A 72,089-nucleotide genomic window follows, 5' to 3' on the forward strand; every position below is an offset into this window, starting at 1 on the left:
TTTATTGGTCAAAATGTTCAGTGACCCCTTAATTTTTTAAAAAAATTATGGGATATTGTCAAATATAGTTGGACAATGTCCTGTGTCCTGTGCTTATTTCCGGCCCTGTTTAGTGTGTTTACTGTGTTTGGATTAAATCTCGTAAAATAAGCTGCTGTTAATTACTGAGCTCCACGATATTTTGCGCCGAATCCCAATCAACCGAACCCAATCCCATTCGACCGAAAAACCCGCACTTTGGCGGATTTATGATTCGGTCCAATGGGACAACCCCATTGCACCGAAAAACCCGCACTTCGGGTTTTTACCGATAGACTTTAAATAAATAAAATCCCGGGAACGCAAAGATTTTATCTTTGCTGACAAAAATTAAATTAAGGCCTGCGTAAAATGAACACTAGATCGAAACATTTCCTAAATAATTATTTTAAAACTAAGGATTGTAAGAACCAAATAGTAAAAAATCAGCAAAATATGACATAATAAAACCAATTGCTAATATTTATTTATTTTTTATGTTATATACATCATGAAAATACTTTAAGCCAGCCGTTTAAATATACTTGAAAAGTATAACCGCTCCAAAGAGGAAGAGACGTCCTCCTGACCAAACCTAACTTAACAGTAATTTTTTGGAAAACGCATATTATTTGAGAAGTCAATGAAGATAAACATCAATATTTTGGAAAAGGCGTAACATTGTTAAGTGATTTATAAAATATTACTAACCTAACTTAACCAAATAGTTTCGTTTTATGTTATATTCATCATGAAAATCTCAGACCACTAATATAGGGACAGTAAACTCAATGGCAATCGCCAGTTTACATTTGGCAACGCGTAGCAACCGCCACCTCGCGTCGAAAGCGTGAAATTATCGTACCCTGTGTCATGTGACCTTCCTATGTAATTTTAGCCAAGGCTTAACTATATATCTCTATATCACACCATGAAGCTTTCATAATATGTTTATTACTCGTTCAAAATCTACGTAAATTTGAAAATAATAATAACTTTTAACTCACCTTAATATAATTATTTAATTATAATCCTCCTTCACTTAATTTCATCGTAATGTTCATCCTTGAGGCTCGTATTAGTTTGAGCTCATTGAGGCAAGACCTGACCTAAATCACAGCCTACATAACCGTGTTTAATATGTTTAGAGGTACGTGCATCTGTTAGAGTTCGAAATATTCCAAAGTCGCCACCGCGGCGCTGCAATCAGGCGTTGCTCTATTCTAACCTAGCCTCCTATTAAGATGACTGTCCCTATATTAGTGGTCTGAGCTATAAGAGAGGAGTACCCCCCCCCACATTGTCCAAGCAAAATCCTTCGGTCATCTTCCACCATCCTAGAAAAGAGTAACCCCCCCCCCCAAATTGTCTAAGCAAAATCCCCGGTCATTTTCCAGCTATCCTAGAAACCATTGGAAATCTTACGGTTTCAATGTTACTTTTGCCAATTCATAGTAAAAGCAAATTCCTTTTTTATATAAAAATATTCTATTATCAAAGTAGTTACATGTGTTGAACTTTATTATTAGTTTTTTAATATGTAAAGCGCCAATAAAATTGATAAAAGAGGCAAACTAGATAGACTGCACAGAAAAATTGTGTTAAAGATTTGGACACATTTTAGTGTTCAAAAATGAAATTTTGGTTTCTTGATATGTTAAAGTGAGGAAAAAGTTTAATTTATTGAACACTGCCCTTAATATTGGTGTTCAATTTCTAATTATTGTTTCTATTGGGAAAAATTGTACCAGTTGAACAAAAAAATCTTAACACTTTAACAATGAACGCGTTCAAACTTTAGGAACAACGAACGCGATCATTTGATTTCTTGTTCTGTAACCATACAGTTGAAGGTGTACTTCGAGAAATGTTTTAAAATTTTAGGCATAGCTTAGACGAACACAGACACGGTTTTTCCATAGATAAAGAATGCGCGCGGGGAAATTTGTTTTCTTGCTATAGGATAGTCAGTTCCGTATCCCCAACGGCAGCTTTGGTTCTCAGCACACTCTATGTAACGTAGCTTTGAGCGTGCTGAAAACCGAAGCTATCTGGGCAACGAGAGGGCTGACATGTATGCTAAAAGGGGGGGCTGAGGCGAAGTTCTTTGGACCTGAGCCTGCAGTTTTTATCCCCCATGTCATAACACCCCCTCCACAAATTTCAAACTTAGACCCCTCTAAAAAAATCCGTAAACCCTACCAAAAATTGCTCGTATCCCCCTAAAGTTCTGTGGCATTCTAAAATTCGTCCGCAATCTTTACTGCTGCTAAATGGCTTATAAGAAACCCGTCCCCGAAAGTAACAGCCCGTAAGTTAGGGTAGAATTGTTAAGCCTTGGCCCATCAGAAGATTAAAGGTGTAATCCTTTTGTGGGTAAGTTTTAAATAACTATTATGTGATAAATATATGTTTCAATACCTAATAGTCCTTTGTCTAGCAATATAACCAGGAATACATAGATTTACTACTTGGAATCTTTAAGAAGCCATTTTTATGGGCCTGGGTGTCTGACTGAAAGGGGAGGAGGTGTAGAAACCATCACCGTTGACGTCATGCATAATTTATTTGACGTATTTTGCGCCCTGCGCTGCGACTCCCGCGACCTATGCGCGGTGAACCCGAATGTAAACATGATAGTCGTCTGAACAAGTAGACCTAGGATTACATTTCTAAAAAAAGGGCGAAAATACTTGCTTTCAGTAGACCTCGATATTACTATTCTGACTGGGTGGAGTAACAATTTAATTCCTTCCACTCTTCACCAAAGTTATACAAAAACAAAACATCAGTATCCCTATGCAAAGACTTAGGGTTTAAGGGTAGGTAAACGTCATCTTTTCTCGAAATTATTATAGCATTCGTTTTCAATACTGAATTTCGAGCTGCACTAACTTCTAAATCGTCGACTTTAGTTACAGGTAGAGAAATTTCCGCCTCAAAAACGTCGTTAACGTCAAACTGTTTCAAGTTCTCGCACTTGCCGACCATTTCCGAGCCGAAACTGAAGCAGACGACTGCTTAAAAAGTCATGATCTCGATCTGTCCCACACATTCGCATAACCAATGAGACGCGAGGAAGGAGGAGCAGGTGGTTTACAAGTTTTTAGCGCTTCTTCTCACAGTCAATTAGTTATTTGTGTGGGGTCTATGGCCTCTTAAAGATTCCAAGTATTAAATCTGGGAGCACGCCAGCCAAGTCGAGCACTGACATCCTTTTCTCGAAGCAACTCGTGGCACTTTTAAGCCCACTGTAACTTCGTGATGGGTACAGGTAAAAGCCTGAAATTTTGCTTGCCGCGAGGACTGTCAATCGTAGCTATAGTTTCCAAATTTCAAGTTCCTACCCTATATACTTTTCGAAATATCGCAGGTGAAATTTACCTTATTTTGTCACTCAGTCACTCACTCACCGATCATCAAAATTCTAAGGTACTTCTAGAGGAGATAGAAACTTAAAATTCAGGATTTAGTTTTCATTTATTTTATAAAGCACAGAAAAATTAAAACATCCCGAAATTTTTATAAAATTGTTCTTTAGTTCTTTATTTTAAAACTAGATGGCGCTGCCGTCTTTTCCACAGAAATAGTGTGTGTTCTTGATGAAAGGACGTAATGGTCCAAAGTTAACCGAAAGTTAAATATATATTAAAGCTAATAAGAGTAGTAGTTTAAAAGAAATGTGTCGTAACTGATGCTACATTCTTATATTAGGATATCGCGTACAATCTTTATTACATATTCTCTGCGGGTCGAAAGGGGTAATTCAGCGTAAATAAGGACAAACGTTAGCGATTATATTGGCAAACGAAGTACCACGAGAGGGTCTACAAAAAGAAGTGAGATCCTATGAAAAACATTAACATGTACAAAAATGGGCCAAGCCTCGCCTCGAGACCTCTCCGCCGTAAAACGTTCTGAGATCCCATGTAGAGCCAAGTCTGCCTTTTGTTCTCATTCAATCGCCAATTGAACAATTATGTTATAAATTAAGTCCTTTTCCAAATTAATAACCAATATTCTTTGACTCTATCGTTATTATACATCTTTGTTCGTATCAAAAATATCGTGACTTTCAAGCGCAGGTCATCCCCTTCGATTATTTTAAAATAGGCAACGATTTAGTGAATATCCCTTCGATTATTTTAAAAACAGCAACGATTTAGTGAATATCCCCTCGACTTCCTTTTAATATTACTTACCTGCGATTGCCAAGTCACGATATTTTTGATACGAACAAAGATATATAATAATGATAGAGTCAAAGAATATTGGTTATTAATTTGGAAAAGGACTTAATTTATAACATAATTGTTCAATTGGCGATTGAATGAGAACAAAAGGCAGACTTGGTTCTACATGGGATCTCAGAACGTTTTACGGCGGAGAGGTCACGAGGCGAGGCTTGGCCCATTTTTGTACATGTTAATGTTTTTCATAAGATCTATGTATTCCTGATATAACTTATAGCTCAGTACAGTAATACCATGAATTTATTCATTAACATGAATCTATATGTGTATCATTAGCCTTTCTATCTGTTATTCAGGGATGGAAGGGACCTTTCTATTACAAACGCGTTTAACGTCATTGCGGTAACCAATCAAAATCGAGACACCTGGAAGTTCGAAAAGCTGACGACCAGTTTAACAAAATTGTATGAGGTATCCAATTTTCGGTTAGGTTTACAAAACTGCATCAACTGAATATTAAAAATGATCGCCGATACGTGAATAAATATCTCAACTCGATGTCCGAAGGTGATATTGATCTTTTAAAGCAACAGCACAGGATCCCGTGACAACTTCTTCACGAGGCCGTGCATTCGCTGACTTGCCAAACCAAGGTTATGGCCCAGTTCTTCTCGACTCGATCTCCAGGGAAGTCTAACCTCGTAACGACCATCTTGAAACCGGACAGAGGCATTATGCTCGGCAACGATGTCTTCGTCAGCCTTTGATAGTAGGCCCTCTTCTTTAATACCCAAGGATTCGCTTTCCCAGAATGCTTTCAGGTTCTCGTTAACTTCGTCTTCTATTTCAATGGCTGTATTCATAACGACAACAGCCTGAGCGAATACGTTAGCTGTCATTGGAGTCGGACCCTGGACGGCCCATCCTAATTTACTTTCCAAGGCTACGAAGGAGTTGCTCAAACGATGGATTTTTCCCGTGACTATTGTCCAGTAGTAGTCTGCTGCAATCAGCATGGATATATCTCTCGGTACGGATTTTCCCTCTATCTCCGTGATATCTGCCAGTTTTATTCCGTTTTGTGCCATCTTCTGTCGTATTTCTTCTCCAGGCATCTTGATGGTTGCTCCGAGTATCTTCGGACTCTCGAAAACTGTCAACATGAATCGGCTCTCTGGATCGATGAGATTGATCAGCGTGATTTTGACCTTTCTTCTGACTGAGGTGCTTGACTTGTTGCTCTCAAAACCTCCGTCGTGAATAGTTCCTTGACCTTCAACTGGTAACTTTAGCTTGTCAACCAGATCTTGTGAAATGAACGATCTCTGAGCACCATTGTCCAGAAGACATCTTATTGGGACTTTTTCGCCATCTCCTTCTGCGTATACTACGATCGGTTGGAGTAATACGTCTTGACCATAGGACTGCCCTCCAGGAACAACCGCCGCCATGGACACCGCTGCCGTGTCGTCATCTGCTTTCTCACCATTAGTAGCCGACGTCTCTGATTTCTCGCCATATATCTCCCTGCAGATGGACTTGTGATGCCGACGTTGACATTTCTCGCATCTTCTTCTCGACTTGCAATGATCTCCATTGAATTTTGGAATTACAACTTGAGGTAATTTTACTGCCGTCCGATGGGTAGACTCTTCCCTCAGAGCTTGTCTTGGCCATTCTTCTTCAAATTTTTGTAGCCTTCTCTTTAGCTTGACCTTGTTCGCAGCTACGATCTCTCGAAACTCCTCTACCTCGTTTGTTTCTTCTTCAAGTAAGTCCTCAGGTATCAGTTCTTCCAGTTCTTCGTCTTTGGCTCTCAGTCTTACTTCCTTTCCTTATAGTTGCTCCAGTAGCGTCTCTAGGCTTTCTTTGCTCGCTTCTTCTTCCTTTTGTATCTCACTTTCGTGTCCAGAGACCCAATTGTTCCGGGACCAATTTGTCTCTAGACCAAAGTGTCCCGAGACCCATTTGCCCTAAGACACAATTGTCCTGAGACCAATTTGTCCCAAGACCAAATCGGCGAGAAAATAACGGCGAGACCAAAGTGTCTCGTACCGCATCATCATCAAATTTCACAGACTCAATTCCACAAATTTCACTGACCAAATATATCAAATTTCCCGGACCAAATTTATCAAATTTCACAGACTCAATTCCACAAATTTCACTGACCAAATATATCAAATTTCCCGGACCAAATTTATCAAATTTCACTGACTCAATTCCATAAGTTTCACTGACCAAATATATCAAATTTCCCTGACCAAATTCATGAAATTTCCCTGACAAAATTCATCAAATTTCCTTGTCTAAATTCATCAAATTTTCTTGTCTAAATTCATCAAATTTCCTTGTCTAAATTCATCAAATTCCCTTGTCTAAATTCATCAAATTTCCTTGTCTAAATTCATCAAATTTCCTTGTCTAAATTCATCAAATTTCCTTGTCTAAATTCATCAAATTTCCTTGTCTAAATTCATCAAATTTCCTTGTCTAAATTCATCAAATTTCCTTGTCTAAATTCATCAAATTTCCTTGTCTAAATTCATCAAATTTCCTTGTCTAAATTCATCAAATTTCCTTGTCTTAATTCACCAAATTTCCTTGACCATTTGCAATAACTTACATGGCGAACATAGACTTTGAAACTAGTTATGATGTAAAATTGTCGAAATAATAGCATAATACGCATGCCTGATAATACTAGTTTGTGAAAAAGTGACTAATTATTTTAAAAAATAGCGAACCAAAAGTATTTAAAGACGTTATAAAATGTGTCTCGTAATAAAACACAGTGTATGGGTCGAGATTATTAGGTCAAATGCTCCCTCGTACAACGAATATTGATAAAATCACTCGAATCATTTTGACAAGAGTGATTATTATTACAGAAATAAGAAAGCTATTTTGTTGGAATTAAACTACATCAAAGTTATATTCGGAGTGAGCTCCGCTATTTTGGGCTCCAGGGCCGTCGAGAGACTTTGCGGGCCTCGGGAATGGTTATGAGGCGGGCCCCTAGAAAAATTCACCAACTCATTGGGAGGGAAAATATCTGGGTGCACAGCTGCGGGTCCGCCAAATTAAGCACTCCTTGCACTCGCTAAAAGCTTTCCGAACACTTTTCCCGTAGCAACTTGGGCACTTTTAAGCCCCGGTATCTTCTTTCTGGTTAAAGATAAAATTCTGAAAGTTCACTAACTAATGAAACTTATTTGGGTGTACCTCTATCATCAAATTACAAATTAAAACCAGGGAAAGGTGCAATTTTTGAAGCAGGAATGGAGAACAGAGTAATCTGGGCGCGCGTCAAAGTTCCGGACCTCCTTCCCCGGGAAGGGGGTTATGAAAGAAGAGGCGGGTCACAGCGGCAGGGGTAAAAAGGAATACCGCATTGTTCGCCGTCCCCGTCAGCAACGTCATCAAAACGTAGTTTAAGTGAGCCAATAAGATAAATTCGAGGGATAAATAAAAATTTTCGTTACGCGTTGGAGGGAGGGGCTCTATACTGGGCTATGAGTCGGACTGAAGTAAGTACTAACCGTTTTCCATTCCTTCTTCTAAAATTTTATCGATCCCTGTATGTACCTAATATAGTTTGCAAAATAACTTAGGTCAAATGTTCATTGTTTCACTCACTGACCGATCATGACAATTCCAAGGTACTTCTAGAAGAGGTATAAACCTAAAATTTCGGATTTATTTAGTATTAAATATATAAATATTTAGAAAAAATTTAAAAATACTGAAATTTCTATAAAAAATTTTCAAGTTCTCACTTCAAAAACTAAACCTATGAAAAGAAGTCAGATCATAACAAAAACACTAACGTGCAAAAATATGCAAAGCTTTGCTTTGGAACTGCTACACCGTAAAATTTCCGGGATCCCATGTACGACTGTTGAATATATTGAGAAAATAAATGGAGAAAACGCGCTTAAATCTTTTCATTTTAAGTATACCTTTAAAATCTTCACCTATGGGAACTGTCAATGTTGAAAAATGGGCAATGAAACTATTTTAAGAAAAGGGTCGCCAATTACTTGGACGCTTCCTTCGGCTATTTCTTATCAGTTATATCAGCATGGGAAATTTTGGGTAAAGTCTTGTAAAGGCAATGGTTGCCGTCTACATGGCGCCAGAAACTATTGCCTATTGTAAAGCCCTCACCTGAAAGGCGAGCGAGCTTCTTGTAAAATCAGAACTGTTTGAAACTTTCTCCTGGACGGACCCAAAAGGTCATTTTGGAAAATAAAACCTTTTTGTTGTCGTTATACACTTGCAATTTCTTGAAAGATAGAAATTTGGACTCTGTTTTAAAGTAAAGGACTTGGAATAGTCAATACAAACGCAAACTAGCTCTTGTTTCAGTCCGAGAGTTAGAGCAAAAATTCAACGGCTCTCCCAGAGTTATAACAACGACCAAGTTTCATATAAATATTTTTGAATTTTATACTCTTTATATAAAAATTATTATCACTTGGCTATAGCACAGCAAAAATGAGATAATAATAATAATAATATTATAACCAAGTGAAGATATGCATTATACAAAGGAACTGTAGAAAATTTTATTTAAAACTTCGCTGTGGACGGGATCTCAGAACATTTTACGTGTAGCAGGTCGAAAGCGAATCTTGGCATATTTTTACAAGTTATTGTTTTTGTACGGATAATTAGTTCAGAAGTTCATATATGATACTCTTTTGGCTAACTCACAAAATATCAAGTTACAATTAAATTGTTAGTGACATAATTTTAGTCATCCACAAACTTAAAATGCGAAAAAAATACTTGAAATATCTAGTTTATTAAGATATGTTTACTTCTTTATTTGGTTTCATAGCAATATATAAAATTGCAATCAAAGTACTCTGTTTGCAAAAAGCCTAGTTAAAATTTGTTTCGTTTGATGACTTAGTAAAGAGAAATTTTCTCTCTAGATGTCGCTCACGTTTTACACGTTACGCCTGTTAATGTTACCACGTTAAGCCTATTTTATTCAGATTCACGCGGCATTAGTAGACTCGGGAGTCTCGGGCTTTCGTGCTTGGCTTTTCCGCGAGATACCGTGAGTTGCGTATAAAGGAGAAAAACTCGCCAAAAATCTTCTCCGCAAATTTGGTTTTGCCCCCCCCCCTATTTGAAGTTTTCGAAGTGTTTTTTCTGTATTTTCCCTCATATTTAAATATTGATCAAGCATATTTTTGGAATCAGAAGCGTTTAAACTCTCAAAAATAAGGTTTTCTTTAGATTAGAGATAATTTTTAAACAACGTCGCTATTCCTTTAAGCAACCCATTTATGAGCGACTGCGAGACGCTGTCCGTACTACTTTTTGTGTTGTTAAATTATTAGACTACTTTGCCTAAACCTAAACCCATAACCATCAGCTTTGAACGTAGGAAGCTGTTGGTATATGGCTTATGGGCTTATGATATATTTAATAATATTTATGCCTGCCCGATTGTCCACAAAAAAGAAGCAACTGTAAAAAGTTTTTCCATGGCCTAGGGTTATTCCCGTGAGAAACAAAACTTAAGCCCCCGTTTATATTTTACTTTGAGTGATTCAATCTTAGTGTCAAAAGGGGTGAAAAAGGGACTGAGAGGAATTTAAGAGAATTCTCAAGTTATAAAACTACCACTCTTCATTCTCTTTTTGGCCTTTTACTGTTTAAAGGGTCTGTAAAATGGCCAGCGGACCGTTGAATTTTTATTTGGGAAATATCGTTATTGATGTCACAACCCCCCGGGAGAAAACAGTGTTAAGGCATTTTCCTATTTTTGTGTTATTGAGCCTTATCCGGCAGGTGATACAATTGGGCCAATCCATGCTCCTTTGCTATTGGGACGATCGCTGGTACAAACGCAGCGGGGGTTTCGGACTCTTGGAAGTGGGGACTGGGGAAACGCCGGTGCGGAGTGGCTCACAGCCAATCACAAGAGAAGTTAACATGATGTGAGGAATTGCTAAAGAATCGCGAAATCTTTCCTCTTTGAAGCGTTTTACATCAGCTGCTGACGTCAAAGATTGTGAAGGGAGGGGGTCGGGCATTTCTTTCACAACTAGTTCAACTGTCCACCCTTTAACCTCAGTTGAAGAAAAAAAAATTTATTTCTATATTTATATTTTCACAACCATTATCCACTAGAGTTAACAAAGGTCGAGACCCGGCCGGGCCCCCGAGAGGTACGGGCCCCAGGAAAATGGATAGAATTGACCCCCTCTCTCGACGCCCCTGTTGGGCTCTGCTCCAATCTCAGATAACACATTTTCCGGTCACTCTGATACTGTTATCCAGACTTAGTTTCACTCCAAAATATTTTTCCCTGACCTTTTAGGTCCATTCTTAATTTCCCTGATCTTGATTTTGCGAAGTGAGCGTCAATTTGCCAACTCAACAAAATTTTGAGGGGGAGCCTCCCCCTTGACCCCTAAGGGATCGCCCCTGAAGGAGGCTTGAGCGCATGCGAGAGAACGGACACTCTTACCACGAAGGGGTAGCGGAAACCATGATAACCGGAAAAAGGCACAGTACCATTTCATTAACGGGTGACTAGGTGCATTTTTTCTGACTTATATATATATTCCTCTCTTTTACATCCTTGTAATAATTTTGATGGCAGGGCTAGTGACACCGTTAACTCAAATTTTAACTTCAGTTGGCAACTTGGCATTTTATTCGAAATACCAGTTGTGTATATTTTTATTAGACACCTAAGAAAAAGAGTTAATATAAAGATTAGGCTTCACACATGAAGGACGTGAGTCTATCTTTTCCATAGCTTTGGTCATGGATTTTATGACTTTATCGAAGTAAAAACTAGCAGACGAACTAAAAAGCTTTAAACATTTCATAAGCCTCTGACCGTAGATAACTTCTTTAATACCAGACCAGTCGGCGACGGCTCCAATGCTATTTTCTTGCATTGGACATCAAATCGAGACCTAACCGCGAAGCTCGGAAGGCAAATTTGCGGTATCGTTCGGTAGTCGTTATAAAATATTCAACGTTTTAAAGCTCAAGTTTCGAAAATTTTCGAGCCATTTAATAAGTCTTCAACTAAATATTTTAAGATTTCTTTAGTGTAATATCAACAGAAAAGTAGCTCTAAGAATAAAATTAGACTCGAAAACTATTCTAAGCCTTGGCTAGGTATCAGCGACTGAGCCTGAGCGGTCCATCATGAGTCGCCTGCTGCCGGGCCCGCTGTAGCCGCGAGAACAATAAAAACTCCTTTTAAAAAAGATTCACGGCGTCTTAAATAGTCTAAGCAAAAATTACCCAGATGGATAAGATCTTCGTGCCTTACTCCCAAATAATTTTGATATTGTGAATAGTTTTAACTAAAGAATATTAGAAACCCTACGTGGTCTTTATAGTAGTTCTCGAATTCATGTACCTGGTAACTCGGTTCTTAAGGTAGAGAAGGCGTAAGGAGTCGCGTTATCGAATTATTTTCCTCCGTGTGTGGAGAGAGGTTCTTTCCTAGGAGCTTAGAATAAATCGTGTAACTCGTCCAGAGACATGTTACTCACTTTATGTGTGAAGCCTAATCGGCTCCTGATATAATAGAGACCCTAAGATATTAAAAAAAGTCGTTTAATTTGTGATGGAACGAATGAATCGAAAGAGTGAAATTCATCTTGATCTTTGAGCGCGTAAAAGCGGGAAAAACCTTGCGTGGTAGTTTAGCTCTGATGCATTAGGGCATTTTTTCAACAACTCTGCGTGTACGCTACAAAGACTAAGAAAATGGTAAAGGTGGAAGGTCGCACTTTAAATCGGGCGTTTTTGAAAACTAGATGGCGCTGGAGGGCCACCGGAATGCTCATTATAAATGCAAATTATTATGAAAAGTACCGTCCTTTTTCAAACCATAAAAATCACAATCCGACCAATGATCTGTAAAAGTGTCTCGAGTCTATTTATAAATTTAACATCGTCACCTTTAATAGGGAGAAGTCTAAAAAAAGGCGTGGTCACTCCCTGCTAAGTTGCTATAGCTTTTGCTAACTACCAAGAAAATCTCGCTTTAACGAAAGGAATATAAGGGTAAATACCAAGTTATCTTGGAAAAATATAACAATACTATACTGTCTATCCTACTATTCAGGCCTCGTAATAGAAAGGTGGGGATGTGAATGATTTTCTCGCCTGAAGCGATTGACTAATTTTAAGCATAGAAAAACATTATGCTCCAGGGGTATTGCAAATTCAAAAATAACAGTCCTTTGCATGGGCAGGGTGTGTAGAAAGTGTCCAACTTGAACTTTTTCTGTGGCTCATATGCTATACTAGCTCGCGATTTTTGGCCCCTATGAAGGGCTAGTCACTCTTAGATTCTTTGTACGGTTTACGAGTAATCATTTTAGCACTGCAAAGGGCAGCGGTATTATACACCGAATACGCTGAATGACTGCCCCCTCGGAAAAACCTCTCACTGACATATGCAAGTTCAGGAACGAAGAGTAGGTAAAGAAGCTAGCTTCTCTTTATTGGGGACTCTGAGGAGCCCTCGCAGTTCACTTTTTGGTAGAAGTGAGTTGGGAGAGAAGGCTAATAAAAAGAGAGCTTTCTAAATGCCGCGACCTATTGTCCCGGTAGAATCAGTATCTATACTCCCTCAAAGTTTCAAGAAAAGTACCTCTTTAGAAATAAATTCAAACGAAAAAAACAGCAACTAATTGATATTCTGATCGGAAAAGCAAGAAATATTAGTTATATGTTGCAGACCGTAAATTGAATCTGAGTAATTTTAAGTAATGTAATTAATATAATTCGATATGTATTATTCGAGCCGCATGTTGGCTACTCAGTGTCGTTATTTCACGCCAGTTAGTGCGATTTTTAGAGGCGTCTAGTTTCAGTTTTTTTAAACTTTGATGATGTACGAGGGATCTTTACACAATTTACCTTTCGAAATGTGTGGGTCTAGAATTTTTCTCGAAACAGTGTTTTTCTGAATAATTGTATTTTGCGATATCTTGAACATTTGTCGCTCTTTGACAAAGAAAAGAGTCATCGCGGGTTATGATACGAAGGAGTATGGAACTCGTAACTCAACTTGTACTATTCATTTAATAGATTTCAGACTAGGAGGATTGATACCATTAACACCAGGAGGCCAGTCTACTTGGTACTTCACTTTGTCCGCCAAGTACCCGGGCCTACTGGTGTAAATGGTATCAATCCTCCTATTCTGAAAACCATGTATAGCAAAAGCATGTATGCAGGCTAAACATACAGAGACTGCAATAGCTTTTACGACCTGAGAATGAATATTTCTTTTGCCTCGGGGCGCGGACCCATTAGGTTGGGGTGGTAAGGGGTTTCGTTATTGGAAATGGGGACCGAACGATGCCACTGATCTTGAAACGACTCCTATTTTGTATGCCTACAAATTTTGTTGCCTGAACTTCTTCTATTTAAGGGGGGGGGGGGAGATCGTACAACTTCAAACTGTATTTCTTTTTAGTGGGAAGGAATAAGGCAAACTGGGAAAGGTATCGGCTTGTCCTATTCTTTATTCCTTTCAAAGAAAAGATCTTTGGTACCCTTAATGTGGTGGCAGGCAACACCAACGTTATTGTAGGGTGAGGCTGGACCATTTTGCTAACCGTTGGGTAAACTTCTTTATTGACCTGTAATGGTACAGCTTGTTATGATATTATTCCACGACAATACTAACCTTAACCAGGTCTATACCTTCCACCATTCGAGTTTGTCGGTGTGAGGAGGAAGCTGTTCATGCTTGTAGTACTTGAGAAGCACTGAGCCTTTGAATATCCTTCGAGATCTTTCGGATGGACGCTGTACAAGTCATCAATGCCAGCGAAAGCTCCGTGAGTATCCATTGTCGACTCTTCACTGCAATCATAATATTCGTTAAAATCGTTCAGAGTATGAAATGTTGAATTTCTTAACTTAAGAGACAGGTGGCCAGCCTAATATGCCTTTTGCTGAGCGCAATAAGGTTTCTAGCCCGAGACCCACAGGGACCATAGCGAACTGTTTCGTCTGTCTCTGGCCCTCCTTGTTATGCCAGAGCTGACTCTTAATGACGGTCAACCTGTCATGCAGACTACGTCTAGCGTACCCGTACGGGATGTGGACGAACTGCGCCTGTCCCAAGAACTTGGCCTCCGAACCCCCCTTCAGCTGTACTGGCACCCAGAACAGCTGAACCCTGTTGCGGGCTGCCAGTCGCAAAAGCAGATCAAGGCAACTGCGCACCAATTGAGAAGTGATCTGACACTGTTTCAGCGCTTCCAAGGCGGCCTGACTGTCAGAATAAATTCTTACATTCCGTCCGGTATAACCTTTCTTGACGCAATAGTCCGCGCAATAACAGATCGTGGCAATCTCCGCCTGGAACACACTTGCATAGGTGCCCGGAATCAGTCTTAGAACCCCGGTACCAAGAGGCAGCAAGTTAGTCCACTCGGCCCGACTGGGAAAGTGGGTGCTGAATGGCTTTGTAATATCAAAACCGTTACCAGTTTTGATTTAACAAACTTGCTGCCTCTTGGTACCGGGGTTCTAAGACTGATTCCGGCGCTGGTGCCGGTTACTACTGCCAAACCACAAAGGTCGGTTTTTCTGAGAGTCTGGGCACCTATGCAAGTGTGTTCCAGGCGGAGATTGCCACGATCTGTTATTGCGCGGACTATTGCGTCAAGAAAGGTTATACCGGACGGAATGTAAGAATTTATTCTGACAGTCAGGCCGCCTTGGAAGCGCTGAAACAGTGTCAGATCACTTCTCAACTGGTGCGCAGTTGCCTTGATCTGCTTTTGCGACTGGCAGCCCGCAACAGGGTTCAGCTGTACTGGGTGCCAGTCCAGCTGAAGGGGGGTTCGGAGGCCAAGTTCTTGGGACAGGCGCAGTTCGTCCACATCCCGTACGGGTACGCTAGACGTAGTCTGCATGACAGGTTGACCGTCATTAAGAGTCAGCTATGGCATAACATGGAGGGCCAGAGACAGACGAAACAGTTCGCTATGGTCCCTGTGGGCCTCGGGCTAGAAACCTTATTGCGCTCAAGTGCGGCATGCTCCCAATGGCTGTGATCCCAAAGTCTGGGTACCCAACAGCCATTATTGTAGAGCCTGTAGGCCCCCATGACGGCCTCCTCCTCAACGAAGAGAAGAAGAGGAAGCTTATCAAGGAGTATCTCCAGGGTCGATCTCATGGCCCCCGTGCCCCAATGCAGGCCAGCCGGCACCGTTTAAGACGTGTATAACAAATATATTAAAAAGAGACTGAGTAGATTATGCCTCTATATGTAATCTTTAAGTATTTTAATCCCAGCACTAGCTCAACTTTTTAAACTAAAGACGACAACCTAGAATAACCGAATTTTAAGAGGTTATGTTCTTCTGCAATGGATTCGCGGAGATAAAAGTTAGTCTCTTAATATGCTAGGTAGATGGGGGTAGCACTTAAGCAACCGACAGAGAATATGATATGCTAAAAGCCCACTACATTAGTAAATCAAAGATACAAAGGAACCTTAAGCTCAACTCATGTGCACGTCACTATGGTCAAATGCCGAAAAACCAATTCTATTGGTACATAGTGGACACCCAGAAGATTATAGTTGCATTTTACTTTACCTACAGTATTGCCAATGGTTGACTCTAAGTTTGAATATACAATGTCTTCAGGACCACACTCTTCTTCACTATTGCAAGAACGCTGGGATTTAGGGTGGTCTTGTGAGCAAGGCAACGAATTCGATTTCCAGTTCGGAATCTAAGTCCTAATTGTGGCCTTCTCTGGTCAAGCTTCTTCTTAAACCTTTTGTTATCAGAGGCATTGTCCACTGTAATTGCTAACATTTGTAAAATATACTATTACTGTAGTGTGAACTAAGAGGGTTGAATAGTCTAGTTTCTAATGAATGGGACCTATACATGTTGTTTCTGATATATGGGCTCCCAAACAATGAACATTAAAAAAGGAAATAGTCCCACACGTGAAGCAAGACATCATCCTGGCCTTCTGATTTAGAAGAAATACAGCACTTCGTTATTACTTTTTGTGCTACAACGGGCCACTGCAAACTAGTCTTTGTTATAACCGCGCCTTTGCTAGTAGTTATAAAGAGCAGCCTCACGTTTTCCCCCTCTCGCTACAATGTTATTGAACCTTTATCTTCTAGAAATAAATCGATTGCAGTGTGCTTGAGTAGGTAAAATGAAGCCAAATGAAAGTTTTGCAGTGTTTTAACATCTTCCAAAGACTTTCATCTCTTCTAAAAAAGATGGGTAGGCTAGTACGTATTACCAGGAATGTATGGAGGGGCTGGAATGGCTAAGGGGGCTCTCGTTGTACCCTTGATGGTGGAAACATAAGGCGAGTCCTTTTTTTTAGAAGTGTAGCTCCTCCCCCTACGTCTGTTTAGCTGTCTCCCGAAGGCGATAAATGTCATGACTCGTTAAAAAAGGCATGGCAGAAGTGACCCTTAGATTTTTTAAAGTTAAATGCGCTGATTCGCCGCTGTTCTCGTTCATATTCGATTCTCTCAGCCTTGGCAGAGGACCTAGGATAATTATAGCAAACAAGTTTTTTTGGCAGCCAAGGAATGAAAATAACTTAAGTGGTAAATACGATTTTTACGTCAGGCTATGACATCACTAGCTTAAATTAAGCCAAGCCAGTTGTTTCCAAGATCATTTCACGCCGATTAGGATTTGACCTTAGCCATTCCAACCCCTCCATACATTCCTGGTATTACTGCAAGTTTGAAACTGTTTCCTTGTTTTAGGGGCCTATGTTTGGGTGCCCGTATATTTGTAATTAAATATTGTAGGCGCCAGGTTCTAGGAAATTTTGCTCTCAGTTTGACCGAACCCAGTAGAAAACTAGTCGGGCCGACACCAAACCTGATCAATCGGCCCGAAAGAATTATCGCACTGTCAGTCTACAGTACTTGGTGTCCGACCCATTTAGTAGGCAAGGTGCATTCTACGTCGTGTTTTGAGTCGTGTATCCGACTTAAGGTAGTTTGAAGACGTTTACCGACAATTAACTGATTCGGACAACTAACCGCCTGTACCGACAATAAACAGACTACAAAAATGGATAGAAAATGCTACTAGGGAAAGAACACACCTTAAAATTAGCTCAAGAAGCATGATCAAGAGATATGAGATCCTGATAAACAGCGACATTGAAAGCGCTTTTGCAGAAATGCGGTTCGGTACAAACAAAACAACCCTCAAAACGGATACCACAGAAATGGGAAAAGCAGGTGAAGATAATATGCGGGCTGTTGAAAAAATTGCCATATTTGAAGTCAGACGTCTTTTTTTTAAACCTGTTTATGCACATGGACATGGACTTCTCCTGTATATAAAAGTATGATTTCTATTCATCTATAGGTATTAGCTATTGCAACTCGCCATTGATAATCGCGATCAGTATTATATTTGGGATGTTTCTTCTCAAAGTGGTATTTTAAGTTCCCTGTGTATACGACGCACTTTCGTAAGAAATAGTTACTATTTTTGCACATAATATACAACAAATAAGTTGTTGGTACTTACTTATCACAGTACAGTCATTTTGCAAATTGTTTTGACATGGTAAGACTCTCGAAATGAGATGTTGCAATGCCGTCAACAGTCACTTCACGTTTTTGCAACGTCAGGTTGCGACGATTCGGGTAAACCGAGTTCTGAAGAACAACCTGTTGCCATTAACCAAGGTCTACATGCACTAATATTCTGAAACACTAGTTCCACTGTTCACAACCACCCGAGTGACCCGCCATATCATTATAAACTGACAGTTGAAAATCCGTGTTAATGCTTCAGCTTGCAGATAACGGATTAAGAAAAGGTTAAAAATGGATAACTACAAAGCATTAACTCAACTCTGAATAAAAATAGTATTGCAAAATCGGATTAGATAAGGTTGCTGGTTTTTTATCAAATTATATACACCTACTTTAATTGCAGATTAAACTATCCGGGCTGCGTTCAGTAACCGGCATCAAAAACATCGATGACTAAAAGATGACATCGATGTATTACTGAACGGGTTTTCGCGTCTTTGGGCCTGACGTCATGATGCTCATTGGATGCCCATCAGAAAAATCAGCTGTGAGAGGAGGTTTTTTTGATGAGCATCGGATTCATGACGTAAATTTCGTCATTTTTCCCCGCGATAAAAAATGGGGTGAACTACATCCCATTCTCCACCAATTTTAAATAATGAAGAATTGACAAATATTATCCTTATGAATAATAATTCTAAAAGAAATATATTATTTCGGTAAGAAATAATGGATTCTGACAGAATTTTGATTTAATTGATAAATTGAAGTACAATATCTTTGTAAATAGTTCGGATTTATTATTTAAGCCTCTGCCATAACGTTATCATAACATCGTCGCCATTAAGAAAAGCATCGATTACACAAAATTGTGCCGTTCAACAACTGCAACGTCATCATGACGTCAAAAGAACACCGATTTCATTTTCCCAAACATCGATGTTTTTCCAGATCAGTGTTACTGAACGCAGCCCCGGTAACAATATTATTTGTAAATAAAGAAACGTATTTCATTGACTTAAAAATTATTATTTAATTATTTTATCTGTTAATTAATGTTCTTAAAACGTACGCAATAGATTATGTCAACTCCTTTACGAATCCAAAATTACGCTACGTAATCATGAACGGATAAAATTACACATTTATGGTTTTGGTTTCGAATAAGGTTTTATTATTTGAATGGATAGATCTGATTGATATTCAAGAGATCGTACCTAAGCAACAAAAGTTATACAAATTCCGAGCTCTAGGAAATATTAAGCGATTCTCATTAATAAAATTTTGTATGAAAAGTGGATGCTGAAGAAAAACTTGGAACGAATTTTTAATATGAGAAAACAAAATATAGGGTTATGTTTTAACTCACGATATATTGTATCAGATCCTCTCGGTCGAATGTTCCATCTCCATTGTTCTTCTGGCTAAATGTATTCTCCTTATTTGAACACTTTCAGTGGGGTTCTATACGCAACCTTAACGTCGTAAATTTCAGAATTAGAGTCAAAGGCGAAATGAAGGAAATGTTTCCTTATCACAAGCAATTTCACTTTTGAGTTATTATTTTATCTTAAAATGTTATACCCGATTTTCCTTGTTTCGGAAATTAACAGCGTTTTTTTTTGGAGTGCGCTAACTGCTCCTTGAAGACACGAAAATAAATCCGCCAAAGAGTTCCGGAAACATTAGAGAGCAACCCCCCCCCCCCAAAAAAACGGTTTAGATTCTTCTTAATTTTGTCCCGTAAATCATTTGTGTATGGATTTTGAAGTGTTTAATTTATCATCCACACGTTTAATTCACTATGATAAGGTGGAAGTAAAGAGAGAATGAACTTTTTCATTAAGTGCATAAAACGCGGAGAAAACTCTAGTTTTAATTATTTTTTACACGAATCTTTTAATTTACAATGATAAGGTGCTAGTTAGTGATATTCATCATTTTGATTAAGTGAATAAAAACGAGAGGAAAACTTTAATTTTGAGTATTTTTTACACGCAACGTTTATTTCTCAATGAAAAGATCAAGGTAAGTGATATTGAAATTTTTCAGTAAGAGCATAAAATCACGAAGAAAATTTTAATTATAATTATCTTTTACACGCATCTTTTAATTCATAATGAAGGTGCTGGTAAGTGAACTTCATCTTTTTATTAAGAGGGAAAAACCGGATAAAGTTTACATTTAATTATCTTTTCACACATCGTTCAATTCGCAATGATAAGGCAAGGGAGGTAAGTGATATTTATCGTTTTCATTAGGTGCATGAAAACAAGGACTAAACTTCAATTTTATCATTTTTACACGCACCTTTAAAATCACGATGATAAGGTGGATGTAAGTGATATTTTTCTTTTTCATTAAGTGCATAAAAATGCGGAGAAAATCTTATCTTTTACATGCACTTTTTAATTCACATTGATAAGTTGGTTTTGGTAAGTGCAATTCATTCGTTTCTCTAATTGCATAAAAACGCTGAGAAAACTCAAGTTTTAATTATCTTTCACTCGCATCCTTTAATTCACAATGATAAGGTGTTGGTAAGTGAACTTCATCTTTTTCATTAAGTGCATAAAAACGCGGAGAAAATTTTAATTTTAAATATTTTTACACGATTCTTTTGATTTTTAATAATAAGGTGCTGGTAAGTTGCAGAATATTGGCATTGGTAATTCTGTTTGTTGGTTCGTTTTGTTTGTGGGAGAGACCGTTTGGTTCTTTTTAAAGTTCCTCTAAACGGACTGAAACATTTAGAGGGACTAATTAAGCAACGAGTTTTATGCCTTTAAACCGAGTGAGGGTTTGTAAAGTTTAAGTTTTTAACCGAGTGAAGGTTTTTAAAGTTTATGTTAATCCGCGTGAAGGTTTTAGAAGTTTAAGTTTTTGCCGCGTGAAGGCAAAAAAGTTTCTAAGTTATACCGAGTGAAGGCAAAAACGACTATGTTCTTTTTGAACAATTCTACGAGTTTTTTTTATTGTGGCACTGAGTTTGGCCTCAGCATTGATAAAAATATACAATTCTGATTTTTTGACCTCCAGCTCTCTCCTTTTATGCACTTTCGTTTGGGTCTCTTTTTAGGGACAGGAACCAATCATGTTCGAGCTTTTTAGGGTATTGGTTCTGACGTCGTGGTTTTTAGTGACGCACGGGGTTTTTAGTTTGAAAGTTTGCGAGTGGAGAGAGGTAGGGTTTACAATGGATGATACGCTTTTATTCTGAGAGAGCGGTAGCTCTCTTAGATATGACTTCATACTTTACAAAAGATTTTACAGATTGAAAGGATTTATTTTTGTATAAAGGTGAATGACTGTTTTCTAAAGAGGTTAAAGTTGAAGCGAAAGGGTTTTAAAGAGTTAATTTTGCATGCTTTATATTTTGTTTACTGACATGATTTTAATTTTAATTTTATAGGGTGTTTAGTTTATTTAATTTATTTTGGAAATTTTTATGTTTAATTTTAAGGGGGTTTTATTTTAAAAAAAATGGATTTAGGGGCTGGTTTCTTAACACTCCCCCCGGTAATACTTGAGGAGAGTTCCGAAGTATTACCTTACAGGTTTATATACTTGAAGTTTACAATTTTTTTTTATACATGATTTTTTTTTTTGAACATTTTAATTACATATTTCTAAGTTGCATACATGTTGCAAAGTTCGTTTAATGGTTGTGCCATTTGTAGTTTTTAGCATACAAGCTCTAGCTTGTCCATCCCGACCTGTGACTACTTCTTGAACAATACCTAGTTTCCACATATGTCTAGGACGTTTGTCATCTAATATTAATACTACATCATTTTTCTTAACATTATTTGAATTTTTTGGCGTTTTCCCATAATGGGCAGTGCGCAGCTGAAGTATGTATTCGTTATGAAAACGTTTCCATAGTTTGTTAAGTACGTTTTCTCTGTGTTTAAGTCTTTTGTTTATTTCAACCCTTGTAGCTGGCACTGTGTGTTTAAGTCTTTTGTTTTGAAATGGGGGTAATGAAGTTACCCTTCGACCTATCAGAAAGTCAGCAGGTGTTATTGGGGTTGGTTCGTTTAAATCATTGTAGCAGTAACTTTTTTGGCGAGAGTTAATCATGGCCTCTGCCTCAGTTAACGCCGTCTCCATTTCAACATAGGTTAGAAATGCGTTGCCTAAATTCTTTTTTAACGCTGTTTTAGTAGATTTGACTAAAACTTCCCACCATCCTCCTTGCCAAGGACTTCTTTCTACGATATATTTCCATTTAATCCCCTTATTTGTGAAAAATTCCTGAAATTTTGATTCGTCTAATTTTCCCCAAATTGTTTTTAAATTTCTGTCAGCGGCTTTGAATGTTTTAGCGTTGTCGCTGTAAATTGTATCTGGTACACCCCTTCTAGAGATAAGTCGTCTGAATGATAGAAGAAAATCCTCGGTGCTTAGGGATGGAACCAGTTCTAAGTGTACTGCACGGGTTACCGCGCAAGTAACAAGACAGAAGTAGGCTTTGTCAGTTTGAGCTCCATTTTTAATTAGAATTGGTCCCCCAAAATCTATCCCTATTATTGAAAATGCAGGCATTTCGTCTACTCTATCTTTTGGCAGCGCTGCTGTTGGGGTATCTAAGGGCTTAATACTTAATCGTTTGCACGTTAAACAGCTTTTAATTACTGATCTCGCCAACTGTCTTCCTGCTGGAAACCAGTATCTTTCTCTTGTTTGTGTGATGGTGTCATTTATTCCGCCATGACCTGTTTTTAGGTGGCTTCTAATCATAATTAGTTTTGCTAGATGTTCGTTTTTACTTAATAGAATAGGGTGCTTTTCGGAGTATGCGAGTGAAGACTCGTGAAGCCTCCCCCCTACGCAAAATAGTCCTAGTTTGTTTACCATTGGGTGCAGGGTATATAGGTGTCAGTTTTTGCTAATTTCACCAGAATTTAGTTCGTTTAATTCTTGTTGGTATATTTGTCCTTGAATTGATTTTACCCAAATTATTTCTGATTGTTCCATCTCTTCCGTTGTGATTGGACCTGACAATTTTTCCTCCCCTTTGTTTTTCATTATGTTTATGAATATAAGTACATGTGCCGTGATTCTTAGTGTTTTATCTAAAGAATTGTGTTTAGCTAGGTTAATTATTTCGTGTACCCTTGTTTGAGGTTTTTCATTAACTTTTAAAGCTAGTGTTATTTTGCGACGTTCTAGATCCGCTAAGTCTGGGCTTGATTCTGTTGGGTGGTGTTTTGGCCAACTTTCCCTGGGTTGTGATAGCCATTGTGGTCCGTGCCCCCAAACTCTGCTATTTACTAATTTTTCTGCGCCCATCCCTCTACTAGGCAAATCGGCGGGGTTTTCTGACCCAGGGCAATGATACCATGAATTTACGTCAGACAGTGTTTGTATTTCTTGTGCTCTGTTTGATACGAATGTTTTCCATGTTTTAGGATCTCCCTTTAGCCAACTCAGCGCTATAGTAGAGTCAGTCCAAAAGTAGATTTTGTGTAAATTAGGCTCGAATGTTGGTTTAATGTAGTTAGCTAAACGTGCTCCTAATAAACATCCCATTAACTCTAGTTTTGGCAGAGTTAATTTTTGTGTTTCTTTGTTTTGGTTTGTGTTTATTATTGGGTTTTTGTTTTTAGATTTTGATTGTTCAAAGGTTAAGGGGGTAACTCTTGTTTTGGCGGTTACCAATGCTGTCCCTATATGTCCTGTTTTAGTTTCGTATCTGACATAAAGTGTGGTTGCGTACGCTTTTAGTGAGGCGTCACAAAAACAATGTAGCTCAATGTTATCTATTTCGTCTGTTGTTTGTGTGAAATAGCATCTGTTTATTTTAATTTTGTGCAGGTAGGGCAGTTCTAATAGCCAGTTTTGAAATTCCCTTTCTATCTCCTCTGGTAATTTCCTCCAATGATAAGATGGAGGTAAATGATATTTTTCTTTTAAATTATGTGCATAAAAACGCGAAGAAAGTTTTAATTTTCATCATTTTTACACGCACCTTTAAAATCTCAATTATAAGGACCATGTAAGTAAACTTCATAGTTTTTATCAAGTGCAAAAAAAATTGGATAAAGCTCCAGTTTCAATTATCTTTTACACATTTTTTAATTCTTAATGATAAGATGGCGGGAAGTGAATCCATCGTTTTGATTAAGTGACTTAAAACAAGGGGAAAATTTAATTTTGAGTATCATTTTACACATATCGTTAATTTCACAATGATAAGATGGCAGTAAGTGATATCCATCTTTTTGATGAAGTGCATAAAAAAGCAGAGAAAATTTTAATTTAAACTATTTTTACGCGCTTCTTATTTTTGATAAGGTGCAAGTAAGAGAAAATTAACTTTTTCATTAAGTGCATAAAAACGAGAGAAAAACTTTAATCTTGAGTATTTTTTACACGCAACGTTTATTTCTCAATGCAAAGATCAAGTGATATTCATATTTTTCAGTAAGAGCATATAAACGCGAAGAAAATTTTGATTATAATTATCTTTTACACGCATCTTTTAATTCATAATGAAGGTGCTGGTAAGTGAACTTCAACTTTTTATTAAGAGGGAAAAAAACCGGATTAAGCTTTAGTTATTATCATCTTTTCACACATCGTTTAATTTGCAATGATAAGGCGGGGGTAAGTGATATTTATCGTTTTCACTATAGTCTGTCAAACGAAAGAAGAGCCCTGAGAAATTTGTCCAAGTTGGTGTCGCCACCATCGAACCCATAGTAATTTACCAGCTTGTTTTATTTTGTCAATAGTCGTCTGTAATATAGAATAGAATAGATGTTTAATGTGTATAAAAAGAATCACGGGGGATTCACGGGTTTATACACAGGGAAGGGGTATATACATATATTAGAAACTATTTACAGCAAGTTAAGGAAACAATTAAAAAAATGCCAGGTTACAATAATAAATGGAATATTTACAAAATTAACAGAATGAGGAACTATTACCAGTAAATTGAGAAAACATAAATATTAACAATTCAGAGCGAAATACACAAAATCTAAGAGAAAAACCGTGAAAATTTTAAGAAAGGGAATCAAAATACAGCAAGTTGAAATAATATTTAAAGATTAAACAAATCAAATTTAAGTTCACAAAATTTAATAGAAAAAATATCAAAATGTTCAGTAAATTTGTTACACGTGGCTTGCATTCTAATTAAGGGGTTTAAGGTAATTTTCGATAAATAGAAGGTGGAGCGGTTTCGCGAAGTCTGATGGACTTGAAAGTTCAATTTTTCTAGAAGGGCGGGGAAAGTTACAAAGTGGTGGGTAAATTTATATACAAATTTTATTTCATTAAGATTTAAAAGACAGCGCAATGTAGGAAGAGCGAGAATTTCAAGTAGGGTTATGTAATCATAATGAGCTTTGGGTATAAAATACGTATGACAATATTCTACGAATTTTCTCTGAATGCGTTCTATTCTGTCAAAGAGGTGAGCGCTAACGCCACCCCAAGCAACCCATCCATATACGGCACGCGAACGTACAAGGCTTAGGTATAAAAGTCGGAAATGTACCAGAGAGCCAAGTTTCCGGGTAAGTTTTAGGGCTACACCAAGGGTGCGCCTACATCTATTTACAACTCCATGGACATGGTCAGTAAAAAGGAGATGAGAATCAAAGATAACACCAAGATCTTTGGTCTTATCTTTGATAGGTATGACAGAATTATCAATAACGTAACAAGTGGGTATTGCTCTACTTATGCGTCGAGTGTAGGTAACATGAACTGATTTTAATGGATTGATCGGTATATTATTATGATCACACCATTGGGCCACAGCGTCGATATCCCTTTGCAAAAGCAATCTATCATGGTCTGAATCGACTTTTTTAAAAATTTTGTTATCATCTGCAAATTGAAGCAGGTTGGAGTGGATAACTTTGAACTGAAGATCATACAAATATATATTAAAAAGTAGAGGCCCCAGGGACGAACCCTGTGGGACTCCACAATTTACGGGATATGATACCGAAGTCATAGAACCATTGCACTTGATAACATTCGTACGACTGTGTAAATAATTACAGATCCAATCCAAAAGTACACCGCTTATGCCATAAGTAAATAACTTATCCCGTAAAAATCTATGAGGAACTCTGTCAAACGCTTTGGCAAGGTCTAGGTAAATCACGTCGACTTGACCGCGAGTCTCAACCACAGGGGCGACGAGGTTCATGAAAGCAGCGTGATTTGTGTCCACGCATTTGCTAGGGACAAAACCATGCTGGCAATCATTTGGGAACATGGTAAACCAACGCTGGACGTGTGTATGCATCACCTTATCAAAAACCTTAGCTAGAGCACACAATAATGAGATCGGGCGGTAATTCTTGGAGTCACAAGCGGCACCAGATTTAAATACGGGTACCACAACAGCCTGCTTCCAAAGGGAAGGGAAAATGCCAGTTGAAAGTGATAAATTAAAAACATGTTCCAACAGAGGTAGGAGGATATCCCCGCAACCCTTGATGACAAAGGGGGAACACCATCGACCCCTGTTGAGAACTTAGCTGGAAGTTTAATGATTGCCTGGTGTATGTCAGCGAGTGATATGATCTGATTAGAGTAAGGGCGTGTAACTAAGTGAGAGGCATCAAATGTGTAAGTGTCGGCAGGGTTCGTATTATCAACAGCAATTGCTGAAAAATGGGTCCTGAAAAGTTCCGCAAGCGTGTGAGGATCAGAGACCAATTCCTTACCCCGTTTTAAAGCAAGGGAATTGGTCCTATCCCGAAGGTTTCCCTTGACAAATCTCCAAAATTTCTTTGGATGCGAATGAGCATCCTGGCACGTCGACTTGAGCATAACGGCACGATCACGAGCGAGAAGTCGTCGAGCAGTAGCACGAAGTCTACGAAATTCAATACCATCAGTGATTGCACCAGTACGCTTCATTTTTCTAAAGAAGTACCGTTTTCTCCTGAGATTCAGTCGAAGATCAGAAGAGTACCAAGGGGGATATTGCGATTTGCCGTGCTTAAGTTTTTTAGGGATTGCCAGCTTCATGGTGTCAACGAGACGATTGGTAATAGTATCGACACAATAATCAACATTTGTGGAAGTAAGAACGTCTGTCCAATCATAATCGCGAAGGGTGGTATAAAGGAGATGGTAGTCCCCTTTAGCGTAAGCGAAGGCAGAGCCCCGAGGTGGAGACTCAGGGCCAAGGTCAACGGTAAGTGTAACAGAGAAAGGCGGGTGAAACTTATCAATCTTAACAAATGGGTCATCGAGGGGTTCAACTAGTAATCCATTAATATTAGTTAGGCACAGATCTAAGAGATTAACTGTGCTAGAAGGAATGTTAACTTGGGTCAAATTAAGAGTAAAGCATAAATCAATAATTGGTGCAGCTTTAGATCTAATGAGGGAAGAGCAGCCCTGACTGCTACATAGCGTCCAATCGACGCCCGGTAAATTAAAGTCGCCAAAAAAGATAACATTGGTCTCGGAAGAGTCAATGTCCGTTAATAATCGGTTAGTGTACTGTTTATACTCTAGGTCGGATAGGCTGGGGGGAAAATATGTTGTACCAAGAAGTAACGAACGACGGGAAGCTAGTTGAATTTCGACAAAGACGCTTTCGGAAGTGGACTCAAGATCATGCCTCCGATGGCAAACAATAGAACTCTTTACAGCAATCAGGGAACCCCCACCCCTAACATTATGATAGTGAGGGTCAAGACGATCAGCGCGGTAAACAGTGTAATGGGACGGAAAATAATCACAAGAAAAATGTAAATTGTTCAACCACGTTTCCGTTATACAGATAATGTCCAAGTCCAGGGTAGCAATGTTATGTAAAAATGTCGCAGATTTAGTACGAAGTCCGCGAACATTTTGGTAAGCGATAGTTATTTCAGACATAGAGATTAATCAGAAGGGTGTGCAGAAGTAGTACCAAGTTCAGAGCTATGTTTGTGAGTATCCCGGGGAACACCATTGAAATCAGTTAGTATACAATGTAATGGCCAGATAGAGGGATCCGAGAGTTTTTCAAACTCAGTGGCATCAGTACAAGTCACGTAAAACGAAGAATGGTCAGCGTCAGGGTTCTTGGGCTTAAGGCGAATACAATGCGCTGTCAATATTCCAACTTCATCAGCCAGCGTCTCTACTAACTCCTGAGAGAGTAAATCTTTGTCAAGTCGACTGACAAATAATGCTTTAGGGGCACGGCCACGGCCCCCCAACGGTCGAGCAACAGCTTTCAGCTTGGTTGTTGTAGCAGATCCAGTCTGCACGGGCTTGGCGGGTTTTCTAGCTGGTACAGAAGGCGCCAATCGGTCATTGCGGGGCAGATGAGCGGCAGAGGTAACTGAGGTGTTGCCTGGAAAACGTCCCGGGGGGACAGCAAACGGGAGGAATGAAGATTGAGGATGGGAGGCAGCGTTGGCAAATGACAGTGGAGCACTCCTCTCCGATTTCTCACGCTCCAAGGTAGCGACTTTGGTTTCAAGAGCATCAATACGAGCCAAAAGAGTTGCATTGAAACTTTCAGCGGCATCCAGTTTGGCAAGGATACGATCAGAGACAGAGTTGGGGTCCCGAGTAAGGCTATCGGCCATCAAGAAATGGTTCAATGCATCATGAATCGCATTTAACGGAACAGGCGTGGAGGGATCACACTCCGCGCCAACTAAGTGACTTTCGGCACTAACACTGTTGTTGCCGACGGAACCACGAGAGGCACGATTGTTTGCTTTACAAGCGGCGCAAGTCAAACTTTTCTCCTTGAGACATTTCTGATGTGCACGTTTGCCACAACCAGCAGAGCAGACAACAACCGATTGTTTTCCGAAAAAAACAGCCGAGCAAACAATGCAAGTATCCTTAGAACCAGCCATAATGGCTAAGCAACAAAGAGGTCAAAAATCTAGATTTTGTTAGTCAGGTCTCAAATACAGTTATAGGAATAAACCCAGTCATGAGTCCGGCGGAACAAACGACACGAGCTAAGAAATAAGGCAAACCGCGGCCAGTAGAACCAAACTAAAAACTTTGAAAACGCGAAAAATAGTGTAAATAACAGGAAATTAAGTTTAAATACCGTGAATGGAAGACTTTAGAACGCGATCGGTGCAAAAAACCGGATGCGGAACGGTGAAAGAACCGAAAAGCGAAAGCGAAAATCGGAGCGCGAGCTAAGCGGCTAACTGAGACTCAACCAGGGCCGGAAATGAGCACAGGACACGGGACATTGTCCAATAAAATTTAAAAATGTCCCATAAATTTTTTTAAAAACGAAGGGGGTCACTGGACATTTTGACCAATATATTTTCCGAAGTTTTGATAGCTTGACTATGAAGATGCGACACCTTTTTTGCACATGCCAGAGGACAATGTCCAATAAATTTTCTAGTCAAATAGGGGGTCACTGGACACATGTCCTATAAGAATTTTTTCTTATTTCCGGCCCTGGACTCAACGCGTCAAGCAAACATATAGTCTGCTATAAACAGATAGGCTTAATCGCAATAGAACCAATACATTTTGCAATATATATTTAATATGTTTATGGTTCATGGTTTTTTACGATCATCGAGTATTAAAGAATATAAAACAAAATTAACGAAAAAACACCAGTTTTATCTTTGTTGAACAAGCATTGCAATATAATTTAATGACATAAGTTAAAGTACTTGCCATATATTGCAAAATGTATTGGTTCTATTGCGATTAAGCCTATCTGTTTATAGCAGACTATAATACAGACGACTATTGACAAAACAAAACAAGTTGATAAAGTACTATGGGGTCGATGGTAGCGACACCAATTTGGACAAATTTTTCAGGGCTCTTCTTTCGTTTGACAGACTATAGGTGCATGAAAACAAGGACTAAATTTTAATTTTTATCATTTTTATACGCACCTTTAAAATCACAATGATAAGGTGGATGTAAGTGATATTTTTCTTTTTCATTAAGTGCTTGCAAACGCGGAGAAAATCTTATCTTTTACATGCACCTTTTAATTCACTATGATAAGTTGGTTTTGGTAAGTGAAATTCATCCTTTTCTCTAAGTGCATAAAAACGCTGAGAAAACGTTTCTTTAACTACTTTTTACCCGCATCTTTTAATTTTTGATAAGATGCAAGTAAGAGGAAATAAACTTTTCATAAGTGCATAAAACGAGGAGAAAACTCTTTTTAATTTTCTTTTACACACATTTTCTAATTTACAATGATAAGGGGCTAGTAAGTGATATTCATCATTTTCAGGAAGAGCATAAAAACGCGGAGAATATTTTAATTTTAAATATTTTTACACGCTTCTTTTGATTCATAGTGATAAGAATATAGTAAGTTGTATTCATCTTTTCATTAAGAGCAAAAAACCGGATTAAGCATTAGTTTTAAATATCTTTTCACACATCCTTTAATTCGCAATGATAAGGCGCGGGTAAGTGATATTTATATATACGCGGACAAACTCTAATTTTCATAATTTTTACACGCACCTTTAAAATCTCTGTGATAAGGAGCGTGTAAGTGAAACTCAATGTTTTCATCAAGTGCAAAAAAAAACCGGATAAAGCTTTAGTTTTAATTATCTTTTACACACATTTTTTAAAAAACCTACACTCACTGGCCTTCAGGGCTGCCGAGAGACTTTGCGGACTCCGGGAAAAGTTGTGCGTCAGGCCCCTTGAAAAATTCACCAACTCATTGGTAGGTATAATATCTGGGTGCACAGAGGTGGGTCCGTTAAATTCAGCATTCCGTGCACTCGCCAAAACCACTCCAAACAAAAAAAAACTAAACTCTTTTCTCGTAGCTGCTTAGGCACTTTTAAGACCCGGTATCTTCGTTTCAGTTAAAGGCTAAAGTCTGAAATTTCATTAACTAATATTTGCTTACAGAGCATACCTCTATCGCAAATTGCAAGTTTGTACCTAATATAGTTTACGAAATACCTAAAGTCAAACTTTCATTATTTCGCTCCCTGACCGATCATGAAAATCCTAAGGTACTTCTAGAAGAGGTAGAAACCTAAAATATAAGATTTATTTATGTTGTAACAACGTAATTACACCTACAGATTACACCTACATTTGATAAGACTTGGTTCACGAGTTGACCGATAGGGGCATGTCAGGGATCTCGAGATAGAGCCGATAGAGATCACTCTGGAAAAATGACGCGGAACTAGTTAGTTTTATTGTAATGCTTTAATGGATTTTAGAACTTTTTCAACACCACGCTCGTGAGTTACAACTATACTTAAGGACGCCTGACGAAGGAAATTAAATTAGTGGAGTCAAGTCTTACGTCTTACGAAAGCTTGGAAAAAACTTTAATACAAGATTAAAGAAGTAAATGCTTGGTTCGACAAAATGAGGTACAAGAACAAGGTTCAGCCTTTTAATCGAGCACCACTGCAAGCCTACACCGGACATAGCCTAAAAATTACAGGCGAAACGAAAGGTTACAGTAAAATTCAACGGAAAAACGGCTAATCTTCCAGTCTTAATAGTTCATGGACCCGGACCAAACCTATGTGGAAGGAAGTGGTTATACTCGTCATTGAACATTCTCCCATCGATATTCCATTCCGCAAGAGTGAACCAGACCTCGAGACAGGAGAAAATCTATAGATGAGACCAAGAATGGCATTACAGACCAATTTTGACAAGAACACAGACCTTTTCACGCCGGAGCTCGGCTAGTTAAAGGACGTGCAAGCTCATCTACATTTGAAGCCTGATGTCATACCGAAATATTGAAAAGCGTGGTCGAATACCGTATGCAATGAAAGAGGATGTAGAAGAGGAAATTCAAAGAATGGTCAAAGTTGGAATTCTGGAGCCAGTAGCCTTTTCAGAGTATGCGTCACCAATCGTACCAGTCCAGAAGGTTCAGACACAGAAAAACCACGATGAAGGCCAACGTATAACAGCAAAAAGGAACTCCATAAGAATCTGTGGGGATTTTAAAACGACAGTAAACCCAAACTTGGACACAGAAGTCTATCCACTGCCTCGAGCCGAAGAAATCTTCTCCAAGCTAGCGGGATGTCAATACTTCTCCAGATTAGATTTAAATGAAGCATATAACCAACTTGAGCTCGACGAACCATCTAGAGAATTCACGGTGATAAACACGACAAAGAGTCTCTTCAGATATACCCGATTACCTCAAGGAATATCATCCTCATCAGCAATTTTCCAGCGACACATGGAAAGAATCTTACAGCATCACCGTAATGTCTCGCCATTTTAGGACGACATATTGCTTGGCGGCAAAACGGCGAAGAACATCTAAAATGCCTCGATGCCGTTCTGACAACATTACGGGAAAATGGACTGAAGTTAAAGAAAGAGAAATACAAATTCTTAGAAACAGAAGTCAAATTCTTAGGACACCTCCTAGACAACCATCAAAGGAGCACCCCTACCAGAAAACGTTGAACAACTTCGCGCTTTCTTGGGACTATTCAGTTATTACTCCAAATTTTTACCAAACAACGCTAGAAAATTAGCACCATTCTACGAGTTGTTACAAAAGGAAGAAAAATGGAATTAGACGGAAAGCCTTCGAAGATGCCAAAACATCTATCTTAACCTCGAATCTGCTGGTACACTACGACGTTTCACGAGAAGTTCACCTCGCCGGTAGGTTTAGGAGCCGTGATCTCTCACCTGAACGACAAGGGGGAAGATCAACCAATCGCATTCGCTTCTAGAAGTCTATCGACGGCAGAACCCAACTACTCACAAATAGAGAAGGAAGCTTTGGGAATAATTTTTGGAGTAATGAAATTTCGTAACTATTTGTATGGGAAGAAGTTCACGCTTCATACAGACCACCAACCGCTAGTGACGCTATTCGGAGCGAAGACGCAAATTCCACAAATGGCAGCAGTTCGAATACAGCGTTGGGCTCTTTTGCTATCGTCATATAGCTATGAGATAAAAATTAGGAAGGGTTCGCTAAACGGAAATGCCGACGCTCGATTACTTCTACCGATGGAACAAAATATTACGCCAGTACAAATGGAGTATGTCCTATTACTAAGAGAGATGGATAAGGGTCCCATATCGGTTAAGGAACAAGATCCCGACCTAAAGCTGGTAGCAAAATACATGAGGGAAGGATGGCCGAGCAGGAAGATTCCGACAAACCTAGAGACCTACCATCGAGCAAGACTGGAATTGTCAAACTACGAAAACATAATACTACGAGGAAACCGAATAATAATTCCGAAAGCTTGTCAAGTAGAGATGGTAACAGAATTACACAGCTCGCATCAAGGCATAATGGCAATGAAGAATTTGGCAAGGGCCAAGATGTGCACTGAGAGAAAAAAAATCGTAGGTTTAACAGATATTATTCATGTTAAATTTACGTAAACACTTGTCATGTCGATTGCACTGCAAATCACCGTGTTTTATGCAGACCCACCTTTAGTTATTTCCACGTGACTAACAGTATCTAATAAATAACGGGCTTCTATGTGAGTTGTGAGGGGAAAGGGGGTTGAACTGGAACTAGTAACACGAACCTCAGCGCCATCTACCCTGAAAGAGATATAATCCGTGAACTTTGACTTGGTCTTCCGCTACAGTTTATAGTGTGGTCCACTGGTCCTGCGCGCTTAGTTATTTAAATTTTTACCCAGGAGTATAGTGTTACGTGTTCAGGGTTTTAGTTTAACCGTTTTATTACATTGGGTATGAAGCATTGCATATTCCCTAAGTGCAATAGTGATGAACGGTATGCTAATAAGCCTTAAATGCTTGGAATTTGGTTTGTGCCCCCAAATACAAACTAAATAACTGCACTGAATACACTAAAGGCTCTTTCAGACGATCCAACTTTTTGACTCAGCTTGATGGGTCAAAACGTTGTATCAACTAACCCAACTTTGAAGGTTAGTAAAGTAAAGTAAATCCTTCTTTTCACACGACTAAACTTTTACCGTCAAATGGATTTTTTTCAGCGCCACCTACCTTGGAACTTACGAAATAACCCGCGAAAGAGGCTTTTTTGTAATTAGTTTTAATTGGCTGAAGAAATGAAATTAAAATGTTGAGTCAGCAAAAATTGGATCACTGATCCAATTATTCCTAGCCAACTCTTTTGGTGACTCAACTCATCCAGCGTCTCTTCACACGATCCAACTAGTTGATTCATCTCGAGTTGATCCTTCAAGATGAGTCAATATGTTGGATCGCCTGAAAGGGCCTTAAGCGAGCCGCCTTAAGTCTCTTTTTGGAACTTTTAAAAAACTACATACTTCTCAGAGAAAGGAAAAATGACTAATTTATCGTAACTCTTTGCGTAGACAATAAAATAACAATAAGAACAACAATTTCCACGTGTCTGAATGGGAGGGTGAAAAAGGAAAATTAGGTGATGTTTTTTTGGTCAATTCTTATACTAATTATAAGACAAACCTAATTTAACTGAGAAATTTCTCTTTTACACGCTTATTTAAATCAACAAATATGTTCCCTTAGTAAGGATTCGCAAGTATAGCCATTTCTTGCTTATTAAATCCCTTAATTCTACCATTGAATTTCAATAATATGATGAGCAATTAAATGTGAAATACAAGCTCCAATTTAATTAATAATTACGCTTCCTCTGAAAAAGAATATGACCAAGATTTAAATTTTAAACCTTTAAGATCACGTAATAAATAGTCTAAATGCGGTGTGCATTTACTACATTTAAAAATCAAAAAAATTAGGGGCTAATGTAAGCCGGTAGGCTAGTTTAAAGCAAAACAGGTGAGCGTTTTCTAAGAAAGTTAAAACATTCTTGATATTTCAATATCAGAGTTCAAACTTTTTATGGGCGGCGGAGTCACGTAAGGTGAATTATAGGATGTTATTTTTAACAAGATGGCCCCGGCCATATTAAAATTTTGCGTCTGATTACTCAAATAACCGTTAATAATAAATTGGACAAGGCAGTTAGCAAGGTTCTTTTCACATACAATTTTTGACAAACCAAAATTATTATTTGAAGTTTAAATTTGCCTGTAAACGTTCTTAATTTATTTAATTATCTGTTGATTTTAACTTATAATAAGAGTAATCAATTACTTACCATGACTAATCTTAATAGTTTCTTAAATAAATAAAATACGTTGACGTTGCAAAGCCACTTAAGTATGGTTCTAAATGCTATTCATAAATTTAAATCTAATTTTGCACGCGAAAAAGGGGGGAAAGGCACCCAGCCAGCCTGCCAGCAAGGGTCAGATCAATACTTTTGCAACTGGAAGCGCAAAAGCAAAACAAAAATAATATCATATGAAGTTCAAGTATCATTTTTGTTCCACTTGTTAATAAATAATATCCAATGTCAAAATTGAAAATTCAGTATAATCTATTACTCTCTAAAAGACCTGTTTTGGCAAGGATGGGGATGTGGTTTTTTTCTTGGAAAACGTTTGTAAGTACTGAATTTACAATTTTGACATTGGAAATAAATTTTTATTTAAAAAATCTATCGACTCCTTTTTAGTAGAATAGAATATATTGTAACATACCTCTCATTTACATTTCAGGGTATTTAGACCATTAAATCCAACGATATTGTGGATTAAATACTGAATTTAATGTTTTTACATTAGACGTTAATTTTTATTAAAATATTTATCCACGCTAAAACCTTGAATCCTATTTAATATAATAGAATAGATTGTAACACACCTCAGGGTAAAATTTAGAGCTCGGCATTATCTATCCATTATCCACAAATTGGTGGATAACCGATTATTTATAAACAAAGTTGTGGATTATAATACGATTTAACATGTTAGTTTTGAGGATAATTTTCGAGTATGGATAAAGATAAAATAACGTGGATAATGGATAGATAATGCCGAGCTCTAGTAAAATTTCAGGACATTTGTATCAGTAGATCCGAAGATATCATCATTTTGGCCTTGGAAAATAATTTATACATAAAAAAGCTTTAATCTTTCTAAGTATAATAAAACACATTGGAAGACAGGGACCCTTCTACATAAAAAAGCTTTAATCTTTCTAAGTATAATAAAACACATTGGAAGACAGGGACCCTTCTACATAAAAAAGCTTTAATCTTTCTAAGTATAATAAAACACATTGGAAGACAGGGACCCTATTCTCTAACTTCATTTGGATCGCTCCTAATCCAAATGATTTGGATTTGGGGTCGGCTCACCCCAAATGACACTAATCCGTATTCTGTAACTCCAAATCCCTTTTTATTTGGTTCAAACCCTATCCAAACATTTGGCAAGCCAAATGGCCGGCCAAATCGTCATTTGGATAGCTCTTTTCGCCTTTTTCACCCCGTTTGTGGCCGCCATTTTTTTTAAGGGGAAAAATTTGAGAGTGGGTTCTTTTTCGTGGTCATTTTCATATTTTTTGAGGATTTGTTTATGGATGGATTTTAAATATAATATGAAGTAGATTTCAAGCTTTAATATAAGCCTAATATCATAATTTTCCACGTTTTTATTGTCCCACAATCTATTTCTAAACTTGGCACTTTTTTTAAGGCGGTGAAATTGCGCTAAGCCTTGGCTCACCGTTAATTTTTGCCATTTAAATGTTTGCCTCTCGTTGCCCGTTACTTCGCCTTCTCTTATCGTCGTATTTTTAAAGTTTAGACTTTGAAAGTAGTGCTTTGTTTTCTTAAAATTAACTTAATTGTATAAGATTTCAATATTATAATTGCGTTAAAACGTCGGTATTTACGAACTACCCCCTTTAATGGGCCCGAAGGCTTTTTCTTTATCGCCGAGAGTCCGTGACGCCGTCTGTCAGCCCCGAAAACAGCTGTAGTGATTAATGTTATTTACTAAAAATGTATGCGGTCAGTGTGTTGTTTTTGCATTTTAATGCTTCTAATCGTGGTGTGCGTCGAGGTTTATGAATCCAACGTGTGTTGCGAAATGAAAATCAAGGGTGGATACTATATAAGCCACTTCGACGTAAAATTGGGGGTGAAATGGGGGGCTCCATCGCGCATGCGTAGAAGGGAGGACGGATCCAACAGCCGCCATTGCATATTTTTCATAAAGATATTCCTATGGTAGTTTTAACTGTTGCAATTTAATCACAAATACTAAAATTAAGAGATGGTTTGCTGTAGTGTCGTCGGTTGTAAAAGCAGAAGTGGAATGCCAAATATTATTTTACATAGATTTCCGGTCGCCAGAGTGAAACTATGGGGAAGAATATTAAATAGAAAAAACTATACCTCAACGGTAAACTCGCGAATATGCAGCGAACATTTTATATCGGGATTTCCAGGCTGGGAGCCCAGTGATCCGGATTGGGTTCCAACTTTGAAATTGTCTAAATTTATTAAGATTTCAGAAGCCAAACTTCAACTAGCACATCAAAGGGCGGCAAGGAACCAAAATTAAGGTAAAAAATAATTTTGTGACTAGCATTTAATGCTATTAGATGTTAAATGCTAATAATTTTGTTAAGCCTTGGTTTTTCTAACATAAATATTTGAAAAATAATTGTAATATAGGATAAAAAGCATAAACAATTTATGAGTAAACGTGTACACGAAAGAAGGCTTGCTACTTCTCTCAGATTTCATGATTACATGGGGAGAAATGTAAGCGGGAAAGAAACTTCTGAAACTATGAATCTTGAAGCTAACGAAACGCCTGTCCAAATCCCCGCTCAAACTTTGATGTCAGAAGGAAAAGAAATGGCTACTCAAATTGCCAATGAAACTTTGATGTCATTAGGGGAAGATATGCCTACCCAAATCCCCAGCAGTGGAACTTTATCTGGTGGAAAAGAAATATCTGAGCAAATAGAGAGTGATTGTTTTATATCGGAACGCAAATCCGCGCCTATATTAACAAGTCGAGTTAGTGAAGGAACACAGACAGACCACCTTGATTTAGAAATGGAAAATAGAAATTTGCGTGAAACGATATCGGAGTTGGAAGAACGCTTGAAACAGCAAATTTGGAATGCAGATAAGTTGAAAGATAATGATGAAATGACCAAATTCTATACTGGTTTACCGACTTACGCAGTATTCCTGTGGCTTTTCAGGTGTGAAAATTTTTGGTAAATTTTTAGGGTTGTTATAACCAATTTTTTATAGTTTTTTCCAAGAGAAAGCTGAGAAAATGATGTTTAAAAGAGGTAAAAAGACATAATATCCTGGGAAAAAAAGAGGTCCTTTAAACTTCCGTTAATTGACCAGTTCTTGGCAGTGATGATGAGGCTTAAAGTGGGCTTATTCGCGCAAGACATCGCTGATCGTTTCAACATATCACCCTCAACATTTTCCAACATGTTTCAAACATGGATTAAATTAATGGAACTAGAACTAAAAGAAATGTTTCCATTTCCTTCTAAAGCTTTAGTTGATAAGTACATGCCCCAATGCTATTTAAAATATCCTAATACGCGAATAATAATAGACTGTACTGAACTTTTCATTGAACGTTCGACTTCGTTAATAGCGCAAAATCTTACATTTTCAAATTACAAACAACATAATACAATAAAATTTCTAGTAGGCATTACTCCTGGTGGGGTAATCTCTTTTGTATCTGAAGGATGGGGAGGAAGGGTATCTGATAAAGCTATAACAAATGATTCAAAACTAATAATGATGCTAGATGAATTTGATAATGTGGTTGCTGATAAAGGCTTTTTGATTGAAGACTTACTTAAAGAAAAAAACTGCACCTTGAATTTGCCCCCTTTTCTAAAATATAAGCCTCAATTTTCAGAAAAGGAAATTATTGATACTCGAAGAATTGCAGAGTTAAGAATTTATGTAGAGAGAGCGATAGGTAGGGATAAGAAATTTCATATTTTTGATGGAATTATGCCCTTAGCAATAGCAAAAATGTCAAGCAGTATTTTTGCTGTTTGTTGTTTCATAACAAACATATATGAACCACTTTTGTAAAAATACTAAAAATAGTGCGCTTAATTAACTCAAATACAGAAGGATTTAGTAACCATGGCGGATTAAGTTCTTGAAAAAATTTTAAGAGAAGTATGCATGCTTAAAACTTTTATTACAAAAATAAAAAATTTCAGAAACAATTTTAAGGAACGTAGTTTTGATTGCATAAATGTTAAATATCACTAACAAGTTTAAGGAACTTAGTTTTGACTTTCCATGAAAAATGGAGCAATATATTTAGTGAAAAAGCTTTTAAGCTTAGGAAAAAGTTTAGTGTTCCACAGTTCACTGTCAAACAAAATTCTTTCCCTAAATAGCCCGTCTTCCGTGGATTCTGTGTATAGCACGAAATCTGCCCAGCGTAGTTTTTTAACCGCCATCTCTCCTTGTACCTGATAATAATAATGAGACTTTCTGTTTAGCTCAATTACTCCGTTATTATTTCTTTTCAAGCAAAATACTGGAAAGTTGCAATTTCAAGTTTTCTGATGTCTGTTCCTTTAATTGAAGAGGGACATTTTATTTCTAAAACTCCCGGAGTACTTTCCATTTCATCCGTAATTAAACCATCTCCACTAGCACCAATAAATGAGTACTCTGCCATCAAAGATAATCCACTGGGTTCTACGTTCACATTGAATAACTTTTCATATTTTTCTCTAGCTAAAGGCTCTAAATTTCTTCCGCGAAGAATAGCAGGTGGGAGTCTTGCTTAGCCACCTAGTTTCGAGGGATGCAAGATAGAATCCACGATTGATGTAGGGAACTTTTTTCCTCTACAAGCTAAAATTTGTCCAAACATGGAACTTGTTAATCGTCCAATCCTCAAATTTTTCCATAATCTACTAGAAGACTGATTCCTTGTTTCCATTTCTATAAAGTCCACTAATTCTTCAGAAATTTTCTGATTTTTGACAAACTCCTCCAATGCAGAGTCGCTGACTATTTGGAACGTCAACGCTAAGTTATGGGAAAAAAACGTCTTAACTTTAAAATCATTTAATAAGTAAATTAATTATGTACCTGGATGATGGATAAGATTTGTAGATTGTGAAACCAAATCTGAGATTTCATTAATCACACTAGGTGACTCGTACCCAGAGGTTGATATTTAAATCTCGTTACTACTATTAGGTAGAATGTTATCATCTAGGTCCCAGAAATGTTTGGCACCAGTTTGAGGATAAATTTCCACAAGGGTTCTAACATAACGTTTAATTCTTTCAGGGTCTTTTTTCCTGTCATCAGGGTGTCTTGGATCGAATGTTTCCCATTTATCCTCTTCAAGTGATTCATTATTCTTCTTGGAATAAAGTTTTGGCCGATTTAATGAAATTTCTTTCAGTGGTTTTGGATTAACATTTCTTAATTTTGGAGCCTTCCAGCCACAGATAGTGGAAGTGCATGCTATTTCGATTTCTCCAGGTGTCATTTCGCTGTATCTTTCCAAAAATAATAATAACGCACCAACATGACTGCATGTTCCATATTTTCTGAAAGAAGTATTATAAATTGGCAAAATCAGTACGAGGGTTATTAAAATAAATTTTGTATAAAAGTTCACAACGTACCCAACTGCACATTCGCATCCACCACCACATATAATACAGTCTAATTGGTCTAGAACAACGAATACGCGATAGCTCTCTGATCTCATTGAGGGGTAACAACGAGACTTCACATAGAGAAATTGATCATAGACCTATAATAATTATAATTATTTTAACTAACTCACATAAAATACTGTTTCCCTACCAGACTAGTTTCAATTCCGTTAATAATATCATTGGCGGCTCGATTAAAACCTTTAAAATGCCTATTACTGGCATTATCGATGTTTGACTTCTGTTGAACCAAATAATTATAAACATCAACTGATGTTATTTTTGGAATAACAGTTGGGTTTGGATTTAACGACCAATTTGGAATTTCATCTGGTTCTGGCCCATCTTTATCGCATAGATCTGAAATACAATATTTACGTTGTAATACCACTTATCTAGTAACACACTGATGTTACCTCTGAAATATTTATGGCATCCACTATTTAGCAATAGCTCGCCCTTTCTTTTCTTATTCGGGCGAATAATTGGCGTTGAAGTGCATAATGCTTCTGGGACATTGTTTATAATCGAAACATTTCCAATCGTACAATTAAAATCCTCATTGCCTACCTCCTCCACAACACATGCTGGGCCATAATTCTCGCCAAGGCTTAAGTTAGATGACCGCTCTAAAACTTGATTCTGACATTTTTCGTCAAGAACTTTTTCTATTGCCTCAATATATTCCCTCTTTCGCCATTTACTCTTACAATTAATTGACAAATTGCTGCATAATACTTTTAATTTCTTAATGTTGAGCTTCACTAGGGACTCTCTATGGATTTCTTGCTCCATTTTGATTATTTTGGATCCTATGTTCGATCTGCGCATGCGCGAAAATTACTATCGAAGTGGCTTATGATCTATGCTTTAAAAGGATTTTGACGGCCAAAGTCAAGCTAAACGGTATTAGGCCTTGCCAAATTGTCAATGATATAAGAAATTGACCCTCGGATATCCTGTGATGAGATGGTTATAAAGTTACTAACTCTCGATTTTGGAGGTAGATACTGTCTAGTGACACTTAAAGTAACGATTTAATCTTATAAACAGACTACCATCATAAGCCCATATCGTAACTTAACCGATTTTTTTTAACTCCTTGAATTTTAAATATTAACATCAAAAATTATCTACTGAAAGAGATATCAACTTATATTCCATTCAAATTTCTCGCAACATTTCAAATTAACGAATAGAAATGTGCAAATGAAGTTCAAACCGATTAATTGGGCAAATTGCTATATTGGTCACTGTTACCGATCACAGATAGATTTGCGTCCTTCAGTAGTGTTTATTATGCTTGTAAAATGGTAAGCGAAACTTGTGATTTAAGTTTAAAATAGACATGAGTAAAAAGGGCTTTATTCATATCAACTCGATTACCGAATGTCTAAATTTGACTAAAATTAACAAAATATTCCCTTCATGATTAAAAATCTTGTTTGAAGCAGCAAGCCATCTAGTCCTTATTTACCTTCTTTTTTTAAAAAAAATAATAGGTTGATACCTCTTTCAGTAGATGATTCATTGATATTTCAGTTTCATTGAGTTTAAAAAAAAATTGGTTCCACCATTGGTTAATATACAATATTGACCAATCGACAATCACAAATTTTACTAAATTAAAAAAAACCGGTTCAAAACTTTATTAGTTTTCAAACGAGTTAAATTCTAATATTAAACATATGTACTAGTTAATTCTTTGTAGGTAATTAATTTATTGCCTTAGTGAAATTAATTATGAATTTTATTTACACAAAATAAATAATAAATTAACTTCTAAAATTCAAATATAAAAATGTGTGCATTATTTCCCAATTAATAAAATATATCCACCTATTTTTCATTCAAATTAATTTCCCACTTAATATTAATTAGGCCTAATAAGCTTAAACTATCAAATTAAGAGGTTTCTTAATTGTACAAATTTATTACAATCTAACATGCAAAAATCCAAGGCTTAAAAACATTTACTTTTATATTAAATGCTGCAAAAGAATTGACCAATAAACACTAAGTAAAATTACGTAATGAAAGAGGAAGTGACGTACATTTGGTTTGGATAAAGGTTTGGCGGGAGATCCAAATGTCGATTTGGATTTGGGTTAGAGAATACGGTTTTAAGCGCCCTATTCAAATGGAGCCGATCCAAACGTTTAGATTTGGATCATCGTCCAAATGATTTAGATTTTTAGAGAATAGGCTCCCTGGTCTCACTACAATTTAAGGTCATTTGGATCAATAGGACAAAAGTTCTGGCAAAAAACCTACCTCCTCCCATAAAACTTAATGTTAATTTTCGGTTCCTTCGAATTTTCTTCAAAAGTCGCGCTGAACTGGGGGAGTAATGTAAGCAAAAATGGGGGTGGAATACTCGGAGAGTCGGAATGAAGGCGGGTTATCTAAGTCAGATCTAGGCTATATTTAGCACCATCATGTAGGCCTAATTTTAAATACATATGAAGTAATTTTAAACTGTTTTGATCATACATAAAATTTAAAATTAAAAAACTAAATTTAATAGAGAGTTAACAAAAATAACTATTTATTCCAAATTGTTGCTAAACTAGTAGTTTACGTAGATGACGCTACCAAAGAGGAGAGAAAGAGTGGTGAAAACGGGGGTAAATCTACGGTACACCGCGGTGCCTGAGCGCTGCATTCTCACGCACAGTTGACGTAGAGAGATAAGGCGAGGAGGTCAATCCCCCTTGCGCAAAGGATGTGCGTCCTAAAACTAAACGTACCGAAAATTGTTTTTACCACCCCCTTTTTTCCCCATCCTTCGGCGGATTTTATAAAACGCGTTTCTATCTCCTTCTTGCAGGCGGCGTCGAAAAAGGCGAAGTTCTATAGAGACGCCGCCAGCTCAGAAAAGATGGTTATTATTAACAAGATGGCCCAAGGGCTGGGCCTTAATAGTAATTTTACTCGGCTCACGTGACCCCCCGTATAGTTGATCTCCAATAAATCGTACAACTAAGAACATTTCTGAAACACAATCGTGTATCCCTTTAATTTCTAATAACGTCACATTTCAAATAATATTAATGAAACTAAATTGTGCACCCCACTAAAGTATAATTTTTAAAAACCATACGAATCAAATACTGTATCTAAAACAAAATCCTGGATCCCCTAAACCAGAAATCACTATGACCGTAAACCGTCCCCTCTATTTTACGAAACCTAACCTAACCATCCAGCATAATCTCTGATGTATCACGCGCACAAAGTGCAGTAGTGCACGAAAATTATCATCTTGTTTCCCTTCACTCAAAAAAGCCGCGAGATTTGAACTACCTTTCTTTCCTCTCTCTCTCTCTCTCCTCTCCGAGCGGAATGCCCCTCTCCCTCTTCCCCCTCTCACTAATATACCAGGCAGGCAGTTCTCTCTCAACGCATGAACGCTGGATCTCTAAAGGGACCGGAAAACGCCCGCCTTCCACTGTACAAACCGAGTCCTCTCTAGCATAGCGTCGGGGAAAGGGATGGGGGTTGTGAATTTGGTCTTTTGTGATTCTGAATAAACCTATTGAAAAGAAATTTAAACGACCTTGGCCGTACCCGTTTTTTTATTTATTTTTTTACAAAGCAAACGTGCTATAGAGAAAAATCTATTCCGTTTACCAGTCCCTTTAGAGATCCAGCGTTCATGCTCAACGCGGAGCTTCGTATCGTCATCGCGTACGCTAGCGATCTCTCTCCCCCCGCACACTTTCGTTTTCCCTCTCTCTCTCATCGTAAGCGTTCGTTTCGTGGACGCGGCTCCCTCTCTCTCTCCCCTATCGTAAGCGTTCGTTTCAAAACCGGTTTCGCGGACGCGTCCGGCACAGGGACAGGGGTTTGGTGCCCTTTCTTAAATTTTAACGGAATAAAATTCCGTGTAAAATTAAACAAGATGGCCCAAGGGCTGGGCCTTAATAGTAATTTTACACGGCTCACGTGACCCCCCGTATAGTTGATTTCCAATAAATCGTACAACTAAAAACATTTCTGAAACACAATCGTGTATCCCTTTAATTTCTAATAACGTCAAATTTCAAATAATATTAATGAAACTAAATTGTGCACCCCACTAAAGTATAATTTTTAAAAGCCATACGAATCAAATAATGTATTTAAACAAAATCCTGGATCCCCTAAACCAGAAATCACTATGACCGTAAAGCGTCCCCTCTATTTTACGAAACCTAACCTAACCATCCAGCATAATCTCTGAGGTATCACGCGCACAAAGTGCAGTAGTGCACGAAAATTATCATCTTGTTTCCCTTCACTCAAAAAAGCCCGCGAGATTTAAACTACCTTTCTTTCCTCTCTCTCCGAGCGGGATGCCCCCTCTCCCTCTTCCCCCTCTCACTAATATACCAGGCAGGCAGTTCTCTCTCTACGCGGAGCTTCGTATCGCCACCGCGTACGCTAGCGATCTCCCTCTCTCATCGTAAGCGTACGTTTCGCGGACGCGACCGGTTTCCCTCTCTTATCGTAAGCGTTCGTTTCGCGGACGCGTCCGGGACAGGGGTTTTGGTGCCGTTTCTAAACTTTTAACGGAATAAAATTCCGTGTAAAATTAAAAAAGGCTATACGACGGCGGTCATCGCGGAGGAAGACGTGGGCCCAATCCAGAAGGCGATTCTAGGGGCGCTGGATGGGATACCTTCGGGGAGCCCTCTACCGCGCTTTGCGAATTTTAGCCTGACGGCCGGGGCCTTAGTATACTCCTGTGAGGATTCGTTCACTGGGCAATGGTTGGAGGATAATTTAGCCCACTCGGTGGTGGGGAATACGGTGCTCTCAGTAATGAGAGCTAGCGAATTCCCTAAGCCGTTTAAGGTAATGTTCCGCTCAACTTTCTTTTCAATCTTTACCTACGTAAAGGGTTTTTACAGTTTGCTTCTGGTTTACTTTTTTCAGTCTTTGTACCCCCAGCAGGGTGCTCTATTTTTGAACCATTTTTTACCCTCAAAATTATATTTTAGCACGAAAACATTTTTAAAAATACATGAATAACAATTTTTCCAAATTTTACACAAACAACTTAATTTTCTCGAATTTTAGAATTGGCACAATAAAATAATAATAACAATAAAAAATATATAAAAGTTAATCAACTAAATTACAATAATGATACTACTAATGAATGAATTAAGAAAATGTTTACAAAATATTTTATAGGTCTAGTCTGCAAAACCAACTCGCGAATAATTACATTTACCTCTATGTACTGTTATCGTTTCCACAATAACAAACAAGTTGGGGAAACAAAACAAATCTCGCCGAGTCGAGTCGAGGGTTATCTACCCAATTGAGAGGTTTTTCTTAAATAAATAAATATAATAGATATTAATCATTTCAATTTACCTTAATTCTAGTTAAGTCGTTTTAAGAAACTTAATTTCTAAAATCAATTTCAAAATAGCTATTGTTGACGTTGGAGTTCTAGCGTACGCCTCTTTCACAATTTTTGGAAATTTAGAATACATAAGTTGGTCCCAATTGGGAACCTTTGGTAGAAGCTTTGCCACTGGGAAGCTTAGCTCGGCATTATCTATCAATTATCCACGTTATTTTATCTTTATCCATATCCTCAGAACTTACATGTTAAATCGTATTATAATCCACAAATTTGTTTATAAATAATCGGTTATCCACCAATTTGTGGATAATGGATAGAAAATGTCGAGCTCTAGACGAAGCTAGATGTTACTCGTAACCCAAGCCGATCGCTGCGTACATCTTAACCCTAACGATGATAATGAAGTAGTAGTCAATATTGCTTACCCCGAAATCAAAATGATGAATTTAACTTACTAGGACCTTATCATTGCAAATTAAAGGATGCGAGTAAAAGATAATTAAAACTAGTTTTTTCTCCTCGTTTTATGCACTTAATGAAAAAGTTTATTTTCTCTTACTTGCACCTTATCAAAAATTTAAAGATTCGGGTAAAAAGTAGTTAAAATTAAAGTTTTCTCAGCGTTTTTATGCACTTTGAGAAAAGGATGAATTTCACTTACTAAAACCAACTTATCAATGTGATTTAAAAGGTGCATGTAAAAGATAAGATTTTCTCTGCGTTTTTATGCACTAAATCAAAAAGAAAAATATCACTTACGTCCTCCTTATCATTGTGATTTTAAAGGTGCGTGTAAAAATGATAAAAATTAAAGTTTAGTCCTTGTTTTCATGCACCTAATGAAAACGATAAATATCACTTACCCCCTATGCCTTATCATTGCGAATTAAACGATGTGTGAAAAAATAATTGAAAGTAAACTTTATCCGGTTTTTTCCTCTCAATAAAAAGATGAAGTTCACTTACCAGCACCTCCATTATGAATTAAAAGATGCGTGTAAAAGATAATTATAATCAAAATTTTCTTCGCGATTTTATGCTCTTACTGAAAAGTTTTAATAACACTTACCTTGATCTTTTCATTAAATAAACGTTGCGTGTAAAAAATACTCAAAATTAAAGTTTTCCTCTCGTTTTTATGCACTTAATCAAAATGATGAATTTCACTTACTAGGACCTTATCATTGTAAATTAAAAGATTCGTGTAAAAAATAATTAAAACTAGAGTTTTCTCCGCGTTTTATGCACATAATGAAAAATTTCATTTTCCCTTGACTTTCATCTTATCATTGTGAATTAAACGTGCGGGTAGTAAATTAAACACTTCAAAATCCATACACAAATAATTTACGGGACAAAATTAAGAAGAATGTAAGCCGTTTTGGGGTGGTGGGCTGCTCTCTAATGTTTCCGAAACTCTTTGACGGATTTATTTTCGTATCTTCAAGGAGCAGTTAGAGCACCCAAAAAAAACGTTGTTAATTTGCGAAACAAGGGAAATCGGGTATAACATTTTAAGATAAAATAATAACTCAAAAGTCAAAACTTGATGAAGTTGCTTGTGATAAGAAAACATTTCCTTCATTTCGCCTTTGACTCTAGTTCTGAAATTTACGACGTTAAGGTTGCGTAGAACCCCACTGAAAGTGTTCAAATAAGGAGAATACATTTTTTAGCCAGTAGAACACTGGAGATGAGACATTCGACCGAGAGGATCTGACACAATATATCGTGAGTTAAAACATAACCCTATATTTTGTTTTATCATATCAAAAGATCGTTCCCCAAGTTTTTCTTCGGCATCCACTTTTCATACAAAATATTATTAATGAGAATCGCTTAATATTTCCTGAGCTATGTCGTTAATTTTAACAAATGGTACATTGAGAAAAGGCTATGCGAATAGTTATATTCCTTAACCATTTTATTAGTCATTGTAGCGTACACGCAGAGTAGTTGAAAAAATGCCCTAATGAATCAGAGCTAAACTACCACGCAAGTTTTTTCCCGCTTTTACGCGCTCAAAGATCAAGATGAATTTCACTCATTCGATTCATTCTTTCCACCACAAATTAAACGATGTTTTTCATATCGTAGGGGCTCTATTATATCAGGAGCCGATTAGGCTTCACACTTAAAGTGAGTAACATGTCTCTGGACGAGTTACACGATTTATTCTAAGCTCCTAGGAAAGAACCTCTCCACACACGGAGGAAAATAATTCGGTAACGCGACTCCTTACGCCTTCTCTACCTTAAGAACCGATTTACCAGGTACATGAATTCGAGAACTACTATAAAGAACGAGAAGGGTTTCTAATATTCTTTAGTTAAAACTGTTCACAATACCAAAATTATTTGGGAGTAAGGCACGAAGATCTTATCCATCTGGGTAACTTTTGCTTAGACTATTTAAGACGCCGTGAATCTGTTTTTTTAAAGGAATTTTTACTGTTCTCGCGGCTGCAGCGGGCCCGGCAGCAGGCGACTCAAGATGGACCGCTCAGGCTCAGTCGCTGATACCTAGCCAAGGCTTAGTATAGTTTTCGAGTCTAATTTCATTCTTAGAGCTACTTTTCTGTTGATATTACACTAAAGAAATCTTAAAATATTTAGTTGAAAACTTATTAAATGACTCGAAAATTTTCGAAACTTGAGCTTTTAAACGTTGAATATTTTATAACGACTACCGAACGATACCGCAAATTTGCCTTCCGAGCTTCGCGGTTAGGTCTCGATTTGATGTCCAATGCAAGAAAATAGCATTGGAGCCGTCGCCGACTGGTCTGGTATTAAAGAAGTTATCTACGGTTAGAGGCTTATGATTGTTTTAAAGCTTTTTTTTTGGTCTGCTAGTTTTTACCTCGGTAAAGTCATAAAATCCATGACCAAAGCTATGGAAAAGATAGACTCACGTACTTCATGTGTGAAAGCCTAATCTTTATATTAACTCTTTTTCTTAGCTGTCTAATAAATAAGATTTTTCCCTTTTTCAAAATAAATACGAGTCTGATCAGTCAATTTGATGTTCCAATATCAAATAAGTTAAAGAAGAAAGGCCTAGTGCGGTGAGTTATATAATATAGCTCCCCACCTCATTTTTTCTCGCGCTCAAAGAACATGAATTCCACTTACGAACAACACCCTGTCATTGTAAATTGAGATGTGCGTATAATAAGTGATAAAAATTAAAGAGACTGTAATGAAGTCGGCGGACGTTTAATTTTAAAGCAAACAACCCCCCCCTCCCAACAATCGTTGACGTGTGTAAAACGCGTCAAAAAGAAATTCTCGTTACAGACCTTCTAAAGTTTTCAACAGTAACATCTTCCAACACAAAAGGTACCTCTATCACAATACTCGTTTTCCTAAGAACAGTACATTTTCATTGTTTCGAAATGAATTTCATTCGGAGCGGTCATTTTATTGATGGCGAAGTATCATAATTAATACCGCTTACATTTTATCTATAATAAAACTAATTTGTTTTCTTACTGTAAAGTATTATTTGGTCAATTATTTTACCAGGGGGCTGGGGCCCAAGGCAACACCAGGGAGTAAGCCAAAAATTTTAATTCCTTATAGGATAATATTAATCATAGGATTTTATACGAGAAAAAGTGTGTTTTTATAGGAAATATAGTACTAAAAATCCTCATGTGTAACCCTATTTTAGCCCAAACTATGTAGAACAAGATGGCCCCGGCCAGATTACACTTTTCGCGGCGCCCTCTAGTGACTAGAATTAGTATTACTATATTCATTGACCCCGACAAATTTAAAATTTTCAGGTTTTTTTCCATTGTTTATAAAATAGCATTCCGATTATGAATAAAACCAATCTAGTAAGAATTTGGTTTACAGTTTAATTAAATAAGTAATTAACTGTAGTGTTCAAGTCTTGGTGGATTAATTAGGCGAGATATACTAATCAATATCCAAGATTTATTCTACCATATGATTATGGTCAATCGTTACATTGGGTGGCAAGGATGCCGCTTGAGTGCGGATAAAGAAGTGAGAAATGTTCTCTCCTATATCAGAGAGAATTTAGAAGGGGAGTGGAAGGCCCCCCCTTTGACTCTATTAAACGTGATGACGCCCAAACAAGATGTCGCGTTGAGCTTTTTGGGGTAGGCGAGTTTCCGGTCACGTGTTCTAAAATATCTCTGTTACCAACGCATCATACCGGAAATCGACCTGCCTAGATAACGTTTAGCAGACGACGTTGCGCTACATTCCAAACCACCCCTTCCACTCCCCTTCTAAATTCTCTCCCCTTCTAAATTCTCTTTGTCTATATCGCCTGCTTAGAAAATGGGGGTTACAATCAATCGATATCTGAGGATGGGGCGCCATCTAGGTTGTGTTTGGAATAGGCGGGAATTAGGAATATAGCAATACTCTCCCGTGAGATTAAAACCCAGTGACTGTATGAGTCTTAAGATAATGTGAGGGTTTAACAATAAAATTCGAAGATCATTGGCAACTTGTAATATTGCGCTATGCATTTGTAACAGTTTGGTTGAGCTTAATGAGGTAGATTGTAATTCAGATTTAACTTCGTTTAAGTCACTATTTTATACTGTCCTTTATGAGGTTATTGTTATTGTGGTGAAAAGTTTGTTTAAAGTCATTATTTATACTGTCCTTCATGAGGTTATTGTTAATTATGGTGAAAACTTGATTTAGCTGCTGTTTCATAGGTTGAGCCTTTCAGGCGCTCGTCTGTTTCGGAGTTGGCGGCGGCGAATTGGTGTCGCGGATGTGGTGGTGGTCCTTGGGACCAGTGACCCTCGTTTTAATTATTATTTTACCGGTCCCACTATAAATTAAATTTCTAAAATGGTGAGAATAAAAAGCACGTAAAGACACAAAAGTAAAGAAGCTGAAAATTCTAATTGAATTTGAATTTTTTACTGTTGGAAAAAGTAGCATATAACAATTCATAACAGTTAACTTTTATTTCTTATCACAATTTTTCAACTAGTTGCCACTAAATATCAATCAACATGTCTAATGATATTTGAAGTTCTTAATCCTTTTCTGAACTATCCTTATTCCTTATTGCATAAATTCGGTGGCAATATCTTCTCTCGCTATCAGTAAGCCAGATCAAAATCTTGTAATGTGACCATACACTACTGAGAAATACGACTACTGACAACTAGTACTGGCTATGGTCTAGACTGTCGACTACAAGAGACTCATTCTAGAGTATAGACGCTAGACAAGATCAATAGTCAATAGAATACAAAACTTTTGTAGGCAGGGCTCGACATAAGGATATTTTTTTTACTAGTCAAGTTGACTAGTGAGCCCCCAGATTTCGATTTATTTTAGTAGTCAAGGCATTTTTTTAGTAGTCAAGGCATTTTTTTAGTAGTCAAATGCCTTGACTAGTGCCTTATGTCCAGCCCTGTTTGTAGGGAAGTTGTAGCCAAGGAGTACTAACTACCTAGGAGTAGAATTGGTAGAAAATGTGTTGAGCTAGAAAAATTTTAATAAGGAACCCCGAATTTATAAACTGGTCCCACCGTCAATTTTTTCCAAAAACCATAATTAATAAAGTGCTCCCTGATACCACTGACCCCAACTTTTGGAATAAATAAACTGGTCCGAGCAATTAATAAACTGGTTTGGGACTTGTAAACCTGTCTTATTTCCTACCCTGTAGTGACAGCCCATGTAAACAAAAATGGCCGCGAGATACACGGACGCTCAGGAGGTTTAAGCCTCGGTCTTTAGTGTATCCGGGAGACGGGGACTCGGGGTCCGAGTAACGGGAGTTTCTGAAGCGTTTGCAAATCTTATTTAAATTTATATTTTTATTATTATGTAACCGATTTATATTACTGAACGAATTGTACCTTATACTGTAGCAGACCACCCTAAAAGTTAGGCCAAGGTTTTTCAACTGTTGCTGATATTTAACTAGTTATGCCCAAAGAACTTGGAACATATAAGCCCCTAGAATTACACAGCCACGCTCGAATTTTTCAATTTCCAAGCCCACTTTTTTTTAAACGATAACTTTATCATTCGTTGGTAACGCCATCTATAATGCTTGAGACGAAATAATTATCTGTCGTCTGCTTTGCTGAAGCTGAATTTTTCTCATTTGCTTTAATTGCTTATGAATTTGGGCGCATAGACGCGGTAATGAAAATGTTTTTAAATATTGTTTTTATATTATTTATTGTGAAAAGTAGGCCTATAATATTAAATATGTTTTGAAGCAATTGTAGGCTTAGCTGTTGTTATTATTGTCCTTAAAATAATATCAATTTGGTAAGCTTTTTTCTAACAGCTTCCATTTTCATTTTTTCATTAAAAATACGAATAACTTTGGAAACTAGAAAGTTCAGACAATGTTTTCATCCAATTTCTTGGGAAAAATGTTTTCACGCATCAGACACCTTTTCACGAGGGATTAAATTTTGATAGCAATTGTTTTAGAAGCAGTACCACCAATATTTTCAAGGTTTTGCATCCGCAGGCATTTTTTGGTGAGATCAAGAATTTTCACTACACTCTCCGAAGGATTTATTAAACTACCATGATCTCTAACAATTAATCCTCTGGTCGACGTGGTCGTAATGCAGTAGTCGTGAAAACTCTTGTGATTAAGAGGTTTTTCTTGTGCAAGTTTGCATTGATTGCATTTGAGTACTTTGTGCAGTTTCCGTACACAAATCCAGCCAAAATAGTGAATGATGGTGTCTCTCAATAGGTTTGACCCATCAATATATAAATGTCCTCTGTTAGCTTGGAGAAAATTTGTTGTCACCTCAGAAAAATTTGGTGACACAGTATTATCACGAGCCAAGACATTTGCACAGCCAGAACCCTCAACCAGAAAGGCGTTCTTATAAGCTCCTTTAAATTTTAAAATCGTGGGATTGTTGTTCCATCCACCTTTTTGTCTTACTACTCCGAAAAAATATCTAAATGGTTTTGAGACAGTTTGTACGTTGGAAGGTAATTTTTGTTTTTGATTAAAACAATATATTAGTAGATATCAACAGATTTTGATGACCCTAAACTATCGCTCTTTTTGCTAGCCCGACTATGTTTTCCATAATTAATGATTAAAAGTTTGAAAACACCGTTGGAGTCTAAAATTTCTTTAATAAAATATAATTCCATCTCTTAGGCGTGGGTTTGTGGGTACACGCAAAAGTAATGTAGAATAGCGGTTTTGCCCAAGTGACAAAAAACTTATTTTGGTGACTTTCCTATAGTCAGATATTTGAAAATGATTGCTCACAGGGTTGCCACAGTACCTGGAAAACCTGGAAAAGTCAGGGAATTTAAAAATGGGTTGAAAAGTCAGGGAAATTGATTTAAGTGAGTAAAATTTCTGGGGATGTCTTTATTGAAAGAGTAATGAAAGTTTTCTCCTCATGCTCTCTTCTTAACACAGAGTGAACTCTTGAGCAATCCTTAAAAATGCTGTCTAGAATTGTTTTTATGTCAAGTAAATGCCTTTAAAAAAACCTCTTAGACTGTTATGTTTCTTAATCATTTTAAGGTAACAAATACATGGGAAAACTCTATGTAGAGGGTTTATTTAATTAAAAGCACTTAAAACGTGCTGCAAAAATTTACGTTTTCGGCCTAAAAAGGTCAGGGAATATCTAAGAAAAATGTCAGGGAAAACCTGGAAGTCAGGGAATTTGGTTCTGAAAATTCTGTGGCAACCCTGTACAAATCGCGGTATTTTTCCCTGGAGACCAATTTGATATTCCAATGGCATTGAGCCATTTTACTAACAAACTGGACTGATCAACCGGATATCTTTATTTAAGTTGCAATTAGTAATAAAAATAATGTAAAATTGTGGGACAATTTTCGCGCTTTGCTTACTTATGCCAGGAGGACTGTTCCCATCTGGAACTCCATTCCTACCGAAGTAGTTGGCCAGCCCACTCTTTCTCTATTTAAACTCTTTGACAACCTTTTTACTATATTATCAGTGTATCAGTTCAAGTTGGAGCTGTGAGGCTTTACAGCCATAGCTCATCAATTGAATGGAGCAAAGAAAAGAAACATTTTTATTCCTCCGTGTATTTTTACATTCCTCAATTGAACATTTTTTGCCCATTTTTTACTCGCACACTTTGAAATTACCGCAAGAAAGTGTTTTTCTCAATAATAAATAGTTTATATTATGTTATTAAACGTTTAAAAACTATATTTAAACATTTAGTGTATTAATCTAAAAGCACTTTGAAATCGCGCTATTTCCCGCCAAAAAGTTTGAAAATGTTTCATTTTCGCGCAAAAAATAAAATATAGAAATTCTAGTTATGCGCCACACACATAGATGGCGCTACCGACGAATGATAAAGTATACTTGTTGAAAAAACCGGGCGCGCGAAGCGTAGATTTGATGTGTAATTCTAGGGGGCTTATATGTTCAAAGAACTTGGAACATATAAGCCCCTAGAATTACACAGCCACGCTCGAATTTTTCAATTTCCAAGCCCACTTTTTTTTAAACGATAACTTTATCATTCGTTGGTAACGCCATCTATAATGCTTGAGACGAAATAATTATCTGTCGTCTGCTTTGCTGAAGCTAAATTTTTCTCATTTGCTTTAATTGCTTATGAATTTGTGCGCATAGACGCGGTAATGAAAATGTTTTTAAATATTGTTTTTATATTATTTATTGTGAAAAGTAGGCCTATAATATTAAATATGTTTTGAAGCAATTGTAGGCTTAGCTGTTGTTATTATTGTCCTTAAAATAATATCAATTTGGTAAGCTTTTTTCTAACAGCTTCCATTTTCATTTTTTCATTAAAAATACGAATAACTTTGGAAACTTGAAAGTTCAGACAATGTTTTCATCCAATTTCTTGGGAAAAATGTTTTCACGCATCAGACACCTTTTTACGAGGGATTAAATTTTGATAGCAATTGTTTTAGAAGCAGTACCACCAATATTTTCAAGGTTTTGCATCCGCAGGCATTTTTTGGTGAGATCAAGAATTTTCACTACACTCTCCGAAGGATTTATTAAACTACCATGATCTCTAACAATTAATCCTCTGGTCGACGTGGTCGTAATGCAGTAGTCGTGAAAACTCTTGTGATTAAGAGGTTTTTCTTGTGCAAGTTTGCATTGATTGCATTTGAGGACTTTGTGCAGTTTCCGTACACAAATCCAGCCAAAATAGTGAATGATGGTGTCTCTCAATAGGTTTGACCCATCAATATATAAATGTCCTCTGTTAGCTTGGAGAAAATTTGTTGTCACCTCAGAAAAATTTGGTGACACAGTATTATCACGAGCCAAGACATTTGCACAGCCAGAACCCTCAACCAGAAAGGCGTTCTTATAAGCTCCTTTAAATTTTAAAATCGTGGGATTGTTGTTCCATCCACCTTTTTGTCTTACTACTCCGAAAAAATATCTAAATGGTTTTGAGACAGTTTGTACGTTGGAAGGTAATTTTTGTTTTTGATTAAAACAATATATTAGTAGATATCAACAGATTTTGATGACCCTAAACTATCGCTCTTTTTGCTAGCCCGACTATGTTTTCCATAATTAATGATTAAAAGTTTGAAAACACCGTTGGAGTCTAAAATTTCTTTAATAAAATATAATTCCATCTCTTAGGCGTGGGTTTGTGGGTACACGCAAAAGTAATGTAGAATAGCGGTTTTGCCCAAGTGACAAAAAACTTATTTTTGTGACTTTCCTATAGTCAGATATTTGAAAATGATTGCTCACAGGGTTGCCACAGTACCTGGAAAACCTGGAAAAGTCAGGGAATTTAAAAATGGGTTGAAAAGTCAGGGAAATTGATTTAAGTGAGTAAAATTTCTGGGGATGTCTTTATTGAAAGAGTAATGAAAGTTTTCTCCTCATGCTCTCTTCTTAACACAGAGTGAACTCTTGAGCAATCCTTAAAAATGCTGTCTAGAATTGTTTTTATGTCAAGTAAATGCCTTTAAAAAAACCTCTTAGACTGTTATGTTTCTTAATCATTTTAAAGTAACAAATACATGGGAAAACTCTATGTAGAGGGTTTATTTAATTAAAAGCACATAAAACGTGCTGCAAAAATTTACGTTTTCGGCCTAAAAAGGTCAGGGAATATCTAAGAAAAATGTCAGGAAAACCTGGAAGTCAGGGAATTTGGTTTCGAAAATTCTGTGGCAACCCTGTACAAATCGCGGTATTTTTCCCTGGAGACCAATTTGATATTCCAATGGCATTGAGCCATTTTACTAACAAACTGGACTGATCAACCGGATATCTTTATTTAAGTTGCAGTTAGTAATAAAAATAATGTAAAATTGTGGGACAATTTTCGCGCTTTGCTTACTTATGCCAGGAGGACTGTTCCCATCTGGAACTCCATTCCTACCGAAGTAGTTGGCCAGCCCACTCTTTCTCTATTTAATAGTACAGTCATTTTAGCTCAAAAACAGAGGGAACCCGCAACAAATTGAAACAAAGCTGAAAATTTCAGATCTTATAGATTTTTGGGCGCTCTTTAACGTGGTGTGGTCTCCCACACTCTCCCATTGGAGGAATTTCCGCCATATTGGAAAATGGCGGACAAAATCGAGAAAACGTTTAATAACTCCGGTTCTACTTAACCGATTAACACGTAATTAGGCTTCAATTGTAGATCACCTTCAAACACATAATTCATCTCTTAAGATATTTTGTCCTACAACTAACTGGAAGTTCACAATCTGACTCTGAAGATTAGCCTCAAATAAAAATGGGAATTTAAAGCATTTTATGGTTTCTATATTCAGAATACATTTCCAAAATCGAGAAAAAATTAATAACTCTGGTTCTACTAACCCGATTAACAAGTTATTAGGCTTCAATTGTAGATTACTTTCAAACACATAATTTATCCTAAAGATATGTTGTCCAACAACTAAACGGAAGTTCACAATCCAGCCCGGAAGTTAAGGCAAATCTAATTTTCGAGTATTTCGAAACGGTTTCAAGCGAAATAAATGCAAAGAGGGTTTTAAACCTAAAATATATTATTCCCATTATATTTTTACCTCTTTAAGTGACGATGACGTCACGGAGAGGTATTATACTGGACGTGTGTGTGGGGGGTGTCTATCTGTCTGTGTGTCGGTCACTGCGTCCGCAGTTGGCAAATCGGAGCAAAACGTGTTCGCAGTAATTTTTGGCTTCTACTCCCAACGTTAGAATCAAGAAGTGAGTGGCGATCGGCTAGGGTTACGAGAAACGTCTAGCCTCCCAATTGCAGGGCTTCAACCAAAGGTTCATGCAATTGCGGATTTCTTATCATTTATTGTGAATCAATCGCCTTATATACCCTAAAATTTCGAAAAATTGTTAAAGAGGCATACGCTAGAATTCAAACGTCAACAATAGCTATGTTTAAAATTATTTTAGGAATTAAGTTTCTTAAAACGACTTCAGTAGAATTACGTTAAACTACTGACGACTAAAGCAATTAATATCAGTTATATTTTCTTAATTATTTAAGAATAACCTCTTAATTGCGTCTGGTATCGGAGAGGTTTATTTTGGTTTACCAACTTGTATATTAGTATATTTATCAATATTGGTTAAGCTTAAGTTTAATCATAGTCCTCTACTTGAGGCTGAGCCTCAAAATCTCTATGTTCATTTGAACAAGATACTCCATTGCATTGTCTACAAATTGAAGAACAGACTGGACCAGTTTTACCGCATTCATATTTCAGTTCAGATCCTATTTGTCTCCAACCCCATTCTCTAGCATTTAGGCTGCTTCCAAGCCACGTTTGAACTTTGCGATAAACTCTATTTGAATACTGCTTTGCTGCCGCACTTGTTGGTGGAAGAGAAGCTAATTCAAAAGCTCATCTTCATTGAAAGTATACACTTGGTTATGTCAACTTTGTTTCACACGCTTTAACTCAACTTTAGCCGTATTGACAAGTGTGGGCGAACAATGGTATATATTAAAACATTTAGTTTTATGATAGTACAAAGGCTGTTTTACCCTCTCCCATACTATACATTATAGCTCCGGTCAGAAAAGAAACAAAATTTGTCAGTAATAGGAACTATATGTTTAATTTTGGAAACTTATTCTGAAAATAGAAACCATAAATGCTTTAAATCCCCATTTTTTATATGAGGCTAATCTTCAGGGTCAGATTGTGAACTTCCGGTTAGTTGTAGGACAAAATATCTTAAGAGGTGAATTATGTGTTTGAAGGTGATCTACAATTGAAGCCTAATTACGTGTTAATCGGTTAAGTAGAACCGGAGTTGTTAAACGTTTTCTCGATTTTGTCCGCCATTTTCCAATATGGCGGTAATTCCTCCAATGGGAGAGTGTGGGAGACCACACCACGTTAAAGAGCGCCCAAAAATCTATAAGATCTGAAATTTTCAGCTTTGTTTCAATTTGTTGCGGGTTCAAACCTATTTTTCCTGTACTATAAACTCTTTGACAACCTTTTTACTATATTATCAGTGTATAAGTTCAAGTTGGAGCTGTAAGGCTATACAGCCCTAGCTCATCAATTGAATGGAGCAAAGAAAAGAAACATTTTTATTCCTCCGTGTATTTTTACATTCCTCAATTGAACATTTTTTGCCCACTTTTTACTCGCACACTTTGAAATTACCGCAAGAAAGTGTTTTTCTCAATAATGAATAGTTTATATTATGTTATTAAACGTTTAAAAACTATATTTAAACATTTAGTGTATTAATCTAAAAGCACTTTGAAATCGCGCTATTTCCCGCCAAAAAGTTTGAAAATGTTTCATTTTCGCGCAAAAAATAAAATATAGAAATTCTAGTTATGCGCCACACACATAGATGGCGCTACCGACGAATGATAAAGTATACTTGTTGAAAAAACCGGGCGCGCGAAGCGTAGATTTGATGTGTAATTCTAGGGGGCTTATATGTTCCAAGTTCTTTGGGCATAACTAGTTAAATATCAGCAACAGTTGAAAAACCTTGGCCTAACTTTTAGGGTGGTCTGCTACAGTATAAGGTACAATTCGTTCAGTAATATAAATCGGTTACATAATAATAAAAATATAAATTTAAATAAGATTTGCAAACGCTTCAGAAACTCCCGTTACTCGGACCCCGAGTCCCCGTCTCCCGGATACACTAAAGACCGAGGCTTAAACCTCCTGAGCGTCCGTGTATCTCGCGGCCATCTTTGTTTACATGGGCTGTCACTACAGGGTAGGAAATAAGACAGGTTTACAAGTCCCAAACCAGTTTATTAATTGCTCGGACCAGTTTATTTATTCCAAAAGTTGGGGTCAGTGGTATCAGGGAGCACTTTATTAATTATGGTTTTTGGAAAAAATAGACGGTGGGACCAGTTTATAAATTCGGGGTTCCTTATTAAAATTTTTCTAGCTCAACACATTTTCTACCAATTCTACTCCTAGGTAGTTAGTACTTCTTGGCTACAACTTCCCTACAAACAGGGCTGGACATAAGGCACTAGTCAAGGCATTTGACTACTAAAAAAAATGCCTTGACTACTAAAAAAATGCCTTGACTACTAAAATAAATCGAAATCTGGGGGCTCACTAGTCAACTTGACTAGTAAAAAAATGTCCAAAATATTCGTAAACCATGCGTCTCACTAGTTAGTGACTACTAAAAAAAATTGGGATAGGGAGGCTCACTAGTCAGGCAGACTAGTAAAAAAAATATCCTTATGTCGAGCCCTGCCTACAAAAGTTTTGTATTCTATTGACCATTGATCTTGTCTAGCGTCTATACTCTAGAATGAGTCTCTTGTAGTCGACAGTCTAGACCATAGCCAGTACTAGTTGTCAGTAGTCGTATTTCTCAGTAGTGTATGGTCACATTACAAGATTTTGATCTGGCTTACTGATAGCGAGAGAAGATATTGCCACCGAATTTATGTAAAATGCAATAAGGAATAAGGATAGTTCAGAAAAGGATTAAGAACTTCAAATATCATTAGACATGTTGATTGATATTTAGTGGCAACTAGTTGAAAAATTGTGATAAGAAATAAAAGTTAACTGTTATGAATTGTTATATATTACTTTTTCCTACAGTAAAAAATTCAAATTCAATTAGAATTTTCAGCTTCTTTACTTTTGTGTCTTTACGTGCTTTTTATTCTCACCATTTTAGAAATTTAATTTATAGTGGGACCGGTAAAATAATAATTAATGCGAGGGTCACTGGTCCCAAGGACCACCACCACATCCGCGACACCAATTCGCCGCCGCCCACTCCGAAACAGACGAGCGCCTGAAAGGCTCAACCTATGAGACAGCAGCTAAACCAAGTTTTCACCATTAATAACAATAACCTCATGAAGGACAGTATAAATAATGACTTTAAACAAACTTTTCACCACAATAACAATAACCTCATAAAGGACAGTATAAAATAGTGACTTAAACGAAGTTAAATCTGAATTACAATCTACCTCATTAAGCTCAACCAAACTGTTTCAAATGCATAGCGCAATATTACAAGTTGCCAATGATCTTCGAATTTTATTGTTAAACCCTCACATTATCTTAAGACTCATACAGTCACTGGGTTTTAATCTCACGGGAGAGTATTGCTATATTCCTGATTCCCGCCTATTCCAAACACAACCTAGATGGCGCCCCATCCTCAGATATCGATTGATTGTAACCCCCATTTTCTAAGCATGCGATATAGGCAGAGAGAATTTAGAAGGGGAGAGAATTTAGAAGGGGAGTGGAAGGGGTGGTTTGGAATGTAGAGCAACGTCGCCTGCTAAACGTTATCTAGGCAGGTCGATTTCCGGTATGATGCGTTGGTAACAGAGATATTTTAGAACACGTGACCGGAAACTCGCCTTCCCCAAAAAGCTCAACGCGACATCTTGTTTGGGCGTCATCACGTTTAATAGAGTCAAAGGGGGGGCCTTCCACTCCCCTTCTAAATTCTCTCTGATATAGGAGAGAACATTCCTCACTTCTTTATCCGCACTCAAGCGGCATCCTTGCCACCCAATGTAACGAATGACATGAGTGAATAATATGTTAGCTCCCTATAAGTTACTCAGGCTCCATAGGCGTAATGTATCCAGCGATTTCTTCTCATTTCGCCCGCACGGCAAAAAAATCCGAATGTTGCTCTCTCGTGTCGAAAAAAATCCCGCTTGTACGGCTCCTCGACCTCGAGTCGTCGGCTGCTTTTTCACCAAGGGAGTGTTTTACTCGTGAATGTTTATGTTTTAACAATTTAACATTAAATCATGGCGTTTGTGTCAGTACTGAGACAAAAAAATATGCAGGAATTCAATGTAATTTACCGATATTGATAAAAAATTCTAAAGATAAGAGTTGTTATTGTGACTTGAAACTAGGGATGAACCGGTACCGATACCATATCGGTATCGGCACCGATACTCGGGGTTTCCCGATAGTAACGGATCGGTTGGTTTAATCGATACTCGTTTAAAATGCGTTATATGGCGCTACATGAAATTTTTAGGTCTTTCGGTAACGTATTTACGGTGATAATATCTCATTTCTATGAATTTCAATCGTCACAATTTCTCATTTATATAAGAAGTACCCGAATTCAGTTTATCTAACAACTATTAAGCGAAAATCTTTCTTAGTACGCGCCTGTATAAGGATGAACCGGTACCGATACCATATCGGTATCGGTTGAAATATCGGGCTTTGGATCTTAGTGAGTAAATATCGGTATCGGTTCATGTTTGCACCGGTATCGATCGGTATCGGGTTAAGCCTGGTATCGGCCATCTCTACTTGAAACCAGAAAATTATACAACTGAGCTAAATCCAATCCAGTGATCTCTTAACTGTTTTCTTAACCGAGGCTACTAAAATAGCTCGGATATCATTGGCTAGCTTCCACTACACGCGCTTCCGGAGAAAAACCGGAAAGAAGAGTAAATAAGATTTTCGTTCACGTGGCGGCCGCAGAGCGTCGCATATAATTGGGAAGCCGGCGGCGCGGGAGAAAACGCTGGAGTATAAAAATGAATTACCTGAGTAACTTATAGGGAGCTAACATATTATTAACTCATGGAATGACCATAATCATATGGTAGAATAAATCTTGGATATTGATTAGTATATCTCGCCTAATTAATCCACCAAGACTTGAACACTACAGTTAATTACTTATTTAATTAAACTGTAAACCAAATTCTTACTAGATTGGTTTTATTCATAATCGGAATGCTATCTTATAAACAATGGAAAAAAACCTGAAAATTTTCAATTTGTCGGGGTCAATGAATATAGTAATACTAATTCTAGTCACTAGAGGGCGCCGCGAAAAGTGTAATCTGGCCGGGGCCATCTTGTTCTACATAGTTTGGGCTGAAATAGGGTTACACATGAGGATTTTTAGTACTATATTTCCTATAAAAACACACTTTTTCTCGTATAAAATCCTATGATTAATATTATCCTATAAGGAATTAAAATTTTTGGCTTACTCCCTGGTGTTGCCTTGGGCCCCAGCCCCCTGGTAAAATAATTGACCAAATAATACTTTACAGTAAGAAAACAAATTAGTTTTATTATAGATAAAATGTAAGCGGTATTAATTATGATACTTCGCCATCAATAAAATGACCGCTCCGAATGAAATTCATTTTCTTAGGAAAACGAGTATTGTGATAGAGGTACCTTTTGTGTTGGAAGATGTTACTGTTGAAAACTTTAGAAGGTCTGTAACGAGAATTCGCGCCTTATCAAGTCCAAAAATACCTTCAACTCGATACCAATTAAAATACTAGACTCTAGATTCTATAAGAGCTTCTTTTAGGACTCCAGGACTCCAGACTCGACTCAAACCAAAAATATCTGGACTCTCACAGGCCTAGAATTTTCCTATTTTTGTGATATTCAGCAGGTGATACAATTGGGCTAATCACACCAAATCACAAGAGAGATCAACCGGATGAGAGCAACCGCTTTACAGTCGCGAAATAATTTCTTTTTGACGCGTTTTACACACGTCAACGATTGTTGGGAGGGGGGGGGGGGTTGTTTGCTTTAAAATTAACCGTCCGCCGACTTCATTACAGTCTCTTTAATTTTTATCACTTATTATACGCACATCTCAATTTACAATGACAGGGTGTAGTTCGTAAGTGGAATTCATGTTCTTTGAGCGCGAGAAAAAATGAGGTGGGGAGCTATATTATATAACTCACCGCACTAGGCCTTTTTTCTTTAACTTATTTGATATTGGAACATCAAATTGAGTGATCATACTCGTATTTATTTTGAAAAAGGGAAAAATCTAATTTATTAGACACCTAAGAAAAAGAGTTAATATAAAGATTAGGCTTTCACACATGAAGTACGTGAGTCTATCTTTTCCATAGCTTTGGTCATGGATTTTATGACTTTACCGAGGTAAAAACTAGCAGACCAAAAAAAAAGCTTTAAAACAATCATAAGCCTCTAACCGTAGATAACTTCTTTAATACCAGACCAGTCGGCGACGGCTCCAATGCTATTTTCTTGCATTGGACATCAAATCGAGACCTAACCGCGAAGCTCGGAAGGCAAATTTGCGGTATCGTTCGGTAGTCGTTATAAAATATTCATTCAACGTTTAAAAGCTCAAGTTTCGAAAATTTTCGAATCATTTAATAAGTTTTCAACTAAATATTTTAAGATTTCTTTAGTGTAATATCAACAGAAAAGTAGCTCTAAGAATAAAATTAGACTCGAAAACTATACTAAGCCTTGGCTAGGTATCAGCGACTGAGCCTGAGCGGTCCATCTTGAGTCGCCTGCTGCCGGGCCCGCTGCAGCCGCGAGAACAGTAAAAATTCCGTTAAAAAAAACAGATTCACAGCGTCTTAAATAGTCTAAACAAAAGTTACCCAGATGGATGAGATCTTCGTGCCTAACTCCCAAATAATTTTGGTATTGTGAACAGTTTTAACTAAAGAATATTAGAAACCCTTCTCGTTCTTTATAGTAGTTCTCGAATTCATGTACCTGGTAAATCGGTTCTTAAGGTAGAGAAGGCGTAAGGAGTCGCGTTACCGAATTATTTTCCTCCGTATGTGGAGAGGTTCTTTCCTAGGAGCTTAGAATAAATCGTGTAACTCGTCCAGAGACATGTTACTCACTTTAAGTGTGAAGCCTAATCGGCTCCTGATATAATAGAGCCCCTACGATATGAAAAAAATCCTTTAATTTGTGGTGGAAAGAATGAATCGAATGAGTGAAATTCATCTTGATCTTTGAGCGCGTAAAAGCGGGAAAAAACTTGCGTGGTAGTTTAGCTCTGATTCATTAGGGCATTTTTTCAACTACTCTGCGTGTACGCTACAATGACTAATAAAATGGTTAAGAAATATAACTATTCGCATAGCCTTTTCTCAATGTACCATTTGTTAAAATTAACGACATAGCTCAGGAAATATTAAGCGATTCTCATTAATAATATTTTGTATGAAAAGTGGATGCTGAAGAAAAACTTGGGGAACGATCTTTTGATATGATAAAACAAAATATAGGGTTATGTTTTAACCAAAGAACTTGGAACATATAAGCCCCTAGAATTACACAGCCACGCTCGAATTTTTCAATTTCCAAGCCCACTTTTTTTTAAACGATAACTTTATCATTCGTTGGTAACGCCATCTATAATGCTTGAGACGAAATAATTATCTGTCGTCTGCTTTGCTGAAGCTGAATTTTTCTCATTTGCTTTAATTGCTTATGAATTTGGGCGCATAGACGCGGTAATGAAAATGTTTTTAAATATTGTTTTTATATTATTTATTGTGAAAAGTAGGCCTATAATATTAAATATGTTTTGAAGCAATTGTAGGCTTAGCTGTTGTTATTATTGTCCTTAAAATAATATCAATTTGGTAAGCTTTTTTCTAACAGCTTCCATTTTCATTTTTTCATTAAAAATACGAATAACTTTGGAAACTAGAAAGTTCAGACAATGTTTTCATCCAATTTCTTGGGAAAAATGTTTTCACGCATCAGACACCTTTTTACGAGGGATTAAATTTTGATAGCAATTGTTTTAGAAGCAGTACCACCAATATTTTCAAGGTTTTGCATCCGCAGGCATTTTTTGGTGAGATCAAGAATTTTCACTACACTCTCCGAAGGATTTATTAAACTACCATGATCTCTAACAATTAATCCTCTGGTCGACGTGGTCGTAATGCAGTAGTCGTGAAAACTCTTGTGATTAAGAGGTTTTTCTTGTGCAAGTTTGCATTGATTGCATTTGAGGACTTTGTGCAGTTTCCGTACACAAATCCAGCCAAAATAGTGAATGATGGTGTCTCTCAATAGGTTTGACCCATCAATATATAAATGTCCTCTGTTAGCTTGGAGAAAATTTGTTGTCACCTCAGAAAAATTTGGTGACACAGTATTATCACGAGCCAAGACATTTGCACAGCCAGAACCCTCAACCAGAAAGGCGTTCTTATAAGCTCCTTTAAATTTTAAAATCGTGGGATTGTTGTTCCATCCACCTTTTTGTCTTACTACTCCGAAAAAATATCTAAATGGTTTTGAGACAGTTTGTACGTTGGAAGGTAATTTTTGTTTTTGATTAAAACAATATATTAGTAGATATCAACAGATTTTGATGACCCTAAACTATCGCTCTTTTTGCTAGCCCGACTATGTTTTCCATAATTAATGATTAAAAGTTTGAAAACACCGTTGGAGTCTAAAATTTCTTTAATAAAATATAATTCCATCTCTTAGGCGTGGGTTTGTGGGTACACGCAAAAGTAATGTAGAATAGCGGTTTTGCCCAAGTGACAAAAAACTTATTTTGGTGACTTTCCTATAGTCAGATATTTGAAAATGATTGCTCACAGGGTTGCCACAGTACCTGGAAAACCTGGAAAAGTCAGGGAATTTAAAAATGGGTTGAAAAGTCAGGGAAATTGATTTAAGTGAGTAAAATTTCTGGGGATGTCTTTATTGAAAGAGTAATGAAAGTTTTCTCCTCATGCTCTCTTCTTAACACAGAGTGAACTCTTGAGCAATCCTTAAAAATGCTGTCTAGAATTGTTTTTATGTCAAGTAAATGCCTTTAAAAAAACCTCTTAGACTGTTATGTTTCTTAATCATTTTAAGGTAACAAATACATGGGAAAACTCTATGTAGAGGGTTTATTTAATTAAAAGCACATAAAACGTGCTGCAAAAATTTACGTTTTCGGCCTAAAAAGGTCAGGGAATATCTAAGAAAAATGTCAGGAAAACCTGGAAGTCAGGGAATTTGGTTTCGAAAATTCTGTGGCAACCCTGTACAAATCGCGGTATTTTTCCCTGGAGACCAATTTGATATTCCAATGGCATTGAGCCATTTTACTAACAAACTGGACTGATCAACCGGATATCTTTATTTAAGTTGCAGTTAGTAATAAAAATAATGTAAAATTGTGGGACAATTTTCGCGCTTTGCTTACTTATGCCAGGAGGACTGTTCCCATCTGGAACTCCATTCCTACCGAAGTAGTTGGCCAGCCCACTCTTTCTCTATTTAATAGTACAGTCATTTTAGCTCAAAAACAGAGGGAACCCGCAACAAATTGAAACAAAGCTGAAAATTTCAGATCTTATAGATTTTTGGGCGCTCTTTAACGTGGTGTGGTCTCCCACACTCTCCCATTGGAGGAATTTCCGCCATATTGGAAAATGGCGGACAAAATCGAGAAAACGTTTAATAACTCCGGTTCTACTTAACCGATTAACACGTAATTAGGCTTCAATTGTAGATCACCTTCAAACACATAATTCATCTCTTAAGATATTTTGTCCTACAACTAACTGGAAGTTCACAATCTGACTCTGAAGATTAGCCTCAAATAAAAATGGGAATTTAAAGCATTTTATGGTTTCTATATTCAGAATACATTTCCAAAATCGAGAAAAAATTAATAACTCTGGTTCTACTAACCCGATTAACAAGTTATTAGGCTTCAATTGTAGATTACTTTCAAACACATAATTTATCCTAAAGATATGTTGTCCAACAACTAAACGGAAGTTCACAATCCAGCCCGGAAGTTAAGGCAAATCTAATTTTCGAGTATTTCGAAACGGTTTCAAGCGAAATAAATGCAAAGAGGGTTTTAAACCTAAAATATATTATTCCCATTATATTTTTACCTCTTTAAGTGACGATGACGTCACGGAGAGGTATTATACTGGACGTGTGTGTGGGGGGTGTCTATCTGTCTGTGTGTCGGTCACTGCGTCCGCAGTTGGCAAATCGGAGCAAAACGTGTTCGCAGTAATTTTTGGCTTCTACTCCCAACGTTAGAATCAAGAAGTGAGTGGCGATCGGCTAGGGTTACGAGAAACGTCTAGCCTCCCAATTGCAGGGCTTCAACCAAAGGTTCATGCAATTGCGGATTTCTTATCATTTATTGTGAATCAATCGCCCTATATACCCTAAAATTTCGAAAAATTGTTAAAGAGGCATACGCTAGAATTCAAACGTCAACAATAGCTATGTTTAAAATTATTTTAGGAATTAAGTTTCTTAAAACGACTTCAGTAGAATTACGTTAAACTACTGACGACTAAAGCAATTAATATCAGTTATATTTTCTTAATTATTTAAGAATAACCTCTTAATTGCGTCTGGTATCGGAGAGGTTTATTTTGGTTTACCAACTTGTATATTAGTATATTTATCAATATTGGTTAAGCTTAAGTTTAATCATAGTCCTCTACTTGAGGCTGAGCCTCAAAATCTCTATGTTCATTTGAACAAGATACTCCATTGCATTGTCTACAAATTGAAGAACAGACTGGACCAGTTTTACCGCATTCATATTTCAGTTCAGATCCTATTTGTCTCCAACCCCATTCTCTAGCATTTAGGCTGCTTCCAAGCCACGTTTGAACTTTGCGATAAACTCTATTTGAATACTGCTTTGCTGCCGCACTTGTTGGTGGAAGAGAAGCTAATTCAAAAGCTCATCTTCATTGAAAGTATACACTTGGTTATGTCAACTTTGTTTCACACGCTTTAACTCAACTTTAGCCGTATTGACAAGTGTGGGCGAACAATGGTATATATTAAAACATTTAGTTTTATGATAGTACAAAGGCTGTTTTACCCTCTCCCATACTATACATTACAGCTCCGGTCAGAAAAGAAACAAAATTTGTCAGTAATAGGAACTATATGTTTAATTTTGGAAACTTATTCTGAAAATAGAAACCATAAATGCTTTAAATCCCCATTTTTTATATGAGGCTAATCTTCAGGGTCAGATTGTGAACTTCCGGTTAGTTGTAGGACAAAATATCTTAAGAGGTGAATTATGTGTTTGAAGGTGATCTACAATTGAAGCCTAATTACGTGTTAATCGGTTAAGTAGAACCGGAGTTGTTAAACGTTTTCTCGATTTTGTCCGCCATTTTCCAATATGGCGGTAATTCCTCCAATGGGAGAGTGTGGGAGACCACACCACGTTAAAGAGCGCCCAAAAATCTATAAGATCTGAAATTTTCAGCTTTGTTTCAATTTGTTGCGGGTTCAAACCTATTTTTCCTGTACTATAAACTCTTTGACAACCTTTTTACTATATTATCAGTGTATAAGTTCAAGTTGGAGCTGTAAGGCTATACAGCCCTAGCTCATCAATTGAATGGAGCAAAGAAAAGAAACATTTTTATTCCTCCGTGTATTTTTACATTCCTCAATTGAACATTTTTTGCCCACTTTTTACTCGCACACTTTGAAATTACCGCAAGAAAGTGTTTTTCTCAATAATGAATAGTTTATATTATGTTATTAAACGTTTAAAAACTATATTTAAACATTTAGTGTATTAATCTAAAAGCACTTTGAAATCGCGCTATTTCCCGCCAAAAAGTTTGAAAATGTTTCATTTTCGCGCAAAAAATAAAATATAGAAATTCTAGTTATGCGCCACACACATAGATGGCGCTACCGACGAATGATAAAGTATACTTGTTGAAAAAACCGGGCGCGCGAAGCGTAGATTTGATGTGTAATTCTAGGGGGCTTATATGTTCCAAGTTCTTTGGGCATAACTAGTTAAATATCAGCAACAGTTGAAAAACCTTGGCCTAACTTTTAGGGTGGTCTGCTACAGTATAAGGTACAATTCGTTCAGTAATATAAATCGGTTACATAATAATAAAAATATAAATTTAAATAAGATTTGCAAACGCTTCAGAAACTCCCGTTACTCGGACCCCGAGTCCCCGTCTCCCGGATACACTAAAGACCGAGGCTTAAACCTCCTGAGCGTCCGTGTATCTCGCGGCCATCTTTGTTTACATGGGCTGTCACTACAGGGTAGGAAATAAGACAGGTTTACAAGTCCCAAACCAGTTTATTAATTGCTCGGACCAGTTTATTTATTCCAAAAGTTGGGGTCAGTGGTATCAGGGAGCACTTTATTAATTATGGTTTTTGGAAAAAATAGACGGTGGGACCAGTTTATAAATTCGGGGTTCCTTATTAAAATTTTTCTAGCTCAACACATTTTCTACCAATTCTACTCCTAGGTAGTTAGTACTTCTTGGCTACAACTTCCCTACAAACAGGGCTGGACATAAGGCACTAGTCAAGGCATTTGACTACTAAAAAAAATGCCTTGACTACTAAAAAAATGCCTTGACTACTAAAATAAATCGAAATCTGGGGGCTCACTAGTCAACTTGACTAGTAAAAAAATGTCCAAAATATTCGTAAACCATGCGTCTCACTAGTTAGTGACTACTAAAAAAAATTGGGATAGGGAGGCTCACTAGTCAGGCAGACTAGTAAAAAAAATATCCTTATGTCGAGCCCTGCCTACAAAAGTTTTGTATTCTATTGACCATTGATCTTGTCTAGCGTCTATACTCTAGAATGAGTCTCTTGTAGTCGACAGTCTAGACCATAGCCAGTACTAGTTGTCAGTAGTCGTATTTCTCAGTAGTGTATGGTCACATTACAAGATTTTGATCTGGCTTACTGATAGCGAGAGAAGATATTGCCACCGAATTTATGTAAAATGCAATAAGGAATAAGGATAGTTCAGAAAAGGATTAAGAACTTCAAATATCATTAGACATGTTGATTGATATTTAGTGGCAACTAGTTGAAAAATTGTGATAAGAAATAAAAGTTAACTGTTATGAATTGTTATATATTACTTTTTCCTACAGTAAAAAATTCAAATTCAATTAGAATTTTCAGCTTCTTTACTTTTGTGTCTTTACGTGCTTTTTATTCTCACCATTTTAGAAATTTAATTTATAGTGGGACCGGTAAAATAATAATTAATGCGAGGGTCACTGGTCCCAAGGACCACCACCACATCCGCGACACCAATTCGCCGCCGCCCACTCCGAAACAGACGAGCGCCTGAAAGGCTCAACCTATGAGACAGCAGCTAAACCAAGTTTTCACCATTAATAACAATAACCTCATGAAGGACAGTATAAATAATGACTTTAAACAAACTTTTCACCACAATAACAATAACCTCATAAAGGACAGTATAAAATAGTGACTTAAACGAAGTTAAATCTGAATTACAATCTACCTCATTAAGCTCAACCAAACTGTTACAAATGCATAGCGCAATATTACAAGTTGCCAATGATCTTCGAATTTTATTGTTAAACCCTCACATTATCTTAAGACTCATACAGTCACTGGGTTTTAATCTCACGGGAGAGTATTGCTATATTCCTGATTCCCGCCTATTCCAAACACAACCTAGATGGCGCCCCATCCTCAGATATCGATTGATTGTAACCCCCATTTTCTAAGCATGCGATATAGGCAGAGAGAATTTAGAAGGGGAGAGAATTTAGAAGGGGAGTGGAAGGGGTGGTTTGGAATGTAGAGCAACGTCGCCTGCTAAACGTTATCTAGGCAGGTCGATTTCCGGTATGATGCGTTGGTAACAGAGATATTTTAGAACACGTGACCGGAAACTCGCCTTCCCCAAAAAGCTCAACGCGACATCGTGTTTGGGCGTCATCACGTTTAATAGAGTCAAAGGGGGGGCCTTCCACTCCCCTTCTAAATTCTCTCTGATATAGGAGAGAACATTCCTCACTTCTTTATCCGCACTCAAGCGGCATCCTTGCCACCCAATGTAACGAATGACATGAGTGAATAATATGTTAGCTCCCTATAAGTTACTCAGGCTCCATAGGCGTAATGTATCCAGCGATTTCTTCTCATTTCGCCCGCACGGCAAAAAATTCCGAATGTTGCTCTCTCGTGTCGAAAAAAATCCCGCTTGTACGGCTCCTCGACCTCGAGTCGTCGGCTGCTTTTTCACCAAGGGAGTGTTTTACTCGTGAATGTTTATGTTTTAACAATTTAACATTAAATCATGGCGTTTGTGTCAGTACTGAGACAAAAAAATATGCAGGAATTCAATGTAATTTACCGATATTGATAAAAAATTCTAAAGATAAGAGTTGTTATTGTGACTTGAAACTAGGGATGAACCGGTACCGATACCATATCGGTATCGGCACCGATACTCGGGGTTTCCCGATAGTAACGGATCGGTTGGTTTAATCGATACTCGTTTAAAATGCGTTATATGGCGCTACATGAAATTTTTAGGTCTTTCGGTAACGTATTTACGGTGATAATATCTCATTTCTATGAATTTCAATCGTCACAATTTCTCATTTATATAAAAAGTACCCGAATTCAGTTTATCTAACAACTATTAAGCGAAAATCTTTCTTAGTACGCGCCTGTATAAGGATGAACCGGTACCGATACCATATCGGTATCGGTTGAAATATCGGGCTTTGGATCTTAGTGAGTAAATATCGGTATCGGTTCATGTTTGCACCGGTATCGATCGGTATCGGGTTAAGCCTGGTATCGGCCATCTCTACTTGAAACCAGAAAATTATACAACTGAGCTAAATCCAATCCAGTGATCTCTTAACTGTTTTCTTAACCGAGGCTACTAAAATAGCTCGGATATCATTGGCTAGTTTCCACTACACGCGCTTCCGGAGAAAAACCGGAAAGAAGAGTAAATAAGATTTTCGTTCACGTGGCGGCCGCAGAGCGTCGCATATAATTGGGAAGCCGGCGGCGCGGGAGAAAACGCTGGAGTATAAAAATGAATTACCTGAGTAACTTATAGGGAGCTAACATATTATTAACTCATGGAATGACCATAATCATATGGTAGAATAAATCTTGGATATTGATTAGTATATCTCGCCTAATTAATCCACCAAGACTTGAACACTACAGTTAATTACTTATTTAATTAAACTGTAAACCAAATTCTTACTAGATTGGTTTTATTCATAATCGGAATGCTATCTTATAAACAATGGAAAAAAACCTGAAAATTTTCAATTTGTCGGGGTCAATGAATATAGTAATACTAATTCTAGTCACTAGAGGGCGCCGCGAAAAGTGTA

The 72,089-nt window shown here is 37.2% G+C and overlaps 2 protein-coding genes and 2 long non-coding RNA genes across 6 annotated transcripts; 1 reads left to right on the forward strand and 3 right to left on the reverse strand.

The window, feature by feature from the left end:
- Positions 1 to 24,443: 24,443 nt before the first annotated feature.
- Positions 24,444 to 27,645, reverse strand: LOC149707840 (uncharacterized). 2 transcript variants are annotated; one of them, XM_089864115.1, is made up of 2 exons: positions 26,478 to 27,645; positions 24,444 to 24,522 (listed from the first exon to the last, which is right to left on the reverse strand). In XM_089864115.1, exons 1-2 carry the CDS (start codon positions 27,643 to 27,645, stop codon positions 24,512 to 24,514), a joined length of 1,179 nt encoding a protein of 392 aa, XP_089720241.1. In that variant the 3' UTR covers positions 24,444 to 24,511. The 2 variants fall into 2 exon arrangements, with proteins under 2 accessions (XP_089720241.1, XP_089720240.1); XM_089864114.1 differs by lacking the exon at positions 24,444 to 24,522 and having other exon boundaries at positions 26,065 to 26,629; positions 26,690 to 27,645.
- Positions 27,646 to 31,755: 4,110 nt separating this feature from the next.
- LOC149707841 (uncharacterized) lies at positions 31,756 to 43,602 on the reverse strand. 2 transcript variants are annotated; one of them, XM_089864117.1, is made up of 4 exons: positions 40,252 to 40,419; positions 39,704 to 40,173; positions 31,917 to 39,640; positions 31,756 to 31,859 (listed from the first exon to the last, which is right to left on the reverse strand). In XM_089864117.1, the coding sequence occupies exons 1-2, from the start codon at positions 40,335 to 40,337 to the stop codon at positions 39,792 to 39,794; spliced, it is 468 nt and encodes a 155-aa protein (XP_089720243.1). In that variant the 5' UTR covers positions 40,338 to 40,419; the 3' UTR covers positions 31,756 to 31,859; positions 31,917 to 39,640; positions 39,704 to 39,791. The 2 variants fall into 2 exon arrangements, with proteins under 2 accessions (XP_089720243.1, XP_089720242.1); XM_089864116.1 differs by lacking the exon at positions 31,756 to 31,859 and adding an exon at positions 40,436 to 43,602 and having other exon boundaries at positions 32,050 to 39,640; positions 40,252 to 40,382.
- Positions 43,603 to 44,808: 1,206 nt separating this feature from the next.
- Positions 44,809 to 47,076, reverse strand: LOC149707842 (uncharacterized). Its single transcript, XR_016380585.1, has 3 exons — positions 46,716 to 47,076; positions 46,510 to 46,618; positions 44,809 to 46,411 (listed from the first exon to the last, which is right to left on the reverse strand). It is a non-coding gene; the product is annotated as an uncharacterized LOC149707842 (long non-coding RNA).
- A 5,256-nt stretch (positions 47,077 to 52,332) lies between these two features.
- LOC149707843 (uncharacterized) lies at positions 52,333 to 53,301 on the forward strand. The gene is made up of 4 exons (XR_016379910.1): positions 52,333 to 52,626; positions 52,710 to 52,995; positions 53,072 to 53,125; positions 53,180 to 53,301. It is a non-coding gene; the product is annotated as an uncharacterized LOC149707843 (long non-coding RNA).
- The last annotated feature ends 18,788 nt before the right edge of the window (positions 53,302 to 72,089 follow it).

This window comes from Phalangium opilio, unplaced genomic scaffold (genome assembly GCF_054372755.1).
Source record: "Phalangium opilio isolate 3A_F unplaced genomic scaffold, DU_Popi_V2 ptg000013l_1, whole genome shotgun sequence".
NCBI lineage: Eukaryota > Metazoa > Arthropoda > Arachnida > Opiliones > Phalangiidae > Phalangium > Phalangium opilio.

Bases quoted from the DNA above. Each gene is read 5' to 3' on its own strand.
- LOC149707840 (XM_089864114.1), bottom strand. From the start codon at position 27,645: ATGTCTGAAATAACTATCGCTTACCAAAATGTTCGCGGACTTCGTACT. The intron at 26,630-26,689 runs GTACTTCTTTAG...TGAATTTCGTAG, and splicing joins CTGAATCTCAGGAGAAAACG to ACTTCGTGCTACTGCTCGAC.
- LOC149707841 (XM_089864117.1), bottom strand. From the start codon at position 40,337: ATGAGATCAGAGAGCTATCGCGTATTCGTTGTTCTAGACCAATTAGAC. The intron at 40,174-40,251 runs GTACGTTGTGAA...TACTTCTTTCAG, and splicing joins GGATGCGAATGTGCAGTTGG to AAAATATGGAACATGCAGTC.